This window comes from Acomys minous, assembly GCF_964271855.1.
Source record: "Acomys minous genome assembly, chromosome: 13".
Classification (NCBI taxonomy): domain Eukaryota; kingdom Metazoa; phylum Chordata; class Mammalia; order Rodentia; family Muridae; genus Acomys; species Acomys minous.
In genome coordinates this window covers 54,663,855-54,735,943 of record NC_140495.1, presented here as the reverse complement: position 1 = coordinate 54,735,943, position 72,089 = coordinate 54,663,855, and positions in this window count along the sequence as shown.

Below are 72,089 nucleotides of genomic sequence, written 5' to 3'. Positions count from 1 at the left end.
TTCCCCCAAAGTTTTACCGGGAAGCTTTTAGAAGGCCTGGGCCAACCAATTTACCTGAGCACATGTGCGGTCTTAACAAGAGTCCGCCCAAGAAGGAGGAAGGAAACTCAGGTTTCCATGCCACTGCTCCCTAGCTGCCTGACCAGGAAAGTTCCTCCTTCACCTGTGTGCACCCTGAGTACTAACAGTTCCCCACAAACAAGGCAAAGGGAGCAGCCCCCTGCTGCAGGCATAGGTACTGTGGAAAACAGCGGTCTCAACCTGTGGCTTGTGACCCCTTTTGGGGGTCGCATATTAGATAGCCTGCACATCAGATAATTACATTAAGACTCGTAACAGTAGCAAAATTACAGTTATGAAGTAGCAATGAAATATTTCTATGGTTGGGGGGTTCACCACAGCATGAGGAGCTGTATTAAAGTGGGGGGGGCAGCATTAGGAAGGTTGAGAACCACTGCTTGAAGAACCAGAAAACAGAGGCTGGGGGAGATGGCTCAGGGGGCGAAAGCCTTGCTGTATGACCCTGACAGCCTGAATTTGGACCCCTGAACCCGCATAAAACCAGTTGTAATAGTTTACATCTGTAACTCTGCGGTCCTACAGTGACGTGGAAAACAAAGACAGAACAATTTTTAGAAGTTTGTGAGTCAGCTAGCCCGGCCTTTACGGTGGCGAGCAAGAGAGACCCGGTATCAAACAAGGTCTGGACTGACACCCAGCTTGTCCTCTGACTTCCACACATGCACCATGGCATGCACTCACCTGCATGTACCCGTGAGCACATACAAAAAGGGGTGAAAACACATGCATGTACCCATGAACACATGTGCACACGTATACACATGAACATGTAAAAGCGTAATCTTAAAGCAATGACAAAATCAAGCAAATGTCCACTCAGTTGTGACTGTTTGTGTGCCCTGGCAGGTCAGAGCAAACCAGGGGTGATGCACTGCTGCCCCCACTCCCAATGCATTTTTTGTTCGAATTCTAAGCAATGGCTCTGATTGTTGCAGACAAGCTATCTTCATAGCTACTGCCGCGGGCTGCGTTGCTTATCCGCTGTATTGATTTATTTGTTTTATTTATTTATTTATTTAGTGCCATCAAATTAAGATGTCCCAAACTTCGACTCTCCCAACAAGTAACTCACAGGTCTGCGGGTCAGAGGTCAAGCGCAGTGTGGTTCTGTAAGTCCCCACACTGGGACCCAGGGCCCTCTCTAACAGCAGGCTCTGGTGCTTTGTATTTGATTGTTAATTATTTTGCTCCCTGAGGTCGGCTTGCTGTCTCTTATGAAACACGATGCTGTGTAACCGTGCCTCCAAAAACTAACCCTGATTGGATACATAAAAGGCTTTCACACGTGGGCAGGGCAGAAGTGAGAGGCGGAGCTAAGGGTTTGCGGGGGCGGCTTGAGGACAGAAGGATCATGGGAAGGAGGGGGCCGGTAGAGGGGGAGGAAGGAAGCAGGGAACCCACCACGTGGGCCGAAAGGAGGAACTCTGAGGACGGACGTGGAGAGAGGCGGCCCTCTCACTGGATGGGAAGTCGCTGAGACAGGACTGATTAAAGCAAATGGCGTGGGGTGCAGGGCTGAGAAGTAACAAGGTAGCTTACGGGGTAGTATCTGCCCAGCCCCAAGTGAAACAAGGCTTATTTAAATACAACAGGTGTCTGTGTCTAATATTGATACAGTAGCAGGTTAATAATAACCGCCGTAATAATTATAGGCTCTTAATAATAAAATTAATAGTCTCTTTTATTCTGCAACAGTTCACGTCTAGAGGCCCTAGATCATTTCTGTTCTTGCCACGGGATTGGAGCCTCGCTCCCTTGATGACTGCCAGCCAAGGCCTATTCCCGGCTCTTTGAATATCCAAATTCCCAGGCCACGCTGGCTCCTTCGTCTTCTAAGCAGCCATGTGTGTTGAATTCTGCTGCGGCCTCCAATCTCTGGTTTCCCACATGTTTGAACTCTACATTCAGATGTAAAGAGCTGTGATCCACACTGAACCCCTGGACCCCCTCCCAACTCCATGTCTTTTTTTAAATAACCCACTGAGTCCAATTTTTGCTACCATATATGCATGGTGTGCGGCTAGACACTGGAGTATGGTTGACCTTTCAGGGGTTCACTTCCTAAAATAAAGCTGAATCTCCCTCCCCTAGGGGCCATAAACTGGCCATAGCTACATAGCTAGAGGTGCAGGCTTCCTCCTCCATGCTGAGGTGTCGACTGGCTTGATCGTGGGCAGGTCTCGTAAAGGCAGCGGTGGCTGCTGGGGCTTCCTGAGAACAGTGTAGACTGATATCTTTCCCTTACTGCCAGCTTTGCTCCCGGATTTGCTCTTGAGCCTCGGTTCATCCAATAGTTTCCGGTTGAATTTCCCTGGCTGTCTTCAACCACTGGTGTTGATATTCCGGAGGAATTGAGATTGCACAGCAGGTAACCCTTGCTTTGGATGGTTCTGGATGTGTCTGCCTGCATGCTTCTACCAGAGTTCCTTCACTCAGAGACTTTGTGCGGCTACCTGTGATCTCACTACTTCCTGGGGTCCTTGGCCCACGATCAGGGGGGGCAAAGACATGCTTGTGGAAACTCACGGGGTTAAGAGAGTGCTGGGGAATTCTCTGGAAGTCTTGTCTAACAGTATGACTGTGATCTCCCGGGTTGGTGAGCACTTCCTTCCTCTGGCGGGAGGTGGTGGTTGTCTTCCACAGGCAGAGAGTCCTCCCCGTGTGATGGTGAGTGTATTAACATGGAAGGAGTTAGCAAATCTAAGTCAGGAGGTCAGCTAAGGTCATCATGGCTCACACATGAGTTCGGGTTCAAATGCGTTATTGATTAAAGGAGAGCGCGGCAGTTCTACAAGCTATCCTCCAATGTTTTAGTCCCTGTCTCCTCTGGTATATGGGTGGAATGTAATTTTTCCTGTGTCCGTTGAAATCAGGCTGATTGACACAGAGGGCCTGGGCCAAATGAGAGGCCAGACGGGAAGCGGTCCCGGACCAGCAGCAGACTTGGTCCTTTTGAGTGTTCTGGATAAAATGGGTCATCAAATGCCAGAGAGTGACTCGCAGCTAAGATGATTTTGTGGCATATGTTGGCTGAGTGGCAGGGAAGTGGGTGGTGGGAAAACTTCCAAGGAAGATGTTTGTTGTGCCTGAGCGTTTGACCTCAGAGCCTGCTCGCTCTCCTGGAGTGAGCTGGCTTTAGCAAAGTAGGTCTAACTCAGACTTCCTGTGGCGGGGAGTGGGGCTGAGCCGTGGGTGAGTTTTCATCTGATCACACATGCTGAAAAGCAGAGGCGCGGCCCTGAAGCTGCTCTTAATGAGGCAGAGTTTCTTTTAGGCTGATGGTGACATTTGTACCTTCATTCTACGACCAGCTGCAGTCCTGGTCGCCGAGCCTCCCACGGTGAGCAAATGCATCGCTGGGGCAGAGGGCATGGCACATAGGCCGGTAGCTAGCAGCTGTGTACAGTACGATTGTTAAATGCACACTGTCCAAAAGAAGGGCACGTGACTGGCCCAGGAAGTCTACGTAGATAAAGCCGCTGGTCTCGGAACTAGGAGTTAAGGGCCTACTTCTGTATTCAGACGTCCCCTACAATTACCAATTACACACAACCCTTCCTTTCACGGCTGGCAAGTGCAGAGAAATACCGAGTTGCCTGAAGATCTGAATGCAGCTTGGAAAGGTCTCAGAGTTCAAGGTCTTGGGACAGAGTGTTCACGAAGGGTGTTTTATGACTCACAGCCCTGGGTTCACTCTGTGGTCAACCCAGGAAAAAATGAGAAGGAAGCCAGGTATCTGGAATGAATTAACTCCCCCTCTTCCTGCCTCTTACCCCTTCCCGCCCCTCTCCCTTTCTTCTCCTTCTCCTTCCTTTCTGTCATTCCTTCTCTCTCTCTTTCTAATTATGAGAAGCACTGGAAACTCAAACGGCACAGGACGTCACCTCCGTATCTAGATTTCCCACCCTGATGGTTTCAACAAACAAGGATCAAAAAATCTCTGGGAAGAACTGAAGGGCTAGGCATCTCCTCCTGCCCCGCTTGCCATGGAGCATGGCCTTCCTGGGTACCAAGAGTGTAAGGCATCTAGGGATGAGAGAAGCATCTTGGGGATGCAGGCTGGTTCTATGCAAACACGATGCTATGCTATGCAAGGGACCCTGGTTCCGCAGGCTCCGGCTGTTACCGCCCTCCCTGCAGGTGCAGAGAGATGTGCTATGACACAGGCATCTCGCAATGCTAATGGGGCTGCGCCCATCTGGAGTTTGTGCTGCTCCTTCCTAAAGGTTCCACTGATTCTCCCACTACAAAATCTTCTCATCTGCTAAGCGTCCCTCAGTCCTCCAGGAATTAAGACACACGTAGGAGCTGCTCAGGAATGGCATGTGCACAGAAACCATGCACTTTTTATTTATTCTTTTTTTTGTATTTTATTTTTTCAGTTTCACTCTATATATTTGCTGTGTGTGTCACTATATTACATAGACTGAATATTCTCTATTACATGTTATATAGTACAAAAGGACAGGTCCGTCTCAGCGTATATTTTTTTTATCGTGTTTTTAAAAATTTGGCCTAAGTGTGGTTTGTTTTGTTTAAATATAAAGAAAAGCACATGTGGAAAATCAAAATCTACCTCCTTTGTGAAAAACTTCTCTGAATCTCTATTTCTCATGACCTGTGACCTCACAGCCCTCCTACGCAGCATGCAGCATGCCCAGGTCTTCGCGGGCACAGCTCTTCCCAACTTCCACGGAGCACACCGGGGCCTTGGCTAACAGTTGGCAGCTGAATAACATCCTGTAATGCGGGGGGGGGGGGGGGGGGGGCTTTAGCTGAGGGGAGGTGGGGGCAGGGCACTTTTCTGGGCCAGAATTCATGCAAGTTCAAAGTTAAGGCCCCCAACTCCCAGCAGCTTAGTAAGCAGAGAAGAACTGCTCCGGTCCTTTCCAGTTCCCACACACCCACGCCAGGAAGAGTGAAGGGCTCGCAAGCCCAGGGAGGATCTACAGCTCTTCCTCCTGTGAGAATTCCAGCCCCTGAACTGGATCCCATCCCCCTCAGCTCCAGGAAATGGGTTTCTTGTCTCAGCCTGGGCACTTTTCCCAGAAGAATCCACTAACTGGTCTGCAGTGAGCACCGACTCTCAGGAGCCTGCTTGAAAGGGGGACCGAATGCTTCCCTGCCTTCTTGTTTAGTTGTTGGCTTCTCTGTCACAATTTGTCCATGCACGTCTCCTGCGGTGCAGCCGTATTAATAACAACAATTTTCATCTTTGTTGACAACAGGTAAAGAGCTGGGACGGCAATGGTGAAGCGGGTTCTTAGTCACAGAGGTCCGGTTGAGACCACAGCAACTGATTTCTGAGTGTTGGCATTTTGTTCGGCGCAGCACAGACTGTAGTGCCTAGAAAGAAGTGGGCAGTGAAGTAAATCCTGCTACACAAACTAATTTGACTAAAGAGAAAAGACAGCACCTCATATTGATGGCGCCAGGTAACTCAAGCTCCCTGGCACTTTGAGGGCAGGGACATGGCATGTCGTTGTGGCTTTTGCAAAATGGTATGCCCTTAATTAGAAAGGCCAAAGATTATTTGAACTCTTGGACTGGGAAACTTCAAGGATCCTAAAAGCTAGAGAAAAGCAACTGCTAATAAAAATGTTCATCTTTGTTAGTTGTAGTAATGAAAACTTGGAAGGAAGCCCAGGGGCTGATGGTAGGACATGACTCAGCCAAGTGTGGCACATGGGCACCAGACAGGATGGAAAGCGTGAACTGCCTGTGCCCGGATACAGGAAGTCACACTAAGCGGCTGTGTTCTCTGGTTAACTGTGAATTTGCTAGTTTAGGGGTGAGTGTAAGAACAGACTGCTTTTGTCCGACTAAGCTCTTACACAGACGATGCGTGTTACCATATAGGAGTTGAAGAAAAGTGAACTCAAAGCTGTGCTCAGTGCCAAACCCCCAACACCAGCTCAGGAAGCCAAGGCAGAGGATCGTGGGTTCTAGGCCAACCCCAGGCTACATAGTGAACAAACAACAAAGTAAATGCAACAGCCGTCTTCCGTTGGTCACCACAGAGGAAGTGAACTGATTCTAGCGCAGATTTGTGGGTGCAGCACACATCTTCAGACCTGATATAACAAAATGCCACAGACGGGCAGAGTTCCACAAAAGCCTACCTCTTAGTGTCCTGGAGGTTGACAAGTATCTGAGGAGTAGTTCTAAGAGAAGGATGGTGACAATGGCCTTCTTTCTCTCTCTTTCTGTCTCCTCTGTGTGTTCTCCTTGGCCTGCTGTGCAGAGATGGAGGCAGAAGACCCCCGCTAGCTAGAACCCCTTGATCGTGGCCTCCTGGCCTCCTGGCCTGTTGAGGAGGGCATCCCTGCTTTTGGAAGCGCTGCAGCCCTGTGTACTATGCTGCAGCACCGCAAGGCAGACTGAAAAGTGATGCCATGAGAGCTGAGGGTCTGACGTTGCAGTTTTGTAGTCAGGGATGATGCAAACACTCAATCTATTTCAGAGAGCATGTCCATCAACATGTTAGGGCTTCACAAAAGTGCCCCAAATCTGCTTTGCCTGTGGCCTCATCAGGAGTGGCTTAAGGCGCTGATGAGGAAGGTTGGCCATTCATAGGCTAGCCCACTCGTGATAAATCACATCTGTTCATTGTAGCACTGTCAGTTATGAGCTTTAAATTTAGACACAGCATTTGAACCTAAAATCAGACTGTTACAAGATTCTAAGCTGTCCTATCTTGTCTAACTTACAGTTTGCCATTAATCTGAACTAGTTTTTTTTTTTACTTTGATTTGTTTTTGTTTGTTTTGTTGTTGTTGTTAATATGTTACAAGTTCTTTGAGAATTTCACACAATGGATTTTGATCATATTCATTTTATTTTCCTTATAAATTTTCCCAGATCAGGCACACATGTCAACCCCCTCCCAATGCCATGTCCCTACTGATTGATTTTTTGAGACATGCTTCCTCTATAAAGCCCTAGCTGTCCTTGACTAGCTCTGTAGACCAGGCTGACAACGAACTCAGATTCTCTGCCTTCCAAGTGCTAGGATTAAATGTGTGTACCACCATGCCTGGGCCTTTTAATTTTTATTAACCCATCAAATTCAGTTTGTACTGCCTATTTACTCATGGACATGGGGCAGTACACTGCAGCATGGTTGACCTACTCGGGGCCACACCCTTAAGGAAAACACTGGCTCTCTCTCCCAGAAGCCACCAACTGCCTCTGTTGGAGACTTATCTCTTCCCATGTCCACGACAGATTGTCAACTGGCTTGACATCATGCAGGTCTTAGGCAAGCAGCCATAGCTGTTTGGTGTTCATGAACTCACTGGTCCCATCATGCCCAGAAGGCACAGCTTTGCTTCCTGACCTCTGGCTCTCACAAGCTTTCCGCCACATTTTTTTTTTCTGGTTGGGGAGAGGGGTTGTGATATGGATGTCCTGTTTGTAGCTGAGCACTTCATTGATACCTTGCACTTTGGCCAGTTGTGAGTTTCTGTGTTAATCATCATCTGCTTTTCAGAAAAGATACTTCTCTGATGAAGTCCAAAAGCTGCATCACCCTGAGGGGACAGAGACAGGAATTTAGAGGCTGTTTGCTTCTGTGTCAACTAAACAGAATAATAGATTCACCCTTGGGCTATGCATTCCCCAACCATGGGTTCTTGGCAGGTCTAAATGCTAAGCGTGTGCTTCTTCCTATGGGGCAGGCCTTACATACAACCAGAAAGTGGCTGGCTACTCCCAATACATCCTTGCCACTGGCACACCCATGGGCATGTGTTGCCATGCCAGCATTACTGTAGTTCTCAGGGCATGGCTCTCAGATGGGTAAGATTTTGATACATACACACACACACACACACACACACACACACACACACACACATCAGAAACATTTATCAACCACATATTATGTTCTGTGCACTGTGGTAGTGTATCAGCCATTGTACTATTGCTGTGAAAGTGACGGAGGCTGCTTAGGGAACACAGAAGTAAAGATTTAGTCAGAACACTCTGCCCAGTATTATGCCATTCCCATCAGGTTGGCCTCTGGTAAGAGCCATCGGCTACATTACATGGCACAGCCTTATAGTAGGGAAAGAGCAAAATAAAGAGCAGTCATGTGCAAAGACAAAACCAGAGAGATTCAAGGACATAAGGCTGGCTCTTACAAGGCTTATCTCCTTCTTTGTCCCTTCAGATGGCAGCGGTGTAACCTGTTATTGTTCCTCTAGCCTCCACCTCTTTTTTTTTTTAAGATTTATTTATTTATTATGAATACGGTGTTCTGCCTGCATGTGCACCTGCAGGCTAGAAGAGGGCATCAGATCACATTATAGATGGTTGGGAACCACCATATGGTTGCTGGGAATTGAACTCAGGACCTCTGGAGGAGCAGGCTGTGCCCTTAACCTCTGAGCCATCTCTTCAGGCCCTAGCCTCCACCTCTTAACCGTGTCTCTGCCTGTTAGTGTCCCTATACTGGGGAACGAAGTTTCCAGCATGGTGAGCTTTCAGGGACACACTGACAGCAAATTTAACATCAAGGGTGCCTAGCCAAATAAGAAGGCCATGTGTGAGTGAGAAATCAGAGTATTTGTGACTCATAGTGGTGTCTGAAGGATAAAGAAAGGTTACCCGAGTATGGAGGAGAAGAGGAAGGGATGGGGGTGGGGTGGAGGCAAAGGCCCAGCGCAGGGAATGGAGGATCATCCGAATGCTAGTATGGCAAATATGAAAGCTGGAGGGACATGGGGCTGGGGAGATGGCTCAGAGGTTAAGAGCACCGCCTGCTCTTCCAGAGGACCTGAGTTCAATTCCCAGCATCCACATGGTGGCTTACAACCATCTATAGTGAAATTTGGTACCTTCTTCTGGGCTCCAGGTATAAAGCAGTCAATACAACAAATAATAAATAAATCTTAAGCTGGAGGGACTGCATCATTTATACTTTTTAATTAAGTGTAATTCTAATTAATAATGTTATACTATCCTAGAAAATGAAAAAGCTATCAGAGGGTCTAAAGCAGAGGTCAAATGGGTGGGAAGTGAGAGATGATGGGGTGGTATTGTCAGGACTTCCTAAAAAAGATTTCAACATAGAATGGGGTGTGAGTTAGAGACCACGTCTAAGAGTCAGGTAACTAAGAGTGTTGGCTCTGTTTGTTAACAATAGGACTTTATTATACAACCCAACTGTCCTATACAGGAGGGAAAGAAGATTAAAGGGAAACAAGAGTAAACCTTCCGGGCATCAGCTCCACGGGACAGATCCCCAGGTGTCTCCCGGCCTGCACACTGGTCCTCTCCCAATCCGCACCCTCGTGGTCCGAACCTGCAGCCTTCTCCTCTCCTCTCTGCAAGTGTCTCTCTCTAGTGCCGAAATCCCTGGCTCCTCCTCCGGTTCCCTAACCTGGCTGGATTCCCCGGTCTGTTTCCTGAGGTTGGCTCCACTCAGCCTGTCACAGTGTCCATCTCACTGGGGTGTTCATGGTGCTTCCAAGGCAAGCAAGACTGCTCTCACCCAGGACAAAGCCTGCCATCCTTCCCCATAAGAGCAACCAGAAAGAATAGGCAGAGTGGATAAAAACAGGAAACCTAGGCCTGAGCGTAGAGATCTTAAGTTGAGTAGAGGACGCTGGCACAGCAAAGGAAGCTGAGACCACGTCTATGAAATCTGAGAAAGTCTATGAGAATCCAGTGCTACGGAACCTTTGTTTAAGAGTTGGGTTCGATAACAATTGAGATGTAATCTGAATAAATTAATAAAATAAAATAAAGAGTTGGGTTTGGGTAGGGCAGTGGTGGCGCACGCCTTTAATCCCAGAACTTGGCAGGCAGAGGCAGGTGGATTGCTGTGAGTTCGAGACGAGCCTGGTCTACAGGCAAGTCCAGGACAGTCAAGGCTACACAGAGAAACCCTGTCTCAAAAAAAAAAAAAAAAAAAAAAAAGAATTGGGCTTGTTTCCATGCTGTGACAAAATAGCATGATAACTTGTAAGAGGAGGCACAATGACACAGGTATCAGATCCCAGCACTCCAGGCCCTTCGGCAGGGGGACCGCTATGTCACGGCCTGCCTGGGCTACAGAGAGGTTCAAGCGTGGACCTCTGGCCGGGGCTGGATAGATGGCCTCCTGAGCAAAAGCACTTGCTGGTCAGGACCAAGGATCCAAGTTTAAATTCCAGGACCCACATAAAAAGCTGGGTGTGGTTGCTGTAATCTCAGAACTGAGGTGGGCAGAGGCAAGAGGATGTCTGGGGCTTGGTGGCCATCAGCCTGGCTCTGGGTTCAGAGAGAGACTGTAGCTCTGGGGGTTAAGGTGGAACATGATAGAGCAGGGCATCCAATATCCTCATTTGGCCTCAGAGAGAGAGGAGGGGGAGGGAGAGGGAGAGGGGGAGGGGGAGGGAGAGGGGCAGGGAAGGGAGAGAGCAGAGGGAAAGAGGACTAGATGAACCTGGATAACTTACTAAGATGTTACTTTAAAAACAAAGAAGAAGAAGAGGAGGAGGACGAGGAGGAAAAAGAAGAAGAAGAAGAAGAAGAAGAAGAAGAAGAAGAAAAAGAAGAAAAAGAAGAAGAGAGAAAGGAAGGATTAGTGGCAGGGCATATTCTGAGCATGTGAGGCTTAAATTTATACGCAGCACCACAACAAGCAAACAGAATCTCCCCTGCCTCTTATGATGCGGAAAGACTTGTTTTAACTCAGGTTTTAGAGACGTCAGTTGAAAGTCGGCTGGTTCTGTTTGGACCTGGGAAGGCAGAACATCATGGTGGGAGAGCTACATGCCACACGGTGGTCAGGATGGGTGGGAAGCAAGGTCCCAAAGTCCCCATCAAGAACGCATCCATCTCCAGTGACTCAACAGAAAGGTCCCTCCACCTCCCAGTTGAGCTGGGATGACAAGCAAGTCTTCACGCCCAGGCCTTTGGCAAAGTGACACTGAAGATCCAAACAAGAGAATTTTGAGGCCGTGGTGGTCAGTCAGTGCTGTTGGGTGTTGCCATGTCAACAGAAAAGAGCCTAAGTGTCTTCCGCTTAGCAATGGACATCTTCCTTGGCAAAGGCAGGTTGTTTTGGGGTGCAAGGTGAGAAGCAGGAAGGTGAGGGAATGTGTCTACAAAGGGAGAAGAGGTTTGTAATGACGTGGGTCTGAAGGACAAGTCTTTAAAGTCTTGATGGCGTTTTACGTGCCAGGTAGGAGAGTCTGTCACTTGACAGGAAAGGACTACACTGAGACAGCAAAGGGGTGTGGGCCCGAGAGACCACTGGGATTTACAGCCTTAGCTCTGTGCATGGCAATGGAGGGAACGGTAAGAAAAAAGAGGCAGGAGGGGAGACAGCTCAGTGAGCATCCTGCTATGGGGATGCAGGATAGGCGGGTGTTGTTAACTGGTAGCAGGCAGCCTGACGTGCAAGCTTAGAGAAGGCACTCTAATCCTCCCTCCCGTGGTTTGTATGCCTGGCTGTGCCTGGCTTGGCAGTCTTGATCCTCCAGCCTCCCGATGGAGTTGCGAGAGGCAGAACAAACTCCTCTCCAGCACTTTTCAGGTCTGTCCCATAAGCCTCTTTTTAGCGGTACCCAGGGCAGCCATTTTCTGTTTAAGGATGCTGCATTTGAAAGCCACGGGAGCTCAGTGCCCTGCGCTGCCAGACCTGACTCCCATTTGCAGCCCAGTTTCCAAAGCCCTGTTGCTGTGTCTTAGTCTCTCGCACCCTTCTGTTTAACGCAGCCTGATGGGCTTTCCAGAGAAGCCATAGTAAGATTCGGGCATCCAATCCATCCTCATTTCCTATTCAGAAATCCACAGGGGAGCTCGTCCAGTCTGAAAGCACCTTTGGCTTTTGTAGAAGAGGAAAAGCTCCAGCGAACTCCCACCCCCTTAGCTACTGTGTACAAATCAACACCCTAGACCAAGCCGGGCCCCACCAGCCATGTAGAACCCAAAGCAACCACATGGGTGGCCAACTACAGAGCCTCGGGCTTTGGAGCACACGCTGCCATCATTCCTTGCTTCTTACAGGGAACTGGCTCCAAGGCCTGAAGTTGGAGGATGCTGACGTTTCTTAGGTAAAACCGTGAAGTCTTTGCACATTACCTACATACATCCCCCATAGGCTCTGTCAAAGTAAAAGAGAGAGGATCTTTTTCTTTAAAAGTTATTTTATCATTTTTTGTGTGTGGTTATTTTGTTATTCATTGATTTTGTTTTTGTTTTGTTTGTTGTTGTTTGTTTTGTTTTGTTTTTAGACAGAGTCTCACTCTGTAGCTCTGGTTGGCCTGGAACTTTGTGGGCCAGACTGGCCTCAACCTCATAGCTATCTGACAGGCTCCGCCTCGCCAGCGCTGGGACTGAAGACATGCGCCACAATGCCTGTGTGTATGGATGTTCCGCTCCATGTGGACGTGGGCACTACACTCCAGCCTGGTGTCTGTGGAGTCCAGAAGATGGCGCTGTTCTCCAATCCTCTGAAACTGGAGTTAGGGATGCCTGTGAGCCTATGGGGTGATGGCAGCTGAAACTAGTTTCTCTGGAAGAGCAATCGGCGATCTTAACCACTGAGTGATCTCTCTAGTCCCCAGAGAGTAATTTTAAATAACGGAACTTTATTTTGAGAACAAAGACCAAGAGCCTTCTCTCTCTAGATAATGCCTAAAGTCCATCAGTGCCTTGCAAGTATTTGAACGCAGAGGATGGAATTGTGGCTAGGGGTCTTTATTCTCAAGTAAATGGAACTCAGGGCTAGCAAGATGGCTCAGAGAGCCCAGGCACCTGCTGTTAAGCATCTGCTGTGTGCAAGCATGCACCCACGCACACACACAGAGTAAATAAAAAAACTAAATGTAAACCATTTAAAGAAATAAGAGAGTGACTCAGGAAAAACAGCTGTTTCAGAACAGCGTATGCAATGATGTTGTTTTTAAAACAAAATCTCTAATGTTTGACTTTACCAATGAAGACTCAGGAGCCAGATGCTGGGTTGAAAGCCTGCTAGCTCAGAGAGGCAGAGAAAGCATGCAGCTGGCCTTCCTACTCAGCCGATGTCCCAGAATGGAAAAGGGCCCTTCTTCTCCACGCTTCAACTCAAAGTCCCTCCTTCCTGAGTTTTCTTATGTCAACTGGAGGCTTGCTCTGCCTCTTGACCTATGGTTGGTTTTATTTAGTTCTTGTTTACAGAAAGCTCTTGGGTTAAAGGTGTGTGCTAGAGCTGAGCCATACCACAACAAGAAATGGGCTTTTCAATTTCACAACCTTGGTGTTCGCCATGTGATCAAATACCCTGCAGTACAATGATACTGCAGTCATCTAGGAGAGATGGGAACATTGTCTCCTCCTCTACGAAGGTCCCTTGTTCCAGTGCCCACATCTCATGCAAAGGGCCCAGCAGTGAGTGTAGACTGGCTTCCATCTACCAGAAAGCTCCCATGGAGCCTGGGAGAGATCCATGGAGCCCTTAACACCTTTTGTACATTTATTATGAATTAATTATGATCTGACACAGGAGTCTGGTCCAATGAGGCTGGACCATTTTATTCATTGCACTAGAGTTTGGGGGATCCGGTTGCAGCTTGGAGTCCAGACTGAGAACCCAACCAGGCATGAACGTGCAGACTTGCAAGGAGAGAAAGCCTGTTTACATGACCCCAGGAGGCCCTGGCCTGGCTTTGTCTGGGTGCCAGTCCCTGTCTACAGCTGTCCTGCGATTCCTAAACTGCCTGCTCTTCCTATGCTTCTCCTGCTGCTCTGTCCTCATCCACAGGCAGTACTCACCCCTCCTCACCCTGAGTCCTCACCCTCCTCACCCCTGAGTCCTCACCCTCCTCACCCCTGAGTCCTCACCCTCCTCACCCCTGAGTACTCACCCCTCCTCACCCCTGAGTCCTCACCCTCCTCACCCCTGAGTCCTCACCCTCCTCACCCCTGAGTACTCACCCCTCCTCACCCTGAGTCCTCACCCCTCCTCACCCCTGAGTCCTCACCCTCCTCACCCCTGAGTCCTCACCCCTCCTCACCCCTGAGTACTCACCCCTCCTCACCCCTGAGTCCTCACCCTCCTCACCCCTGAGTACTCACCCCTCCTCACCCCTGAGTCCTCACCCTCCTCACCCCTGAGTCCTCACCCTCCTCACCCCTGAGTCCTCACCCTCCTCACCCCTGAGTACTCACCCCTCCTCACCCCTGAGTCCTCACCCTCCTCACCCCTGAGTCCTCACCCTCCTCACCCCTGAGTCCTCACCCTCCTCACCCCTGAGTACTCACCCCTCCTCACCCCTGAGTCCTCACCCCTCCTCACCCCTGAGTCCTCACCCTCCTCACCCCTGAGTCCTCACCCCTCCTCACCCCTGAGTCCTCACCCTCCTCACCCCTGAGTCCTCACCCCTCCTCACCCCTGAGTCCTCACCCCTCCTCACCCCTGAGTACTCACCCCTCCTCACCCCTGAGTCCTCACCCTCCTCACCCCTGAGTCCTCACCCTCCTCACCCCTGAGTACTCACCCCTCCTCACCCCTGAGTCCTCACCCTCCTCACCCCTGAGTACTCACCCCTCCTCACCCCTGAGTCCTCACCCTCCTCACCCCTGAGTCCTCACCCCTCCTCACCCCTGAGTCCTCACCCTCCTCACCCCTGAGTCCTCACCCTCCTCACCCCTGAGTACTCACCCCTCCTCACCCCTGAGTCCTCACCCTCCTCACCCCTGAGTACTCACCCCTCCTCACCCCTGAGTCCTCACCCTCCTCACCCCTGAGTCCTCACCCCTCCTCACCCCTGAGTCCTCACCCTCCTCACCCCTGAGTACTCACCCCTCCTCACCCCTGAGTACTCACCCTCCTCACCCCTGAGTCCTCACCCCTCCTCACCCCTGAGTCCTCACCCTCCTCACCCCTGAGTACTCACCCCTCCTCACCCCTGAGTCCTCACCCTCCTCACCCCTGAGTCCTCACCCTCCTCACCCCTGAGTACTCACCCCTCCTCACCCCTGAGTCCTCACCCTCCTCACCCCTGAGTCCTCACCCCTCCTCACCCCTGAGTCCTCACCCTCCTCACCCCTGAGTACTCACCCCTCCTCACCCCTGAGTACTCACCCTCCTCACCCCTGAGTCCTCACCCCTCCTCACCCCTGAGTCCTCACCCTCCTCACCCCTGAGTACTCACCCCTCCTCACCCCTGAGTCCTCACCCTCCTCACCCCTGAGTCCTCACCCCTCCTCACCCCTGAGTCCTCACCCTCCTCACCCCTGAGTCCTCACCCCTCCTCACCCCTGAGTCCTCACCCCTCCTCACCCCTGAGTCCTCACCCTCCTCACCCCTGAGTCCTCACCCCTCCTCACCCCTGAGTCCTCACCCCTCCTCACCCCTGAGTCCTCACCCCTCCTCACCCCTGAGTCCTCACCCCTCCTCACCCCTGAGTCCTCACCCTCCTCACCCCTGAGTACTCACCCCTCCTCACCCCTGAGTACTCACCCCTCCTCACCCCTGAGTACTCACCCCTCTTCACCCTGAGTCCTCACCCTCCTCACCCCTGAGTCCTCACCCTCCTCACCCCTGAGTCCTCACCCTCCTCACCCCTGAGTCCTCACCCTCCTCACCCCTGAGTCCTCACCCTCCTCACCCCTGAGTACTCACCCCCCTTACCCCTGAGTACTCACTCCCCTCACCCCTGAGTACTCACTCCCCTCACCCCTGAGTACTCACTCCCCTTACCCCTGAGTACTCACTCCCCTTACCCCTGAGTACTCACTCCCCTCACCCCTGAGTACTCACTCCCCTCACCCCTGAGTACTCACTCCCCTTACCCCTGAGTACTCACCCCTCCTCACCCCTGAGTACTCACTCCCCTTACCCCTGAGTACTCACCCCTCCTCACCCCTGAGTACTCACTCCCCTTACCCCTGAGTACTCACCCATCCTCACCCCTGAGTACTCACTCCCCTCACCCCTGAGTACTCACTCCCCTCACCCCTGAGTACTCACTCCCCTCACCCCTGAGTACTCACTCCCCTTACCCCTGAGTACTCACCCCTCCTCACCCCTGAGTACTCACTCCCCTTACCCCTGAGTACTCACCCCTCCTCACCCCTGAGTACTCACTCCCCTTACCCCTGAGTACTCACCCATCCTCACCCCTGAGTACTCACTCCCCTCACCCCTGAGTACTCACTCCCCTCACCCCTGAGTACTCACTCCCCTTACCCCTGAGTACTCACTCCCCTTACCCCTGAGTACTCACTCCCCTCACCCCTGAGTACTCACTCCCCTCACCCCTGAGTACTCACTCCCCTTACCCCTGAGTACTCACCCCTCCTCACCCCTGAGTACTCACTCCCCTTACCCCTGAGTACTCACCCCTCCTCACCCCTGAGTACTCACTCCCCTTACCCCTGAGTACTCACCCATCCTCACCCCTGAGTACTCACTCCTCCTCATCCCTGGATCCCTGGGTGTTTACTCCTCCTTATTCCTGAATACTCACCCTTCCTCAGGTTGGCTGAAGTCCTGACTACTGGATTATACCACGCAGGGCCTGCTGCTCACTGTGGAGTGTGTTGTATGGACTCTCCCTGTTCACTAGTCATTGGAAAGCTAAAAACTACATTTCCCAGGCTTCCATGTAACCGCTGCTCTGCTTTAGTGTGTCAGGCTACACCAATGAAAACTGTGAGTCAGAGCCTAGTGGGCCTGGAGGGGGGAGGCAGTTAGTTTGCCAGCTGGGAGCTTCTGGGGAAGGGGCTCTTTGGCGGGTGATTTGATAACAGATGGCTTTCTGCTGGGGACTGTCCTTGGAACCCAACTCTGCAGAGGACTCTCCAGCTCCTGCTGTGACTCTGTGAAGTATAAAACACTCTGTGATGGGGACGCTGAGCTGGCTGGAGTACTTTCTGATGACTCCAGGAAAACCCATCTTTAATGTCACCTCAGAAACTGACACGTGTTCAAGTTACACTCTCTGCATCTTCAAATTCAACCAACCCAGATTTTTTTTAAAAATCCTCAAGGAAAAATAATGTCATACTGTCATTATCACCCCTAAACAGTACAGTGTGGCAGAGATGCCCACAGCAGTCACATCACAGCAGGAACGACACATCTTGTGAACATGTTTATCCAGGCAGATGTACAAGGAAGCGCTATACACAAACACTGCTCTGTTTTGTAGAGAGAATCCGGTCTTCTTTGGATTCTGATATCCTGAGCCATCTGGTACCAATACACTATGGACAAGCAAGGGACAGCTGTATGCAGATATGTGTATACGTGGACACGTGTATATGCATGTAAACACATGTACAGTCTCCTCTAACATAACAACCTAAGGTGCAGTTTCCACCACATTTTGTAGATAAAGAAACGGAGCTTCCTAGAGTTATGACTGACCCACTGTGTGTGGCTGGTCTGTAGCCTAAACCATGCAGTTTCAACTGCCAGCTACATGTGTCCCCCAGGAGAGGTAGGCTTCCTGGGTCCCAGCCAGCCATCTCAGGTGGCCTGCAAGGCTGCCTATCAGTGGCTGTCATCTTAAATGCTTCACAAATGTCCTTCAAAGAATGAGCAGCCAAGAACATGTAAGCTTCACAGTGGGGTTCCTGGCTGGTCCTAAGGTACCACCATATCCATCGTCATGAATTTCAGAAGGAGCTGTACCCCCAGTGCGTCTGTCCAAAGTCTGCCTCCTACATAACTCAAAGATGCTGCTGCTAATTCCACTTTCATACCAAGAGAAGAAAAAGACAGGGTCGCATTTCCTCAGAGTCATGGAAGATCTCAGGCTTGGGTCCCAGGCTAAGGCTGCCACCTGTGAGCAGATGGCTCCACTGTTGGGCAGGGTAGCTTCACAACATGAGATGCTGCCTCTATCCCTCTGTTTCTGGGATTGGATGCTATTCATTTGCACCATTTAGTCCGGACTGTGGTGGTGGTACCTTATTCTTTTTGTTTTTGTTTTTGTTTTTAAAGACAGGATTTTTCTGTGTAGCCTTGGCTGTTCTGGACTCTCTTTGTAGACCAGGCTGGTCTGGAACAGTGATCTGTCTGCCTCTGCCTCCCTGAGTGCTGGGATTACAGTTGTCCACCACGACTCCTGCCTGAGTGTGCCTATCTTCTTCATTTTTTCCCCTCTAAAGATTTATTTATTTATTTATTGTGTATACAGTGTTCTGTCTGTCTGTATGCCTGCAGGCCAGGAAGAGGGCACCAGATCTCATTATAGATGGTTGCGAGCCACCATGTGGTCTCTGGGAATTGAACTCAGGACCTCTGGAAGAATAGTCAGTACTCTTAACCACTGAGCCATCTCTTTATTCTTTTTTTTTATAGAATTCAAATATAAGTTTATTCTTCACACATTATATATATACATATATAAGTATATATATATACTCTAATATGAGGTATTATACCCATATAACTCAATTATAATACAATAATAATAATCCAATATTTTGAAAGTTCTATTGCAGGCTGTTTAGGATAAAGAAGTTAGTTACACAAGTTAATTGTTAGTTTATTAGATCACAGTCCTATCAATTACTAGTCTATTTTTATCATACATCTCTTTATTCTTAAAGGCACAAAAATGAGCCTTGCACTGAAACTTGGAGGCTAGGCAATCAGCATATTTGAAATGACGTCAGTGGGTCTTTTGTTGTTGTGTGGATAGAAAGGACTTTTGCTGCTCTCTGAAAGACAAAGGGGGTCTGTGTCAAAGGATGTAAACAAACAAACAAACAACAACAAAACAGTGGCATGGCCTTGGGCCGTTTACATACAAAAGCTCAGAAGAAAATTGTTTTTGGCTGCCAAGATGATCTCGATCTCTCTCTCTCTCTCTCTCTCTCTCTCTCTCTCTCTCTCTCTCTCTCATGGGAGGAATTAAGTATTTAAATGTGAACAACAGAAGTTAAGGAACACTGGAGCACTGTGTTCCATCAAGCATCCTAAAGCACAATCATCATCATCACTCTCATCACCATCACCATCTTCATCATCATCACCACCATCATCACCATCATCGCCATCACCATCATCACCACCATCACCACCATCATCACCACCACCATCACCATCATCACCATCATCACCATCATCGCCATCACCATCATCACCATCATCACCATCATCACCATCACCACCATCATCACCATCACCATCATCACCATCATCACCATCGTCACCATCATCACCATCATCACCATCATCGCCATCACCATCATCACCATCATCGCCATCACCATCATCACCATCATCACCATCACCATCATCACCATCATCACCATCACCATCATCACCATCATCATCACCATCATAGCCATCACCATCATCACCATCATCACTATCACCATCATCACCATCATCATCACCATCATAGCCATCACCATCGTCCTTGTCATCATTGTCACCGTTGTTGTTGGTTTTTTTCAAGACAGGGTTTCCCTGTGTAGCTCTGGCTGTCCTGGAACTCTCTCTGTAGACCAGGCTGGCCCAGAACTCAGAGATCCACCTGCCTCTGCCTCCTGAGTGAGTCATAAAATGAACAGCGTTGCCCTGCTCTTGATTTTAGGAGGTAGGCACTCACTTTTTCACAAGTAAGTATAATTTCAGCTTTGGACTTTTCACAGGTGGTCATTATGCAATTGTTGAGGATCCTTTCTGTTCCTAATTTATTGAAAGAGGATTGTTTTTGGTCAAATGACAGAGATATTTTGTGGTTTCTTTTCCTCCAAATTTTAAGGTCGTCATTTAGATCTTGTCCTTTATTTTGTATTATTCTAGAGTATATTATGATTTTCAGATATTAAGCCAACCTTTATTCCAAGATAAATGCCATTTGGGCACAGTGTACCAACTGTTTTGTGTGTTTCTAGATTTGTCAAGGTTAAATAACTATGCACCTATGTCTTTTAGGAGCATTGGAGATTTTCTTGAAACGTCTTTGGTGGAGTAATACTGACCTTATAGAATGAAGTGGGAGGTATGCTCCTCATATTTCCTGAAAAGGTTTGTAAAACATGGGCACATCTTTAATTAATATAACCCAATGGTGAAACCACTGGACAATGAGATTTCTCCATGGAAAGGTGAAAGTTGACCAGTGTCTGTAGCTCTCCAAGCCCCTCTGGCCATGGATGTGAACACACCAATCTTCTGCTCGAGCGGTCCTACAGCCCTCTAGCCAAACGACATCTTAGATACTTTTTTTTGAGACTCTGCCCATGTATTTAAGTTGTTCAGTTCACTGGTATAACTAAACATCACAGCACGCTCTAGCCTTCTAATTTGTTCTTTCCCTCTTTTATCCACAAGTCTAGCTGACAGTTTCTGAATTTAGTTGTTGTTGTTGTTACTGTTTTCTTCAAAACACCAATAAACCAGTTGTGGTTTCACTGATGTTTTTCTGTAGTTCCTCTGTTTCCTGGTGTATTAGTATGTCTTCTGGCCTTTATTCCTTGTTGTCCTTACTTTCAGTTTATACTCATCATCTTGTATCCTTTTGATGTGGAAACTCGGGTTATTGGTTTGCGAATGTTCATTTTCTCTGGCACAGCGATGTAGCAGTTTAAGATGTGCATAGGCACAGTTTTATTATGTTCCATAAACGTTTACACAGCCTGTCATCACAGCGTGTTCTCGAACTTCCACTTCAGCTTCTTCTTTGACCTATAGGTTATATGGAAATATGCTTTCACATCTTCAAATATAATGGTATTTACCAGATTTCCTTTTTTTTTTTCTCATTGATTTGTAGTTCTGATGAGGTTGGAACCTTAGTATTTGGGGACTTGTTTCATGGCCGATGAAATGATCTAATTAGGGCCTCTCCAGTATGCACATGCATGCACACACATGCAATAGTGATAATAAATTACTTTTAATAAAAATACCATTCTATTTCTATTGTTGGCCAATGAGCTATGGCTTATTTTATGGCAATTCTTTATGATTTATCTTATTACACTCTAACTTCAAGGGACATTATGATATCCAACTTATAGTGTGGAAATTATAGCATCTCTTCCTCATTTCTCAGGCTTTTGGTGTCATATATTTCATTTTCACATTCATTATTAAATCCATAGCATATTCTTTTGTGTCTAGCATGCCCATCATCTCCTAAGGAGATTAAGATGGTAACGCACCCTCCTATGTAGCCACTTAGCTACCATTCCCAGGTTCCGAGGCTGTGTTCTTTCCCTTCACCTAAAGAACAGCCCGGGCTTGCTGGTGAGCATTTCCTTCCAGCTTCTATGTCTGAAAAAGATTTTATTTCAGCTTTGTTTAGTAAGATGCATAATGGAGCTGGGGCTTTAAGATGCTGGCTTCTTTTCTTCGTTGTTTTCCAGCCTCCCTCATGTCTGATGGAACAGCCCCCATCTGTCCTGATTTCGTTATACAGAGTATGTTGCCTACCATGTTATTCAACATTATCCGTGTATCTGTGACTGACAGCAGTTGGAAACAATTGGAATCAGTGGAGGTTAATCAATGTTTCTTGTGCTTGGGGTTCACATGTAATTCAGTCTGTGTCATATGCAAAATATGATTTTTTTGTTTGTGTGTACTATCTGTACACACACATGCATGTGCACACACACACACACACATGTACACGCACCCACCCACACCCACCCACCCACCCATCCACACCCACACACACACACACACACACACACACGTGCGTGCACTCACCATGTCCACAGACACCAGTAGAAGGCACTACGTAGACACCCCAGAGCCGGATCTGTAGACAGCTGTGGGCCACCACGCGGGTGCTGACAACAGAGCTTGAGTCCCCTGCAAGAGCAGCCAGTGCCCTAAACCACTAGGTTGCCCCTCCAGCCCCTTCTCAGATATTCTCTCCATCTCTGGAACCAATTACATGTATTTAGGTTGTTTTAAATTTTCCTAGAATTTGTAATTTTTTTCCAGTTTTGAGTCTCTTGTCTTCATCTTGGATAGTTTCCGGTGCGGTGTCACCAATCTCACTAAATGCTTTTCAGAGTTTAACCATTGGTTAACCTGATTCAGCGCATTTTTCTCTTCAGATATTTAATTTTCTATTTCTAGAAGTTTCACTTCTGTCTACACTTACTATAGCCAACGATTTCTCTAGATCTAAAAGCATATACCTATAAGTGCTTTAATGTGTTTGTGCAGTAATTCTGCCATATTTGCCACTTCTATGTAGGGTTCCATCAACTGCTTTTTGTTGTTGTTGTTGTTGCTGTTTGTTTGTTTGTTTCTTTGGTTGGTTGGTTTTGTGTTTTGGAAACAGGGTTTCTTTGTGTATCCTTGGCTGTCCTGGGCTCACTTTGTAGACCAGGCTGGCATTGAATTTACAGTGGTCCCCTGCCTCTGCCTCTCGAGTGCTGGGATTAAAGGTGTGGGCTGTGTTTTCTTGCTTCTCTGTGCATAGACAATAACTATTTGTCTTGTTGTGATAAAACACAAAAGCACCTAAGGGAGAGAGGTTTGTAGGGGCCCAAATAAAATTGGGAAAAAATGGTTAAACAAGCTAGGAATAGTATTTGTGGTCCAGTCTCTAAATGTTGAGAAAGCTTAATATAAGTCCTGTGTGGGAGAGTCAGAAATGCTGGACCAGTCTTTTTTGAAGCTGTCCTTCTCTGATGAGGAACAGCAACCAAAGCACTTGGGGCTGGAACATGAAGGATGTAGGATGTCAACATCTTAGCATGCCGGAGGAATGAATCCTGTCCAGTCTGACCCAGTGTCAGTGTCTGATTCTTTAATTCTGAAAACATGTAATTTCTCACAAGCATTATACAGTCCTAAAACTATAAAAGTATGAGGTGTGCAGGATGCACAGGACAATTAAGGCTGATTCTCTGTTCCTTTTTCCGAACTTTTTTAGAGAGGTTATGGAGAAGTGTGACTATGACTAAGTCCATTGCAAACAAATTTATAAACACCAAAACAAAGCCAAAAAAAAAAAAAAATCCAGGGGCTTTCTGCCATGGTGCCTTGGAGAGGGACCATAACAGTTTTTATTTTATTATATTTTTAGTCAGTTAATTCCATTCCCTAGGCCAGTTTAGAAGACTACCAGCCTCCTAGTTCTGCCTCTCCAACTGTCCGTGTGTCTGTAGCCATCTTTGCTCTGTGAGAGTTGAGCCTGCAGGCAGCTAGGAGCAGTGCCTGTGAAATGCTCTGGCCCATGGATGCTCTCTGGGAGCTATTCCCTGCCAGCTGACTATGACAAAATATAATTTCTAAGCATGTGGATATTTGAATTTAGATGGGCGCCAATTTGTTGTTGTTAAATTATCAGTACTGCCTAAGAATTGCCCCATGTTGTGCGCCACTTGTTGTTGTTAGATGGTCTGACTTTTCCACACATTGCCTGGCCTCAGCTCTTGTTTGAAGCTGTGATGCGAGACTCCATAACCTCCTCAGTCTTGTCTCTTTCATAGCTGCAAAACTAGTACCACATGAGTGGTGTTGCCTGGTTCCACTGCCACCTCAAGATGGAATCTGGCGCCTTAGATCACAGCTGTAACTCTCTTTGGCCAAATCAGGATCAACTGTTTCCTGCAGTTATTTTACAGCAGGGAACTCTTCTCTGTGGCATTTAGTTCAGGATTTTTCTTCTTTACACATGAACTTGCATCTTCACAAATTGGAATCCTTTTGCTTTCGGGGCACTTTTCCTATTCTCTCAACGAGGGAAGGGAAGTTTCTCTTTAACAGTTTGCAGATGCTTTGTCCACAGCTTTAAGTTCACTCACACATTTTCCTTGCTAAGCTTGATGGGTTTTTTCCCCATGTCCCTTTGCTCTCAATGTATATATGGATAAGAACAATGAACAACATCAATACCATAAGCCTAAACACTACACTATCTTAAAATTTTCTTTGCCTGAGAAATTACTTCATTGCTTTTGAGCTGAGCTTCACAGAAGTTCTCAGGACCATGGCAAAAGGTAGCTAGATTGATCTCTGGCTCAGTCCTCTGTAAAATCTTTGTTTTCCACAGAAGCCTTCTGAGCTAGGCCTCCACTTCATAAATTTCTCTCAGCATTCTTGTCTTCCAAGCTCCCACCAGAATGACCCAACAAGCTCTGCTTACAGTGAGCACGGGGCTTTTCTAGCTCAAACTTCCAAACTCTCCAAGATGCCGCCCATGAACCAGGCCCAGAGCTTATTATAGTAACAACCCCACTCCTGCTACTGATTGTGTATATTGTTATTTATCTCATTACTGTGATAAAACACCTGACAAAAGCAATTGAAGAAGGCTTTGTTTAGGCTCTCAGTTCAAGGTCACCCTCAATCTTGGCAGGGAAGTTAGTGCGGCAGCAATTTGAGGCAGCCGGTCACATTGTGCCTGCAGGCAGGAAGCACATAGTATTAAGTGCTAATGCTCAGTTCACCTAGCACAGACTGATGAGTGCTAGTGCTCAGTTCACCTAGCACAGACTGATGAGTGCTAGTGCTTGGTTCACCTGGCATAGAGTGATGAGTGCTAGTGCTCAGTTCACCTAGCACAGAGTGATGAGTGCTAGTGCTCGGTTCACCTGGCATAGAGTGAGTGATGAGTGCTAGTGCTCAGTTCACCTTCTCTTCTTTATTCAGTCCCTGCTTACATGGAGTTATTCTAGGCATTTCTGACCACATCTAGATTTGGAGGTAGGAAAGGCCAGTGGAGAGGGTGTTGCCAAGCCAGTGTAGGCTGTTCTTCCATGCTTCCTACCTCGCTTGCATCAGAAAAGCTGCTACGTTGACTTCCATCTGCCTGGTTCCTTCCCCTGCCATTCAGCTGGGTCCAGATCCAGAAGGAAAGAAAGCATGGCTCCTGACTCCACCTACCATGTGTAAGTGGCAGTGCCTGGACAAAGAAGGGTCATGTATGTAGGTGATATGCCAGTGTGACTCGGTGTCTGTGTGTGTGTGTGTGTGTTGGTGTGAATGTGTGTGAGTGTGTATATCTGGTGTGAGTGTATTTAGGTTGAATATGTGAGTGTGCACATGCACACACACGCATTCTCATAGGTGGGAGTACCCTCAGAGGCCATAAAAGACGGTCAAATCCATGGGCGTGTAGTTATAAACAGTTATTAGCCTCCTGATGTGGGTGCTGGGAACCGAACTCTCATCCTCTGTAACAGCAGCAAGGCTGAGCCATTTCTCACGCCCTCACTCAATTTTGACCACTACCCATTCCTTGCTGTAAAACCCCATGCTTCCAAATATGCTAATTAGTATCTTGGATAAATAACACATTCACAACTCTGCCCCCCCCCATTAACAGACAAACTTTAGGTTTTTCCATGTTTTTATTGGCGGGAAGTCAAAAATAAAGAATCCATATGGTTTTTGAAATGCCAGAGCAATCAATTTATCTCCATATTGGCTGGGCCTGGAAACTCATCTGTGCTGGGTTCCAGACCTGGGCAATCAGACCGACGTCCTGAGAAGACCTGGGTGGATGCCGTGAAACCAAAGCGGCTGGGCAGAGAAGAGAAAAGCGCCGTGGGGAGACTGCAGCTGATGGAAGGTCCTAGCTTCCTGTGTCAGCAGCAATAAACACCATGGAACCCGTCTGGGCGCTCAAGGGCATCACAGATCTGGGACGGTGGACATAATAACACCATTTGTAAACACACGTGCAGGGGCTCAGTGCTCATGGGCAGCATAGATGGGGCAACAGACATGAAACATGTTTATAAACACACGAACAGGGCCTCAGCCTCCGTCACGTCTTTAAATACAAGCGCCTTCGCTCTCTGAAGCATGCGCTCTGCAAACCATGAAGGCAATACTATTTTTTAATATACACTTTAAATAACATTCTTTTTTTTTTTTTATCTGTGACTTTACAGCTGACCATACCACCAAATATGAAGAGGAAAATTGCAGGGAAGAGCAGTCCCCTCTTCCCAGCATTCCCCAGGGCAGGGCTCTGCTGCAGAGCGCAGAGCAGAGCAGCATTTGGAGAAAAGCCTCGTCTGAAAGGCATGCCTATATATAGCAGCCAGGAGGAGAGGTGACCCTGGGCTTTGGGTCTGATGGCTGTCAGAGCCGGGATGGAATTTAATATGCCCTTGGCCTTAGCAGCTCGGTCCTTTTGTTTGATCTTTATGAGAATCTGTATGGGGCACACCCTTTCTTTCTCTCTTTCCCTTTTAATCTACTGTATTGTCATATTTTTAGAACCTGGAAAGCAATGAACAGAGGTGCCATCTGTGGAGAAGTGCCAAAAAGGTCGTTTTTAATTTGCCACTTCTGACATGATTTCTGCTTAACAGTCCCAGGCTGACTGTGGTGTAGGTGAAAATATGCCTGAACTACTAACACATGTGCACACACACACACACACACACACACACACACACACACACACACGCTCGTGCATGTGTAGCAGAAAGGTGTGTGAGCTCCGTGAGCACAGTAGAGAACCAGTTCCTCAAAACACAAAGTTTTCCAACCCTACAACATTGAGTGAATTTTTGCACTTACCCCGAATTAATGTTAAAAATGCTTAGCTGCAGTACTCCAAAACATGGCTTCCTTTGAAATGGGCTCATCTCATCGCTGTCATAATCAGCTGATCCTAGGTCCTTCTGAGTAGGGTGGGGCCCTGGTCCAATGTGACAGTGTTCTTTGGAAGGGGAAGTCTGTACATGCACCTGGAAAGGACCACATGAATGCTGAACTTAGGCTTCCCAAGCCAAGGACTATGAGGAGCCACGACAGCATCCGGGGATAGCACCTCCTCTGATGGCTTGGAGGGAGCCCTGCCAGCGGTGTGTGTGTGTGTGTATTATGTACACATATGGTGTGCTGTATGTATGTGTGTGTGTGTATTATGTACACGTATGGTGTGCTGTATGTATGTGTGTGTGTGTATTATGTACACGTATGGTGTGCTGTATGTATGTGTATGTGTGTATGTATATGGTGTGGTATATGTATGTGTATAATGTATGTGTTTGTGTGTGTGCGTATTATGTATGTGTATATGTGTGGATATGTATATATATCTGGTGTTGTGTGTGTGTTATATATGTGTATGGTGTGCTGTATGTATGTTTATGTGTGTCTGTGTATGGCATGATGCGTGTTTGTGTGTGTATTATGTATGTGTATGGTATGTGTATATATGTATATGATGGTGTGTGTGTTATGTACATGTATGGTGCACTGTATGTATGTTTATGTGTGTATGTGTATGATGTGGTATGCGTGTGTATTATGTATGTGTATGGTATGTGTGTATATGTATATGGGTGGGTGTGGGTGTGGGTGTGCAGTGCACACATATCTGAAGGCCCAGGGCTAATGTTGAAAACCATAATTACTCTTCTATCTTATTCACTGAGGTAGGGAATCTCAATCAAACCTAGAGCTCATGGATGTGGCCAGTCTCACTAGTCATGTATCTGGGGATCATTATCTGTCTCATTCCATGGCTAGAATTATGGGTGGGGTACCAATACTCAGGGGGCACTTGGGGGGATTCAAACTCTTGCTGTAACAGTTGCGAGAAAGATGTTTTAACCACTGAGCCAGCTCTTACCAGTGACGACATCTGACCTTTCAAAGCCACAATTTTCTGTTTATATAAATGAAGGAGAGATAAACCTGTTTATGTTATGATACCAAGTGTGGGATTGGAACGGTCTCGTGAGAGAACAGGTGAGGTTAATCCACTAGAAGAGCAACCACCTCATGCAAGAGCTTAATTGTTGCCATCTGAAAAGATCCCGTGACCAGCCTCTGAGAGATCTATAAATGAGCCCAGAACTGGAGGTGGGGCTTTTTGGAGACTTGGGAGAGTTTTGGCTGTTCATCGCTGCACTTCGATACGCTCCTAGAGAGAACTGCTCAAGGGAAGGCTTCGGGGCTCCAGCTCCTACTGAGGTTCTGGGTTCTGGTTACTCCAAGTTCCAGCAGAAGAAATCCTGCAGATTGCGCCAGGAGAATCGCTCCTCAGAACTGATATCCTTATGGTTTTGTTATTGTGTCCATTAATCCTCATTTCCTATTGTTTTGTGTTATAAGTGACGTATGCTCGGTCACTGAGTTGTTAATAAAATGTACTGGTTAAGAAAATTGAGCGTACATATAAAGGAGGTATTGAGAATTCCTACTTGGTGTGAGGGGGTGATGAAGATAAAAGGTGACCTTATGCCCTGCGCCCTGCATGGAGGAGGCGCTCATCAGACGGTGGAGGCTATGCTCCTCCTACTCATGTTTGTCCTCAGTGGTCCAAGCTGGCTGGAGCACCAGGTGTGGAGGAAGGTGTCAGAGATCGGAAACAGGAAATTTGTGTGAAGCCATATGAGAAAACCAGGGAATGTCACCAGAGCCATGGTAGACCAAAACAGGCCCCCAAAATGACAGCGTTGGGGACAGTGTCCTAAACAGAAGGACTCTGACTGGGCCAACAGAAGGATTGTCTGGGTAGAGCCTAAACTCAGAGCTCCTCAAGAATCTTGTAAGGTCTTTGTTTTCCAGGAAACCCGTTACCCCCTCATCCGTCCCAAAGGTCAACTCTCTCAGGCAAGGGCTTCTGGCTCTGGGTCAAACTGTACCCATCTGTACCACCTCAAAGATCCACCCTCCCACCGTGCTACCAGATAAAAATCTTTGTTTTTCCACCGTTTTGTGTCTCTCTCTTCCCTGCCCCCACAGCCGTGGCAGTTTGAGCTCCCAATAAACCTTTCTTTCTCCCTATGGAGTGGTCCAGGTCAGGGATTTGACTGCCCTGCTTATTAGCAAAAAGGGCTAAATCAAGCCAGCTGATGGGTGAGACCCAAGTTATAGAAATACCCGTGGGAAATAAGTTAAGTGATGAGCAAAGGAGTGAACGGGGGAATGGATGAATAGAACTTGGCTCCGTGGCCTCACCCAATTTGCCCCGGCACATCAGGAGAATAGTAGCGGGTCGAGTCGGCACCCAACGTTAGTTAATTTCCTTGTATATAAACCTGCGATGTGATTGCGTGTACTAAGGGGTCTACAACACGACCTGGTTCTGTGGCACCACCACTGTCTCTGGGGGTTTGTGGTTGACTGGGACAGTGTAGGGACACGGGACTATACTTCAGTATCTAAGTGGGTGTAACTTGAGCTAGTGCTGTCCAGGGCTTGTGCCTGCTTCATGCTCTTCCACTGAGCTGCACCCCGGCCTAGACACAGCCTTCTAGAGTAACCTTGTAGCCTTTGATGCAAACACTCCTCCTCCCTCCTGCACTTTTTGCGTCTTCTTTACACATTTATTTGCTCAGCCTGACTCACTGCCACAGATCCCCCACACCTGTTCACTTTCCATGCACATATTTGTTCTACCCTAGCATCCCCCTGCGGCTGCCGTTCCAGGCAGAAGCATTAAAACAACAGTAGAAAAATTCCTCTCTGCTGACAGCCAGATTCACTTTGATCGGTCTTAAGTTAATCTTGCTTAGCATGCCGTGTTCCTGCGCATGCGCGCGCAGGCTGCCCGCACACTGGCCACACTCTTGACTCAGCCTGCAGCCCATTGTAGGACTTTCCTCGGCGGCTCTCCGCTTCCTGCTGGGTTCTTTCACAGTTGGATTTGCAGCTTATGCTTCCTGGCACCTTAATTCCCTCTTAAGTTCTCAGAATTTTCTCTCTCCTCCTTTCTCTCCTCTCCCCAGTCTCGCTGTCAGTTTTCTCAAACACCCACAGAACTTCCCTCTCCCCAGTTTCCAGCTTCAATCCACCACCCACACGCATACCCCCCCCCCGCCCCTCTGCACCGCACCCTGCTCCCAACCCCTCACCCCTGCCCCGAAGCTGTGCTCTATAAAGCACTCTTGCGCTTCTGCCAAGGAACGCAGGAGGCCCCTGCTTATCTTCCTATCAGGATGGCTGCATTTCAGGAGAGACGTTGTTTTCCATTATTTTAGACCCTGTACCCTTAGAAGGACCTAAAGAGATGACTGTGTTCAAAGAAATGACCTTTTATCATGAGGTTTGGGTTCCACTCTCGTAACTGGTGGCCATCTCAGGATTATAGGGTCCCCGAGACAGAAGAGTCTAGGCTCTTGTCTAGACTTCTCAGGGAGCCCTGACTGCAGCCACGCCCTCTGTCGCCAGGCATGTGAGCCAAGCGTCTACTGGCTTCGAGGGAGGGGACTTCGATACCCTTAGGAACTGGAATCTAGTGCTGCTGGGACTGTGAGTGCAGCTCAGCTGAAAATGACCTTTGCCCCACGACGCACTCTTTTGTGAGGCTCACGGTGGGTAGCGGGTGGGGGAGGGACACTGGGAACCAAAGGAGATGCGAGAGTGAGTCCTGTGAGAACCGTTATTCATTTAGGAGGTTTTAAACGTCATGGTATTGTAGACCAAAAAAAAAAAAAAAATGCCTAACAAGGTGAGTTATTTAATAAGAATTGGAGTTGGCTCACTAGAATCTAGACTGTCCCACCCACCTAGACCTCAACAACAACCACCACAATAGTAATAGTAATACAGAAACCCCTTATTTTCCGAAAGGCAGCAGGGGAGAAGGAATGTGTCTAAAACCTCTAGTGGAATACACACACACACACACACACACACCTATAATAAAGTTTAATTTATAAATTAAGCCACCTAAATGATAAAAGCTACTTAAAGCTTGTGGAACTTTCATTTCTGGAATTTATTTTAATCTCTGTGTGCACATACACAGCACAGCACGCATGTGAAGCTGGAGGACGCCCTCAGGCCATCACCTTCCACCATGTTTGAGATACAGATTCCCACTGCATCCTCCAGGCCAGCTGGTCCATGAGCTTTAGAGGTCAGTGTCAGTGTGGGCGTGCTGGGGTTACGGCTGCGAGGCTCAATTTTCTTAACCAAAATATTTCATTGACAACTTATTGACCAAGCCTACGGCAATTATAACCTGATTAACCAAAACAGTAGGAAATGAAGATTAATTGGCCCAACAACAAAACCTTAAGGATATCAGTTCCGAGGAACGATTCTCCGGTTGGGAGCGGCAGGATTTCTTCCACCGGAACCTGGAGTAACCAGACCCCGGAGCCTCAGCAGTAGCCGGAGCTCTGAAGCCTTCCCTGAAGCTGTTTCCTCTAGGAGCGTCTTGAAGGGCAGCGGTGAACAGCCAAATCTATCCCAAGTCTCCTATCCGTGTCGCTGCCAGTTCTGGGCTCATTTATATATCTCCTCCCAGAGTCTGTTCACGGGATCCTTTTCATCTGGTATCAATTAAGCTCCTGCACGAGGTGGTTGCTCTTCTAGTGAATTAACATCACCTGTTCTCTCACTGGACCATTCCAATCCCACACTTGGGATCCTAAAGAACAGATTTCTCTCCTTCAGGGCTGTGTCTGGCTTTATGTATATTCTAGGACTCAAACTCAGGCCCTTCCACTTTAGTCACAGAGCCATCTCCCCAGCCTGTCATTTCTGGAACTTCCTATTCACTGTTTTCACTGAAACTGAGGAAGGTGAAACTGCGTAAATGCAGATTCCCAGAATATGTAATGTTTACAGGAGCCATTTTAAAAGTTAAGAGTGGCTTTTGTTAAGTATGGCTATCTGCTTTCTATATGTGTGGGTGCATATGTATATACATGTGGAGGCCCAGGGGTGCCTCCTTATCCCTGTCTGGATAGTCATTCATCGAACTGAATGCAGAGCTCGCTGCCTGTACAGCCAGCCTGGCTAACCAGCTTGCTCTGAGGAGGCCTGAGCTCACTACCTCCGGGCCATGTTGCTTCTAGCCTGAGGCTGGCTAATTTGAGACAGAGATTATTGAAGGAATTCGGTGTAAGGCTAAATCTCCCTGGGCTTTCTAGCAACACACTAAGTATCTGTTTTGTGTGAGAGGCTCTCTGGCTGCTCCTCCTGTGTGACAGGAACCCACTTTTGTCCTACTCTCTCCGTCACAAGGAACAATCCTGGAGGGGACTGACTGCAACCACCAGGGGGAGCTGTGGAGTGAGTCTTCGCCCATCCTACTGGGGATAGAGTCCTGAAGGGGGGTCAGTGGTTCACAGGCCCCTGACCTGTAGCCTCAGTCCCCTTGCTAACTAAGGAAAGGGTGGTATTAGCCACATCCACATTTTCCCTAAGGTCCACATGTCTCAAGGAGGGAATAGGCTCATTTCCCATCATGCATCAGTAAGGAGGGACTTCCCCCACATCAATCCCATCAGTCCTTCTGGTATATGCAGACTATATATAACTGCACAAGCAAGCTCTGCATTCAACTGAGAGATGGTCTGTGAATGAATAAGGGAGAGAGAAATAAGGAAAACTCCAATGTCAGCCTTGGGCCTCCACACATATGGGCATATGCACCCACCCATGGGAATCCTTACCCACGGGTGTGCAAAAAAGATTTACAATAAAAGCAGACATCCATACATAATAAAAGTCACTCTTAACCTTTATGTTAATGACTCATGTTAACCCTACACGTACAGAGCACACTCTCTCCCATCCCAGCGGGCATCCCTGAGTGCTTTACCTTATGTCAACTTTACCCGACCAAGAGCTGCCCAGGCATTTAGTCAAGCACTCTGGGTGAGTCTGTGAGTGTTTCCGGATAAGGCTGGCACTTCTGTTAGTAACTGAGCAAAGCTGTCTGCTTTCCATCCAAAGTGTGCTTGGACTTTGAGAGAGAGGCCTTTCTGCCCTGCCGGGTTAAACTGAGGCCCTGGCTTCCTCTTGCTTTTAGACTTGAACAGAAATGATGGTGCTTCCTGGCCTTGGACTTCAGAGCTCAGGGCCAGACTCTTCCTGCATCCCTGGCTTCTGACCACAAACTGGCCTCTCCATCAGCTCTGCTGGGTCTCCAAGTCAGTGGCTCACAGGACACATCTCGAGATTTGCCAGGCTCCATAATTGAATGAGCCAAGTCCTTATCATAAACACGGGTATACTTATGTGCACATGGTGTGTGTGTGTGTGTGTGTGTGTGTGTGTGTGTGTGTGTGTGTGTGTGATGTTATAATTTGAATCTGAAATGTCTCCCAGAAGGCCACACTCCTGAGCTTGGAACACTCTTGAGTAGAGGGTGGGACCTTTAAGAAGGGTTGGAGATGTTGCCTAGTTGTAGAGAGCTTGACTTGGCTTCAGTCCCCAACACAGCATACAACTGGGTGTGGCGGTGGACACCTTTAATCGCAGCCGTGGGGAGGCGGAGGCAGGAGCATCAGAGGTTCAGTCATTCTAGGCTGCATAGGAAGTTCAAGCGTTAGTTCCCTGGGGCGCCTTTGAAGAGGATCCTGGGGTCCCAGCCTCTCCTCCTTCCTTTCTTTCTCAACTGCCAATGGTGAGGCAACTGGCTCTGCTCTGTCTATCTCGTCAGTGAATGACATGCTCCTGCCTCACCAGAGGCAGCCAGCCACTGTGAGCCCAAAGATACCTTTCCTTTTTATACATTGATTATCTCATTATATTGTTATAGGAACAGAGTGTTAACAATACACACACACATACACACATATGCACACATATACAGACACACACACATATACACACACATGCACATACATACATACACATACACACATATATACATATACACACATACATACATACATATATACATACACAGACATACAGATGCACACACATATATACATGCACACACACACATACACACATACACACACCCCTAGTTCACAGATGAATGAGAAGAGGTAAAAGTCTGGTACACACACATTCGTGTGTATAATTTTTTAATACATATTTTTATTATAATTTATTTGTATACATCTTGATTGTTATCCCCTCACTCTTATCTTCCTGTTCCCACCCTCCCTCCCTCTTCTGCCCTAGTTCCCTCCCCTAGACCTCTGACTCTGATAGTTGGGGTCCTCCTCCCCCACCATCTGACCACAGCCTATCAGGTCTCCTCTGGACAGCCTGCATCCCCGTGCTCTGTGTTCCTCCATATGTACAGTTTTTAACCCAATCATCTGTTGATGAACACCTGTGGCTGTTGTGAGACCGCGGCGTGGCATGCCAATGGCTCTGTGGTGTGTAGGTTTAAATTCCATCAGGCTATATCTACGTGTGGAGAGCTGGAGCCTACAGTATTCTGTTTTCGGTGTTTTGAGGAACATCCACACTGATCTCCACAGTGGCTGGAGTAGTTTACGTTCCATCCAACAGTGTAAGGATTGCTTTGCTGGTGTTTGTGATGATGTGCATTGTGACTGAGAAGAGGAGGTCGGAGCAGTTTGTTTGTTTGGTTGGTTGGTTTGGTTTTTCTTTTTGAGACAAGTCTTACTCTGTGCCCAGGCTGACCTGGAATATATTGTGAAGTTCAGGCTGGCCTTGAACTCACGGCAGCCCTTCTACTTAGCCTCCCAAGTATGGGATTGGGAGAATACCACTGTAGTTGTGTTTGTTTTTGAGATGTGGTCTTGTGCATTCCTGTGAGGAACCTGGCAATGCTCTGGAGAGTGGCCCGGTCACTAACACTGTCAGACGCACGGCAGCAAATGACTGGCCCTCAGCCCTTGAACAACTCCTGAGCTAATAGCCCAGACTCACAAGCCTGACCTGAGGACGGTGATGAGGAGCCACCACCACTGGCAATGAGGACGTCTTCCTCTGCCGACCCTAGCAGCTACTCAAAAGGCTAAGGAGGCCAGGCGGACTCCAACAGTCCCTGCCTGCCGCTGAGCGGACACGTGGCCTGGGTCCTACAGCCTGTTCCCAGGGTGGACTGCAGCGGGGCCCGGTGCTTCGGGCCACAGCCTGGCCGGTATCTGGAGGCACCACTGAGTGAATACACTCTCATTTTCTGTTCGTTTGTTCATTGTTGGTCTAAAAGCAGGGCCTTGCTCTAATATACTCCAGGCTGGCCTCATACTAGCAATCCTCCTGTCTCAGTATCCCCAGGATTGGGATACAGGTATGTACAGCCACACCATCCTCCTCTTACTGCTGAGCTGAGCAAGCAGAGCTGAACTTGATAAACAGAAATATCACAAAAACAGAGAGAGTAGGTGATACAGAATTCATGCATGCTGAGAATTTGGGGGTGGGGGTGGAGGGGAGAGTCCTTTTCTCTCATTAAAAATGTTCTCAAACCTCACTTCGGAAACTACCTAACGACGACGTCCTGGGAAGAGGAGGCTGATAGCATTTAAAGGGCAGATAACACAGAAAGCAACACTAGCTACACAGGCACCAAAGCTCTGTTTAGACTTCAGAGAGGCTCAAGGACGCGGCACAGCTGTTCCCTGGCAGCTTTTGATAGCGAGACCCTCTCTCCCGAGTGCTCCAAGGGCAAGCCGGCAACCTGTGTGCTGAGAGAAGCAACATCCCTGAGGAAGACAGGCTGAGGAACGCAAGTAAAGAAGACCACTGCCTGCGCCCTGGCTGCTGTGCCGTCACAGCAGGCAGGCTCACATGAGCAAATACAACCCATCAACGCAGGGCAGCAGTTTTAGAAACGGCAATGTAAAAATATACAGGCGGCCAGGTGTGGTGGCGCAGGCCTTTAATCCCAGCACTCGGGAGGCAGAGGCAGGCGGATCTCTGTGAGTTCGAGGCCAGCCTGGTCTACAAAGTGAGTCCAGGACAACCAAGGCTACACAGAGAAACCCTGTCTTGAAAAACAACAACAACAACAACAAAATATATATATATATATACACAGGTGTTTGAAGTGCCTACAGAGATCACAATGTGTTAGTGTTACTGTAGACACAAATTAGTTTTCTTAGTTTCTTACTGATGCTTTTGGAATTATACCACATAACATTTTTTAGATTTTATTATGTTTTACTTTTAATTATGTGGACATGTGGGAGGGGAGGTTGCACCTAGGTTGTAATCAGTCCTAATTAAAAACAATTGTACTAACAATCATATTAACTTGTAACAAATCACATTAATTATGTAAATTATATGATTATGATGATAAATCCGCTCAATAATAATTGCAGTACAAATTCAGTGTGTGAGAAAAGTTTCTGCTTATACTATTGTGGTCGCACTGGCGTGGTGTAATTAGAGTTTTCACACGTTTATTTCGTGTGATGGGATAAACACACGTGAGACACTTGCACGGATAATGATGTGCTGGGAAGACAAGGGCTGTGGAGAGGTGAGACGGAAACACAGGTTCAAGAAAAAAACAACACTGCCTAAGTTCATATTCAAAATGGATATTCTGGAGTATCATTTTGAAATTCCATTAAAAATTGTGTGTGTGTGTGTGTGTGTGTGTGTGTATGTGTGTGTGTGTGTTTATGTGTACATATGCCCACAGTTCAACAAGGTCTGCATCGTCCTCGCTCACCCTCCACCTCCACGAGTTTACACATGTGGCTCGGCTCGTTGGTCAGCTAGCTCGGACAGTCCACCTGTCTGCTGCAGACATGCGCCATTGTGCGTGGCTTTTTACGTCAGCTCTGAGAACCTGAAAGAAATATCGCCATGCTTGCACGGCACACACTTCACTGACCGAGCCAAGGCCCTTCCGCTGAGACCTTTTTAATTAACAAATTATATAGTAGCTTAGCATTTTCTGTTCTCAGCATGTTCTGTTATTTCAGGTAGCGGCCTTTATGGAGCTTGTGCTGGGGTGTCTGGGAAACGAAGCCATCACGCTTAAATGGGGAGGGCATCCAAAGTGAGCAAGCCTATAGCCTGTGCAATAGGTGGTCCTATGCCATCCACCTCAGGAGTGTAGGTGCCGGGCGCTTTGGTCCCCTAGAAGACCGGCTTCCTGTGCTCTTCCAAGTGCCAAAAGAGTCAAGGAGGCCTGGGTCAAATCCCAAGGGAGAATAGCCCAGAGCAGCCGCTGTGCTCTCCAGAACTGCGCTGGCTTGGCGCTGAGTTCTTTGTTGTTGTTGTTGTTGTTGTTGATTTGAGACAGGGTTTCTCTGTGTAGCCTTACTGTCCTGGACTCACTTTGTAGACCAGGCTGGCCTCCAGCTCACAGAGATCTGCCTGCCTCTGCCTCTCGAGTGCTAGGATTAAAGGTGTGCGCCACCACGCTTGCCTCTGGCGCTGAGTTCTTAAAGGGCAGTTTTCTGAGTTTATGGAATTGGAGATTTCCGGTACTCTTCGCCTTTATTGTGTACCTGTATTCTAAAATGGCAACCGGGGACTGCCCCACGTGTTCTTTCAGTTATGATGATGACCATGTAACATTCAGATTTTGAACAACCAGCCACCTTAAGGTGGACAGAGGCCTTTAGAGCTCTGCCCTCGTGCAAGCACTAGTGTCAGAATTGTTTCACCACCACATCACATCCACACCAATTGAGTAACCACTCCTGCCCTTTCCATCTGCGCACCTTCTCTGTCTGACATGGTTGTTCAGCTCACAGTTCCCGAGAGGGAGGGAACAAACGCGCAGACCCTGGAGGCGCCCACGGCCAGTGGTGGATGTGGCTTCCGGAAGGAATCACCAACCACAAAGCAAGCAGAAAGCAGAGCTGCTGCTGACCCGCACTCCTTGTTTTTTGCTTTCTGAGGTGGGGTCTCTTTTATGCTAGGTTAGACACAAGCTCAATATGTAGTCAGGGATCAGTTTGAACTTCTGGTGCCCCTGCCTCCACCTTCTGTGTGCACCACCACGCCCAGTTTATTAGGAGCTTGGGATGGAGCCCCTGGCCTTCCTGGGAGCTGGGCAAGCAGTCTGTCGCCTGGGATCCTTCCTCAGCGCTAAAGCCTGGTATTTCTAATCTACTTTTGATCTATGTTTGCCAACTCTGAGTGGTGGTAGCTGCGGTGCTGCTTTCTCCTTTTCTTCTTCCTCCTCCTCCTCTTCTTCTTCTTCCTTCTTTTTCTTTGTCTTCTTCCTCTTCTTTTTTTCTCTTCCTCTTCTTCTCCCTTCTTCTTTTTTCTTCTTTTTCCTCTTCTTGTTCTTCCTCCTCCTCTTCTTCTTCTTTTTCTTTGTCTTCCTCTTCCTCCTCCTCCTTCTTTCTCTTCTTCCTCCTCTTTTTCTTTTTCCTCTTCCTCTTTTTCTTCTTTTTCTTTGTTGTCTTCTTCTTTCTCTACTTTTTCTTCCTCTTCCTCTTCTTCCTCCTTCTTTTCTTCATCTTCCTCTTCTTTTTCTTTTTCTTCTTCCTCCTCCTCTTATTTTTCTTCTTCCTTCTTCCCCTCCTCTTGTCTTTCCTCCTCCTCTTCTTGCTCTTCCTCCTCTTCTTGCTCTTCCTCCTCTTCTTGCTCTTCCTCCTCTTCTTTTTCTTTCTTTCTTCTTCTTCCTTCTTCCTCTTCTTTTTCTTCCTTCTTCTTTCTCTTCTTCTTTTCTTCTTCATCCTCCTCCTCCTCCTTAATGTTGCAGCATGCACATTAATAAGGAATGGTTGCTTGTGGTTTCGTTGTGCAGCTTTGACATCCTAATTCCCACCTAGAAAAGTGCACTATGTACTAGTCCCTGTTCAAGTTCTTTGGAGGAATTTCAATGAGAGTAGCTTTAATTCCCTTGCAAATGTTTGGTGGGCTTCACTAGTGAAGTCTCCTGTCCCATGCTTTCTTTCAGAGAGGTTTGTTTGGTTTGGTTTTTGATGGTTGGTTCCATCTCCCTACCTCAAATGTGCTGATTCCCTGTTTTCTTTAGTCAAGTTGATAATGTCTACATTTCTAAGTATTTTTCTATTCCATTTATGCAATCTAACTCGTTGATATACAATTGTTCAGTGTATTCTCTGCTCCCTTCAATTTCCTTAAGGTTTATCTTAATGCCCCCTATTTTGTTCCTAACTTTAGTTACTTGCATTTTTTCCCCTAGGGTTCATTAATTGGGTTGATCTTTTCATCCACCGAGCCAGCTTTTGCTTCCATTGCCTCTAGGACTTTCCGATGCTGTTTCCTGGGTGTCCCTGCTGCTCTCTCTGGTCCCTTATCTCTGTCCGTGTCTCTGCTGCTACTTCTGTGCTTCCTTCTCTGCCTCAGTTGCCCAGGGCACCACAGAAATGGAGGAGAGAACTCTGCTAAGTCTTCAGGTTCTTTTATCTGATTTATTCTGCAGAAAGCTAGGAATCCAAAGGAGGGACAAAGTGCAAAGTGTTCTAATATGCTGGGTAAATCCTGTTACATTTTGTTTAATTAATGTGTGTGTGTGTGTGTGTGTGTGTGCATGCATGTGGGCACAAGCACACGTGTGGGCACAAGTTGTAGGAGTTGCTTCTCTACTTCCACAATGTGGATTTACAGCATCACTTCCCTCCTGTGAACTGGTATCTTTCTCCATCAATTTCCATGCTAACTTTTGAGAGGGTCTTTCACTGAATCTAGATCTCATTAATCGGCTAGGCTGCTGGCCAGGAGCCCCTGAGATCCTCCCATCTCTGCAGCCCATGCTGGAATTACAGGTGCACCCTGCCTAGCATCTCAGTCAGCCTTACACAGCAAGCTCTTCACTGGTGAGCCTCTCACAGCCCAGCGTCCTTTCTTCAATTCTGTTCTTGGCCTCCACTTTCCACCACAGGACAACAGGAGGACCTTGCCGGATGTTGCTGCCCCCAGTACAGATTTTTTTAGCCCCCAAACTGTGACCCAAGTGCATTTCTTCCCTTTGTAAAACTGCCAGCAACAGAAAACAAATCCTAAGCCACTTTGGAGAAGTCATGTACCTCCATTACATGTCAATTTCTTCATCTCCAAAACTTGGCCAGAGTCCTTCCCAGCCCTACTTTATATAAAAAGGCATCTTCTTGGGGCCTGCCTCTCAGAGAAAGCTATGCTTTTCCCTACCTCTGGCAGAGACATAGGAAAAGACTCCCAAGATCAGAGGGAGCCAGTTTTCTTGCAGTTAGCACAGGTAGACTACCACCAAGAGAAAGGAGTCTCTTGGCAGGGAGGAATCTTTGGAGATAGAATTTATAATGTTTTTCCACATGGGAATTTGTCATATGGCTCACTAAATACAGAAGCATTCTGCTCTCCTTCCTGTGTTTTTGGGCCATCCCAGGCAGCTCTGTTACACGTGGAATTGTAGATACTCTTCTAGGCCTTAGTGTGGTCCTGTGATCATGAATCTTGTCTTCCTAATTAGATGCAGTGTCCTTGGAGAGGTCAGGATGTGGACAGCCTGGTCTGAGTCTGCATGGTGCCTTTTCAGTGTGTGGTAGCTGGGTACTCTTGCCATGCTCCTTGACACTCAGTGACCAAATAAAGGCATTCTTTCTGACATTGGAATTCTCTTTTTTGTTTGTGTTTGTTGTTTCCAAATTATTATTTGGGGAGAGATTTTTGAGATACTAGTATAGTCTATAAATGTGTCCACTTGCATATGCTACTACTGACAAAACTAAACTGCCCAATGCATCCTTTGCAATTATGATATGATCTCATCCTTAAAGGCTGAGCAACATCTTCAGATGTATGCTTTGCCTGTGTTGTGTGACCATGCTAGGGAACAGGAATTCTTAGGAGGGACAAGGTATAAAAATTGAATCAAATACAAAGAGATAGACCAAAGCATCTGTGGGGCTCAGCATGCACTCACCACCCTCACCCTCAGGCACCCACAGCTCAGCCTTCCAAGAGCAAAGAGGAAGACAACGCATGAGTGGCTCATCCACTCTGAAGGGCACTGGTTTGCCTGCTGAATATGACACAGCAGGAAACCTCTTATATACTACATGCTGTGTTGACCCAGGTTGTTAGAGGAGCAGATGGGTCTAAAAGTACAATGATTTTTATCAGGGGAAATGTCTGTGTGAGAAAAAAATGGGACAGAAGCAAAAAATGGGGTGGGGTGGGGGCAGATGGAAGGGCCACTGGGCCATAAGGCAAGCTAAGCACTGGAAAGGAAATTGGGATCAAAGGTAGGAAGAACACGACCTGGGCATCCGTGACATGTAAGAAGACTCAACAAGCCAAAGAACTCCCAGTAGGACTCTGGGAAAGCCCTTCCTAGTGCTCTGTGCTCCTCAGGTGTTGACTAGGAAGCTCACGGGAGGCCAGGCCTTGGCACAAGCCATCATGGGTTTCAGAGGAGAGCAGCTGGGTCCCCGTAGTTGCTATCTGCAAAATGTGATCACTGGGGCTCCCACACTTGTTTCGTTGAATCGATGGCCGTTGTGAAGGGCCCTCACTGCCCCCTTTCCTTGTCACAGCGTTCTCATCATCACGGGAAGGCTGAAGATCATGAGGAGTGAGTGAAGCTGGTTGCTCAATTTTACACCTTGGGAAAAGTCCCACGAGTTCAGCTTATCATAGACTCCCAAGACCCATGGTTCGTCAGGGTTAGGAAGTCCAGATGACCCAATAAACCCACTTACTTCCTTGTTGTTGTCTAAGATTTGTTCTCCAAGATCAAAGGATACAGTAAAGTGTACACATGGTTTTGTGTGTGTGTATGTGTGAATGTGTATGTGTGTATGTATGTGTGAGTATGAGTGTCTATGTGTGTGTATATGTATGTGTGCATGTGTGTCTGTGCATGTGTGTATATGTGTGTGAGTGTATGCATGTGTGTGTATAGTGTGCACATGTGTACGTGTGTGAGTAGCTGTGTGTGTACAGTGTGCATGTGTGTGTTTGTGTGATAGTGTATGTATGAGCGTCTGTATATGCATGCGTGTATATGTGTGCATGTGTGTATATATGCATGTGTGCATTTGTGTATGTGTGTGTGTGTGTGTGTGTGACAGAAACACAGACATAAAGACAGATGCCTGACCAATTTGGAATTTGTGCCAGCTAAGCTCTGAGACTAAATGTTTTGGCATTTATTCCTCCTCACTCTTTTTATTAAAATGAAAAATCAGAACTAATAGAGCTAAATGCATCCATTTATCAATTAAAAATAATATCTTTCAAGATTTTTTTCCAGATTCCGAGCAGCTTGATAAAATTGCGACACAAATTGTCAGCTATTCCCTGGCATTGAAATATTCTCAAGATAACTAATGGGAAAACCCCCACCACTTTCTGGATCTAAAAACCTCTTTTTATCAACCAAAACACGCACGACTTACATATTTAAAATATTCCTTTTTGTGCCTGGTCTTAAGTGGCCAGAGTAACTCTGCCTGTGCTACAAAACTAAAGGTCAAGGCCTTCTCCCTGCTTTGCATGATGTAATTTCTTCCACTTTCAATTTTCAAGCACCCCTTACCTTACTTTGTGCAAAATAACCTAATCATATCAAAATCATATTGTCAAATAGTTCTTAGTGGACTAAGTTTGACTCACAAGTAGCTTGAGAAATAAGTTTGATAATATTTGAAAAAGATCAAGCTTTGACTGGAAAATATGATTCATTTTGTTTCCTAACTGACCTTCTTGCAAAACCAGCAAGAAAAAGTAAGTTTTGTTCAGGGAAAGGCTATTTGACAATTTTTCTCAGACCTGTGTGCTCAAATCTAATTTGGTCGAAATCAAACGATGTAGGAAGTTAATTATCCTTAACTCAAATGTTTATCTATACATAGCGATGTGAACAACTTTAAACTCCCCTCTTTTTAGAATTCCCATTGGAAATTGGAGAGTGCTTCCTCCCACCTCTGTGGCTGTTCCTTCTTAAGCATCTTTCACTTAGCCCATTGTACCTACATCAACCTGTTACTGTCCAGGGTCTGCAGAGCACATACAAACAGAAAAAACCACACCCATCCCTCGCTAGACTTTCATTTCAGCTGGAGAAAGAAAACAAGCCAGGGTATACTTACAGCAAATGGCCAAACACTAGTCAAGTAGAAATTGCAAGTTGAGAGAGAAAAACAAGGACCTCAATTCTTGGGTAGCATTTGAAGCAGAGGTTATAAAAAGATGTGTTTGAGAGACAGGATTCCCTTGTCTAAGGAATGGTGCCACCCACAGTGGGATGTGTTTTCCTACACCAATTGACAATCAAGACAGTGTCCCAGAGGCCAGCCTGATCTAGACAATTCCTCCCTGGGACATTTTTTCCTGAGTGATTTGGTTCTGCATTTGGTTATGTTGGCAGTTAAAAGTAACATCACAACCGGCATCACAAGGGCCAGAAAATGAAATGAGAGGTCACATTCAGATTGTGGTGGTAGAAATGGAGTAAAAAAAAAAAGAAAAAAGAAAAAAAAGAAAAATTGCGAAAAATGAAAACTAGCTAGGATGTGGTCGGTTGATGGATGAAGAAGGCCAGATATGGAACTTCTACTCCTAAGACTAAAATCTACGGAAAACTCAAAACAGGACAGGACATCTAAAGCATAGGAAATAGATTCAGGAAAGGAACTGTGGGCTCTGGATGAGATCCTGAGTATGATAATAATGAAGAGACTGATTCTGTGTGTGCTGAGAAGTCCATGAAGGAGATGGAGAGACCGATTGAAGGCCTGGAGGGTTCTTAGATAGCCATTGGTCTCCAATCCTTGTTGGAAGGCCAAGAAGCTGGATGCCAGTGAAGATGGAAGCAACACCACAGCACCAGCACAGTGATGCATTCACCAGAAAGAAGCGAAAGCCCGCAGGCCGGCAGGTGAGTGGGTGGGCGGAAGGGTGGGTGGGCAGGCGGGCAGGCAGTATTGCCTTTCATGGGACCTCTATGTCTGGGTTGCTGTTGTTGTTGTTGTTGTTGGTGGTGGTGGTGGTGGTGGTGGTGGTGTGTGTGTGTGTGTGTGTGTGTGTGTGTGTGTTCGTGCGCTGCCCACTCTGAGAGAGGATCATCTCCCCAGTTAATCCTTCTTTAAAATACTCCCAGACTCACCCAGAGGTTTGTCGTTTAGTTAATTTTAGACCCAATCAAAATTAACCATCTCATACCCCTTGAGAAAAACTGTCTGCAACCGTGGGGACAATGTTGTCTAAGCCACGTGACAGGAAAGCAGCATTTTCCTACAGAGTACACAACCTGCCCATGCCTCCCCAGCCTCGTGCTGAAAGAACCTCTGCATGTTTGTACAGAAGAATTTGTTTCCTCGTTTTTCCCATTCTGTGCTCTAGGATGAACCAAGGCCTTAGTGTCCCTGTTACAAAACCTCCCATGCTCCAGAAACTCTGAAACTACTCTTGCCCTAAGGGGGATGGGAGGAAACCAGCCAGTTACAGTGGCGGAGACACAAGGGACAGAGAGACACAAGGGTGGGTGGGTAAACACAATGACAGTTTGTACTACGCAGAGAAAGAGATAGGGAACGGTAGACTGTATGTGTTAGAATGCTCAAGAGAAAGTGACCCAATGGGTGAAGAGAAGTTATCAAATCAGCTTATATTAAAATAATAACAGCTGAGTCGCGTCTGAGAAGCTTAGATACCGACCAACAGCTTCTGGGTCCTTGAGGCCGGGTACCTTGGCGGCTCGAGTGGTGGCACAGTGGCTGTCTCTCACTGAAGAGGCTGACAGCACAGTAGCCGTTCGGTCCACAAGGCTGCGTGCCTCAGAAGTCCCACTTTGGCACCCAAACCCTGGAGGCTCCTTGGAGAGACACTGGTCCTCAGTCAACAATGGAAGCCCGGAAGCTGTGGTTGTCCTCTCAGCGAGGGAATGAACCGATGCGGGGGAGTGAGGCGGGGTGGGGGGATGGGGGGTGGAGGGGGTGGGGGGATGGGGGAGTCGAGGGGGTGGGGATGGGGGTTAGGGGGTGGGAACCGCCTCCTCAAAAGAGGGATGGCCCAGCGAGGAAAACAATCTTCCCTCAGCTGAGGCCTTTGTTCTTGTTTTAATCTCATCTACAACCAGAAGGTGCACTCAGGTTGGGTCTTCCCACCTCAGTCAAGGCCACCCCGACAGGTCCTCAGCAGAGGCTCCTGCTTTGTGACGAGCTAGCACCACAACCATCACGCTACATTTTCATTTGCTCCCAAAGACATCAACACAGAAGAAAATGACCAAAAAGTCATCGGTTTTCTGAGCCTGGAAGTCATCGAGGGCCTTCTACAGATTTTGAAATAGGGCGAGAGGACAACAGCAGCCACGGGCTCTTTCCAAGAAATGAAGTCACCAAGAAGGAGGTGAGAGGTGAGGTGACACGATGGTAGATTTCCAGTCAGGCTGAGTAAGTGAGGACTCCACAGGAAGAAGAGACAGGAGACAGGGCCCGATGAGGTGAGCTAGGAGTGCAGGCGATGCTATAGGGGAATGCTGGAGCCAGTTAACAAGAGTTTTAGCCACTTGATTTTGAGAAGTGAGAGTGTCGGATTAAATGAGCAATGGTCCAAAAATACACCAGCCAACAAACAAGCCAGCAGGAGGAGGGTGCAGAAGACCAGGTGTCCTCAGGGATTACCTGACTTGCATCTGAAGAGCTGAGCCAGCATGGGGACCTCCTGAGGACTGGGTGAGCTCTGTGGCTGCTGGGCAGAGCTCGAGAGTCTCAGAGGACAAGCACCCGCCTCCTCTTTGGGTGACAGCAAGTGCAACTAGATGCGACAGACAACCGGAGCCTAAGAAATACCTACTCAACCCAGGAAAAGGCAAGAGGAACTAACTGCCCAGCTTGTCCTGAGGACAGCGCTCCACAGGAACGCTCCCCTCCCCATGGGGTGTCTGCCATCTCCTGCCAAGGACCCAAGCAGGGGCATGCCTTTAATCCCAGCACTTTGGGAGGCAGAGGCAGGTGGATCCCTGTGAGTTCCAGGCAAAGTGAGTCCAAGAAAGCCAGGGATGCACACAGAGAGACCCTGTCTTGAAAAACCAAAAAGAAAAGAAAAAAAAAAAAACCCAAGCAGGGCTTCTGGTAGATTATGGGGTTCAAGGAATAAATGTCTTCAATTTTTATGGGGCCAAATTAATTTCATCTTCTATTAGTATACCCACCCCTATCTTGTGGATTCTGTTTCTACAGAAATATTTCCCCATTATTTCATGTTCAACCTGCTTGTATTCAAATCCCCTTGCATCTCTGATGGGAATGTAAAGTGGTGACGTAGCCCTGGAAGGGAGTTTGGTGGCTCCTTGCAAAGTTAAACCTGGAATTACTATGTTTCTGACAACTCACTCCTAACGGTACACATCACAGAATTGAAAACAAGGGTTGAGACCAACACTGTTCATACAGGACTTTGCATAGCAACTGAAAGGAGGAAATAGCGGAGATGTAATCTATGGATGAGTCACAGTGCTCTGCAGAGAAGCAATAAGTAGTGTGGAGAGAGAGAGAGAGTGAGAGAGAGCCTGAGATAGAGGTACACGGGCATGTGTGTGTGTGTGTGTGTGTGTGTGTGTGTGTGTGTGTGTAGAGAGAGAGAGAGAAAATGAGAGCGAGCCTGAGACAGAGGTACATGGGCGTGTGTGTGTGTGTTGTGTGTGTGTGTGTTGTGTGTGTATGTGTGTGTGTTGTGTGTGTGTATGTGTGTGTGTGTGTAGAGAGAGAGAGAGAAAATGTGAGCGAGCCTGAGACAGAGGTGCACGGGCATGTGTGTGTGTGTGTTGTGTGTGTGTGTTGTGTGTGTGTGTTGTATGTGTGTGTATGTGTGTGTGTGTTGTGTGTGTGTGTGTGTGGAGAGAGAGAGAGAGAGAGAGAGAGAGAGAGAGAGAGAGAAAATGAGAGTGAGCCTGAGACAGAGGTACACGGGCGTGTGTGTGTGTGTGTGTGTGTGTGTGTGTGTGTGTTGTGTGTGTATGTGTGTGTGTTGTGTGTGTGTGTGTTGTGTGTGTGTATGTGTGTGTGTGTGTAGAGAGAGAGAGAGAGAAAATGAGAGAGAGAGCCTGAGACAGAGGTGCACGGGCATGTGTGTGTGTGTTGTGTGTATGTGTTGTGTGTGTGTGTTGTGTGTGTGTGTGTGTTGTGTGTGTGTGTTGTGTATGTGTATGTGTGTGTGTGTGTTTTGTGTGTGTGTGTGTAGAGATGGACATAGAATGAGAGAGAGCCTGAGGCAGAGGCACACACCAAGTGCTGCAGGTGTGGGAAGGGTCCCAGCTCATGCAGTCAGGCTGGAAGAGTAAACATACCCCTCTCCTTTTTTGTTTTACCCAATCGATGTTCAACAGTTTGTAAGATGTCCCTCCTCACACCCGCTTTGCTCAAATATCTTCAAAGACAAAAACACACCTGGGAATAATATTTAACCAGGCGCTCAACTATCCCAGGGTCAAGGCAAATTCACATAGAAAATGAGCCACCACAATGGATAACCAACAGTGAGTACAGAACGGAATAGAATCCATCACCAAAGTTCAGACTCACACTGCAGCATGGGTGGACCTTGAAATCATTCTGCAAAGTGACATAAGACAGACACAGTGGAAGAGTAACACTTTTCCACTTGCATGCCATATCTAGAGTGAGGAAATGTGCAGGTAGGAAGTAGATTATTAACTATGAGGTGTGCAGATGGGAGGCGGAGCCCAGTGAGTTGAACTTTGTATTTGGTGTATTTAAAAACACTTTAGATTAGACAATAGTGGTGGTCTGATGCAGAAATTGTACATTTAAATATTACGAGACGGTGAAGAATATGAAGAATATTACATTACATAAACTTTATCTCAAGGAAAAATGATTCATGTTCTTGAGCCCATTAACAACAGAAAATAATGGTGGCGTTCTATTCAATAGATAAAAAAGTTAGTCTTTTTATGAGTTCAAAATTCATTTATAAATCCCACTAATGTTAAGATCAGAAGTGAGCTGCTTCTGTCTGGAGGAGAGCGCTGTGAACAGCACATAGCGCCAGGTGCCTCCCACTCCACAGTGGCCGGTCAGCACCGCTCCTAATGGACGGGGTTATTTTTTAAATGTACTATTATTGTTTATTCTTATTTTACATATCTTGGGCTTTTTAAGGGTGCATGTATGTCTGTGCACTGTGTGTGTGCAGTACCCAGGGGCATCCGGTCCCCTGGAACTAAAGTTACAAACAATTGTGAGCCCTGTGGGAATCAAACCCAGGTGCTCTAGAAGAACAGCCAGTATTCCTAACCACAGAAGCTCATCTCTTTCATGAGTTCATCGGACTTTGACTTAGGAGGGTGCTAGAGAGACGCTGTAGAGACAGTGGTGTCCCTTCACGGTTCCAGTGTGCAGCACACTGCTTTGCTTGGTCTGCGGCAGCCACGGTTGGTCACAGGTGTGAGTGTGTGGCAGGGACTCAGCTCCATTTGTACATCTCGGGTAAGCAGTTCCGAGCAATCTTGTACCCACTTCTGCAATGCCAAGTGTGCTGTGTGGATTCACTTCAGTCTGGTTTCAGCTTCTCTGTCCTCCTTCCTCCCCATTTAATGCCAGTCCCTCTTTGTGGGAGCCGCCAGTTCTTCACAGCAAGTCTCCATAGGAGCCGGACCAAGTCTTCTCTCCTTTTGATACTCACAGGTGTCTTAACTTTTTATCAACCTTTTCATTTCTATATCAATATTTAAGATGTGCGTTGAATTTTTGTATAAACTAAGGTGCCAAAACAATTATAATTGTTTCGATATAATTATTGGAAGATTGTAATGTTTTTATAATATCAAGTCTACATAAGACTCTTCCCCCAGTACATGAGCAGTTACATTTTAAAATAAGAATCAAGCTGTCAGGCGTATGTCTGTAGCCCAGCTAAAAGGTCTAATATATTGCTTGAGAGAAGCAGAATTAACAGACTTTCTTGCCTTGTTCAGCATTGCAAGGGAAAAAAACCTTCATGTTTGACTATTAAGTATGATGTTTCCTGCAGGTATTTCGTAGGTGGCTGTATCAGTCTGGGTCCAAAACCATCTACTTCGAAGCCCACAGAGATGCTCTTCAGTATGGGCTGTGCTGTTGGTTTCTCCTGCTCTGAGGCTTCCCAGCTTCTTGGGCAGGCTGGCTCTTAAGTCTTAGCTCTCCAACCTACTCATGGGAGGTGCTTTCCAGCACCTGACCCTGTCAATCAATCTGAGAATTCTTGATGTGTGTGTGTGTGTGTGTGTGTGTGTGTGTGTGTGTGTGTGTTACACACATCTATATCCCTGAGAATGTTTCCTGGTGCCCATGTGCACATATTCCTATTAGCAATTCTACCTGGGAGTGGGATTTCTGGGTCCTAGGATACTGGAGACAGGATCAAATAGTTTTCCAACTAAAAAAAAAAATTATTGTGTGCACATGTTTGCATGTGCAGATGTGCCACAGATCATGCATGGAGAGCAGAGGACAAGTTGCAAGAGCTGGTCCTCTCCTTCCTTTCTGGGAAGCCAGAGAGCTGAGCTCGGGTGACCAGGTCTGGAAACAAGTGCTTTTAGCTGCTGAGGCACTTCACAAGCCCTAGCTTCCCAAATTCATCCCTAGCGTTCACTCATCTTAGTGTGTAACAGTCTATTAGATATGCACATATATTTATATTAATATATTATACATTTAAAATTAATATATAATTTAGTATAATAGAAATATATTAAATACATATTCCCCATTCACTGGTTCTCTCTTATACATATGAGATATGTCTGGTTCAGGTGTTCTTGCAGGATAAAATGAAACTTGGCCCTGTCCTCCCTCCATATTAAACCCAGGTTCATGGGCAGGTGAGATGGTTCAGAGATCAAAGGAGCTTGCCACCAAGACTGCTAACCTGGGTTCCTCACCTGGATCCCACAGGACGGAGGGAGAGAAGTGACTCCTACAAGAAGTCCTTTGACTGCCACACGTTGTTTGTGGCACATGTGCATTCACAAACACACATACTCACATAAAATAAGTAAATAAAATGTGAACAAATTAGAGCCAAAATAACAGCGACAGATAAATTATAGACTTAAATATGAAAGGCAAATGATAATAAAAATAACAATAAGATAAATAGATAAATTTAGGAAAACATTTCCATCATCTGAGAGGAGCAAATCTTTCCTCGGGCCATAGATAGAAATCACTAAGCACACAGAAGACTTATGAGCCACCCATGTTGAAATTAAGGACTTCTGTCCCTTTAAAGATGCCAGTGTTGTCAAAAGTGATGGGGTTAAAACTCATTTCCTACCGGCCTTTACTCAAAGGGATCTCGGAAGTCTAAAATGAAAAAAGGGAGACAATTCCATAGACCTCCAAACACTGCTAAGATGACTCCAAACGCCACTGGCAAGTGAGGACTGGCAGGATGGCTCACTGGGTAGAGACACTGGCTGCCAAGCCTCCCTCCCTCAGTTCCATTCTGAGAACACAGCTGGTCCTATCTCTTGTGTCCTAGGGCCCAGAACTATCACTCCTGGATGGAGTCACTAATAGAAATGTGTACGCACAGTTAGACACCAAAAGGCACTCACGGGGACCTACCTTGCTCAGGGTCACCCAAACTGACCTGATAATTGTAGAAAGCATAAAGTAAGGCGTATTTGCACCTCAGAGCAAATGGATGGAAGAATCTTAGTTCAGAATGACCAAGTTTGTGAGCACGGTGTTAAGGCAGAGAACACAGACACCCCACTGGGGACATGACTCAGTAGGTAAAGTGCAGCATTATTAAAAGGCGAGGTTCTGTTACAGTTACTTTTATAAAACCGTGTTTTTCTGAGTTTCTCTTTTAACTCAGCTATCACACAAATAATTGAGACTTCTCCTCTTTGTTTAAAATATTTTATATTTATAACAAGCTTCACAACACAATGACTGAGCAGTTGTTACTCTATTCTTACCCCTCTATAAGATAATCTAGTTTCCTCCCAGCATACATCCCAAGAGATACTTGCGCTTTGTAGTTTTCCTGTTGCAGCTCCTTCTTCTGATGTTTTCTTGGACCTCTCCAGTGCCTGAATCTCCCACTTCTTCCTCTAACTCCTCTTCCCCTTCCAGGAAGCCCAGCCCTATTCTCTCCCCTGCTCAGTGAGTGGCTGGCTGTAAGATGCTTTCTTGGCATATCAGGGGACAATTAAGGAGCACTGTTGGCACACCACTGAGGCAGGAGAGTCTCAGAACAAGGGTTGCAACCTGGTGTGGAGGGTACAGGAATTGGCATTTGAATTACATGATAACCTTATGCCTGCAGGGTTCTTCAAAAGTGACTTGATTCTTGGGGGCTCCTCCCTCAAAAAAGGATTATTAGAAAGTTTCTATATCTATTTCATGTGCCTTTGGGGGGGGGCTCTTTTCCTTCTGTTTGTTTGTGCTTGTCCTATTCTTATGTGTTGATTTTTGTTTTATCTTATTATATTATTCTATTCTATTATTATCCCTTAGGAGCTTGTTTGTTTTCTAATGAGAGACAGAAAGGGGGCAGATAAGGATGGGAGGAGCCATGGAGAGGAAATGGGAGGAGTAAATGGAGGAGGAGTCTATTCTCAATAAAATGTCCACTTTTGCACCACGTGACCCTCTACAGAAGCTGAGCAGATACTGCCACCATCTGTGAGCCACACTGTCCTTCCTTTATAAATTATCCAGTCTCAGGTGTTCTGTTATAGTACCAGAATATGGCCTAAGGCATGATATTAAAAGTCATTGAAATTGCCATGAGAGGTGCCTGTACTCTGTGATAGCCTAGGAAAGGCTTCCTGAAGGGTTGGCTATTGGTGGACCTTAGGGGTTGAGCAAAACACGCATATCTAAAGATGACCAGGGGCGTGGCTAAAACAGGGCAAGTAGTATCCACCGGAGACTCCAGGGCACGGGGCATCTCCAGGGCTGGACACTAAACCAATGATCACAGCAGGGCCTCAGGAAAGACAATACTCTCTATGTCAGAATATCAAACTCCCCAAACAAAGACACCCCCTCCCAGCCCTTGAACATGTTGCTTCTTAAGTAAATTTAGAACACCTGAGTGCCTCAAGGGTGGAGGGAAGAGATTCCAATTTAAGCAGATTTAGAATTTTAAAATATCTTTTATTGGATAATACGGTACATAACCCACTCTGAATTAGTCCTGTTTGAAATCAATCCATGTGAGCATGGGGATAGTTTACTGCCTTCTCTTTGCAATGGTTGCCATTGATCCCATCTTCAGCCAGAGGACCCAGCCAGGGCCAGCCCAGGCCCACCAGCCAGGGCCAGCTTAGGCCTACCAGCCCAGGGCCAGCCTAGGCCCACCAGCCAGCATCAGCCTAGGCCCACCGGCCAGGGCCAGCCTAGGCCCACCAGCCAGCATCAGTCTAAGCCCACCGGCCAGGGCCAGCCTAGGCCCACCAGCCAGCATCAGTCTAGGCCCACCAGCCAGCATCAGTCTAGGCCCACCAGCCAGGGCCAGCCTAGGCCCACCAGCCAGCATCAGTCTAAGCCCACCAGCCAGGGCCAGCCTAGGCCCACCAGCCAGCAGCAAGCACTTTCCATGCCTCCTTGTCCAGATACAGTGTTGCTGAGTGCAGGGTCCAGCCAAGGAAGGGGACACCGGCTGGACACAGTGAGCATGGACTGAAATAGGCTGAGATGAACTTGCACGAGGTCGGTGGGGAGCGGCAGGAAGATAGACGCCAGTGGCTGTGGCTGCCTCTGTGAAACAGACTAATGGGTTAGGGAGGGCGAACCCCCATTAGCTAGATCATGCAGTCTCTAGTATTTGCTCGTAGTGTGACCTTTCTTCTACTTGAGTTTTGGAAACATAAGGAATCCATATATATGCTTCTAACTACTGCATTAAATTTTCATGTTTCCTCTAGAAGACCCCAGATTCACCATATGGAGCCTATGCGAGAAACCCCTCATTCCTACCCTTGCTCCCTCAGCAGCCCTAACCAACAGAGATTTGATCACAAGTATAAAGCTCGTGATAAGATGAACAAATCCCTCTGGTTGTTTCTTGTGTTTGCCTTGGATTCTTCACAGGTGAAAATCAATCAATATCTCGTTGTCCCTCTTTCACCTACAAATGACCATTCACGACCTCTATCCCTCTATCTCATTTTAAATGAGAAAACATTGCTTCAGGCATTTTATTGATTTGCTTAAGGTGGGAAAAATTCCTAAGCAGTGACATCAGACCTAAGTCTAGGACGGCTGTGCCCAGTGTGCTCTGCTCACTTGAAGACCATCCAAGGCTCCAGATCCACTCGCAGCCAGTCTATTGCCATGTCCCAGTCCCACGGGGCATACAAATTTTTGTTGTATAATTTTTTTTTATTCCACTTTAGGGCTTTGTTATTACGCAGATTTTCCCCAGGCTTCAAATGGGTGTTATGTTTTAATGTAGCCACATAAAGCTTCCGTAGACTGGCAGCTGACTCAATGATACCTAACATTTCCCGTGGACTCCTAATCAGGTGCTTAGTCTCATCTCAATGTCTTATTTTCATGTTTAAGGGATGACACGTGTTCTTCCAGGGATCAATGGTTGCCATTGATCCCATCTCCAGCCAGAGGACCCAGCCAGGGCCAGCCTAGGCCCACCGGTCAGCATCAGTCTAGGTCCACCAGCCAGGGCCAGTCTAGGCCCAATAGCCAGGGCCAGCCTTGGCCCACCAGCCAGGGCCAGCCTAGGCCCACCAGCCAGGGCCAGCCTAGGCCCACCAGCCAGCATCAGTCTAGGCAACACAGCTGTGGGTCTTTGAGAGGCCATGACCCCAAGCACTGAGATGAGAATGCCTCACAGCAAGAAAGAGCCCCTAGCACAGCCCTGAGGCCCAGGGGTGTGATGTGAGCACTGGAAGTTACAGAAGCAAGTGAAGGCAGCGGTTTTTGTCCTAGCTGGCTGGAGCTGCGGGCAGGCTCTGCTTGGCCTCTGGCCTTCTAATCTCAAGGTTTAGCTCTACAGATCTGTGGAATAACTTGGTGGCTTCACCAGGAGCAGTTAGGTACCAGAGCTATCATACTATTAATCTACAAAGTCAACTCAACCTCGAAAGAAACTTCAGCTATGAGTATCATGTTCCTATTATGCCACTTCCCTTTGGTAATTGAGATGACTTTGAAGATGTGGAGGAACCTGGGGTTTGGGCAAGGCTCTATCCGTTCTTGTTGCCATGGGAAACAATAGTGTTCGAGACATCTTTAAATGAAATAAGCCCTGTGCTAAGAGTTCCCTTTTTCTGTGAGATTAAAAACAACTAAAGGAGAGGGCAGGCAAATCTCCTTCCTGCCCCAAAGGCAGGTGATCGTCACAAAGCAGCACACATCCATGGACGGAACAACAGGAAAGCGATGCGTACACCCTTCAGAGCTCTCTGGGGCCTCCCTCTCTCCTTGGAATCTCATGTCCAGGTGTAGCCGGACTTTTGGCTACTTTATTGGGTTCTTCCTCCTACCTTCCTACACCACCGCTATCCCTTCCGATGCCACGATAGGTAGGAGAGAAAGAAGGTTGGGAGGGAGAGAGGATGTGAATCTCATTAGACTACTTCCTGCTGCTTAGGGACGTCGAGTTCCTCGGGGCAAATCCGATCTTCGTTGTCAGGATATCTCCAAACCAGCAACCCAGCAACCAGCAACCACCAAGCACCAGCCGTCCTCATGGCTCTGGCATCTATGAACCCTCTCAAGAGTCCCCAGAATTCCAAACGTAAACTATCCTCAGCTGGCAAAAAAAAAAAAAAATCACACTCCTGCCAGAGCACGAGACAATCATAGTCAGCTGCTGTGGACAACGTGAAGCAGCCCCATTTTCCATACCTGGAATTAAAACAAAAACGTAACATTTCTATGTTTTAAAAGAAACCAAAATTCTCACTACGTCTAGTCCTCAGGAAACATTCTTTGGCCAAGGCTGTCAAACTTCACTTGCCTTGCGCTCCACCTGTTCCCACACAACATGGCTCCAGGAACCCCAAGAAATGGCTTCAGACTGTCGCCACCCTGTCCCATTGACCACAGATGACTTTCCCTGAGTGTCACCTTCTTTGTCCCTCACACCTTCAAATTCTTCCTTGGATCCTGGATCCCTTTATCCCTCAAGGGGCTGAATGTGGCCCAGCTCACCATGCCTGCAAGAAGGAAGGTAGTGGCTGAAAATAATACCAGACATTTTCTTATCGAATGTGAGGCATTTCACATGTGTTGCCCTTTTTAAAAGATTTATTAATTATTATTTATACAGTGTTCTGCCCACATGTGTGCCTGCATGCCGAAGAGGGCACCAGATCTCACCATAGATGGTTGTGAGCCACCATGTAGTTGCTGGGAATTGAACTCGGGACTTTCGGAAGAACAGACAGTGCTCTTAACCTCGGAGCCATCTCTCCAGCCCCCACATGTGAAGGAGAGATAAACCTGTTTTTGTTATGATCCCAAGTGTGGGATGGGGAACAGTCTTATGAGAACAGGTGACCTTAATCCACTAGAAGACAAACCACCTCATGTGGGAGCTTGATTGTTGCCAGCTGAAAAGATCCCCTGAACAGACTCTGGGGGGAAATATATAAATGAGCGCAGAACTGGAGGCGGGACTTTGGAGACTTCAGATAGTTTTCGCTGTTCATCGCTCCACTTCGAGAAGCTCCTAGAGAGAACCGCTCAAGGGAAGGCTTCAGAGCTTCGAGCTCGGGCTGAGGTTCCGGGTTCTGGTTGCTCCAGGTTCCAGCAGAAGAAATCCTGCTGATTATGCCAGGAGACTCATTCCTCGGAACTGATATCCTTACGGTTTTATTATTGCTTTAATCTTCTTTTCCTATTGTTTTGGTTAGTTGGGTTATAAGTGAGGTACTCTCGGTTGGTAAGTTTGTAATAAAATATATTTGCTAAGAAGATTGAGCCTACACACGTGTGTTGTCTTAGTTGCTTTTCAAACTGTGTCAGAATTGGTCCCATTTTACAAGGGAAGAGACTGGCTCGGGTAGTCCAGATGACTTGCTGCCTGGTTGGCATGTGGCACACCTGGTGTTCAACGCAGACCATGCCTTAATTTGCTTTCTGTCGCTGTGATAAACACCATGACCAAAAGCAACCCTTGGGAAGAAAGTTTACTCCATCTTGCAGTTTCATAAAAGGAAGCCAGGGCAGGAACTCAAACAGGAACCTGGAGGCAAGGATTAAAGCAGAAGGCATGGACGGTGCTGCTAGCTGGCCTGCTCCCCATGGCTTGCTCAGCCTGCTTTCTTATGCCACTCAGGACCACAGTCCCAAGGGTGGCATGGCCTACAGTGAGCTGGGCCTCCCGCATCAATCATCAATCAAGAGAATGCCTTCACTTGGCCAGAAGACAAGTGATGCAGGGAATTCTTCAAGTGAGACATGTCTAGGTTTGTACCAAGTGGACAGAAAGTAGAAGTCTAAGCCCAGAATCTCCACTCCCACGGCCTCTCATCCAATTATGCATTTGCTTATCCCACCAGTGTTTGTTGAGTTCTTGTATCCAGCATCAGTGCTCAAAGCCTGCAGCAAATGCCACAGCAAAAGCCACCAATTCTAGCCCTGGCAAAGGAGCAGGAAATGAGCATGTGTTGGAATTTGTGAGACTTCCAAGGGCAAGGGAGAAAACTCAGAGAATGAAAAAGGGTGGTGACCCTCAACCTGGACGGGGGCACAGGCTCACCCAGCAGGCAGTTCCTGATCTGGAATGGGCTGGGAGTGTGCATTGCTCAAAAGCCGTGGGCAGGCAGATGTGACCCCGGAACTGCTCCTGGAGACTCGCCTGAACGGTCTTGCTTGGAACTGGAGCGAGGACTGTCGAAGTCTCCACAGGGTCATTTGGCATCTAAGTTGAGACCTGACTGCTGAGACCAAGCAAAGTCTAAAAAGGACGAGGGGTCTTAACAAAGCAGAGCCAGGGCGAAGTCCCCTGTCCCCCGGTGAGCCTGCGCCTCAGGATACCAGGATGAAACAAGGCCAGCTGGGAGATGTTGAGGGGGAAGGGGGGAAGCAAGAGAGGCAGAAAGTTTGGTTCTCTCTGCTTTTCCTGCCCCACTGTGCTGTGTTGTTTCACCATGAAAATCAAATGTGTTTAATTAACAAGACTGTGGCAGTTAGCTGGCTTTAAAGCTAAAGCAGCCGTGCAATGTGAGGTGTTCTGTACTGGGGCCAGTGAACAAACTACTTATTTTGGCCCATAGTCAGCAAGGTCGGTCGTCTTGGGCCTGAGATAGTCAGAAACACGTGGGTGAGACAATTCAGCTTAGGTCAGCCAGGAAGTGGGAGAAAGAAAGAGGAAAGAGAAAGGGGGAAAAGACTCCTGGACAACCTTCTGGGCCCTTACGTCCTCTGCTAGATGCTGGCCCACCTCCCATGATGCCTTCATGTTATGAATCCGTTAAGGGATTAATCCGCTGATCTGAGTCCTGCGACCCCACCATTTCTCTAACGCCCCACTGCTGAGCACTGCCTGCGTAAAGATGCACGCTTTTAACCTCAGCTTTGTGGCCATTATGTGTCCCAACTACGACAGTAAGATGGCTTTCCGTGGACATCTCCTGTAGCGTGTGGGATATGCCTCAGCTGACCTTCCGATTTAGACTGCCTTACTCGATGCTAAATGTAATGACCGGTAGTGTGGCCTATCACTTTTCTTTTTATTTAGCAAATCTCAAAACTGCAAGCTGTTGATAAAAGCTGGAGATGGGCTCTGTGCCCTTTCTTTCTTGGTTCCTCCACCCTGGTGCTTTTCTAACACGAACATTAACTAGACTCGAACTCACTTGATGAGCTTATTGGATACAGGCCTTTTTAAAGGAGAGCGAATAGGTCATGCCAGGTGCTCTTCTTCCTCCCTAACCCCTGAAGAATGCTAGTGTGGAACTGGGAAGGGACAAGTTTGGGCCTCCTCAGACTTCCAGCCCAGGTGAGCTCCTGTGTTAGGACAGTTTAGCGTTCCTCAGCCCAGGTGAGTGTGTATAAGGTCAGTTCAGCTCTCCTCAGCCCAGGTGAGTGTGTGTTAATAGAGTTTGGGCTTCTTTTAGCCAACATTCCTAAGGTGCCTCTACAGCAAGGCATTCCTTACCTTGCTTTGTTTTTATCTATTCTGATAAGATAATGATTTCCTGGATGATTAAAATAGCATGTTTGTCCTATTTTTAAAATAATTGGAGGTTAGCGAGCGTTCTAAACTGTCTCGATATTGCACAATTGATAGATGGCTGCAGTATTTAAAGAAGAAAACTTTGTTATTTGTTGCTAACTATCATGGGCTGGGCTTCCATGTTGAAACCTCAGCCACAGAATCCCCAAATGTTGTTATTTTTGGAAACAGAGTTTTCAAAGGGGTAATTAGGGTTAGCTGGAGTCACTAGAGCATGGCCTAAGTTCATAGAGTTGGTGTCCTCAGAACACCAAGATTAGTACACTGGCACACACAAGGAAACAAGAAAGAAGCGCTGCCAGCAAGCCAGAGCGTGGCCCTCAGGACAAGTCAACCCTGCTAACTGGCACTTTGGTGTGGTCTTAACATCCATACACAAACTTTTATGTGTATTTTATTCCTGTTTTAAGAAAGTCAAAACCGCGTGTGGTGGTGCACACCTTTAATCCCAGCACTCGGGAGGCAGAGGCAGGCGAATCTCTATGAGTTGAAGTCTAACCTGGTCTACAAAGTGAGTTCAGGATAGCCAAGGCTACACAGAGAAATCCTGTCTTGGAACAAAGAAAGAAAGAGAGAGAGAGAGAGAGAGAGAGAGAGAGAGAGAGAGAGAGAGAGAGAAAGAAAGAAGTCAAGAAAACCACCTCTCCCCTCTGAGTACGTCATCCCATGGGCTTAAGCGCCCCAGTGTGTAGATCACTGATGGAGTGCCTCCCAGAAGCAACCTAAGAGATGAGGTTTATGAGTTTGTGGCTTAAGGGTACAGTCGGCCGTGGTGGGGAAGATGGGGCAGACACGTGTCCACCACAGCGGCAGGAATATGGTATGGGCCAGGATGCAGATATCTAGACAGCAGAGAAAGGCCAGCCCAGGGACTCTCAAGTCCACACCTGTGCCCTAGGTCTGTTGGCTACACTCCAGGACCAAGATGCTTCATAGCCTCCCATAATAGCATCCGATGGGGGCCAAGTGTTCAAACGTGACACCAGGAAAACTGTGGCAGTGTGATGGGCAGAGCTCTGTGTGCTCCTCCTCCTGCCACAGAAGGTTCTCTTGCTTTCTGCTGATGTCTTGATGTCCACTTCTGTCCGCCTGGCCGCAGCCTGCTCAGGAACAGGAGTTTCCGGCTGCCGCCTCTGCTCCATACTTCACCTTGGGTTGGAAACACTGGAACCCACACTGCTCTTCCCAGTAGTTTTGAAGAAAGTTCCTGATTACCTCCCTGTCTCTGAGGCTCAAAGAATGCAAACACCGAATAACCTTTCTCTGGACCAAGTAACTGGTGTCAGTAAGAAGGCAGCCAGAGTATCCTGGTCTTACAACATGCTCCTGAGTCCTGTCTGGGTAAATCTTGATGTTTTGGTTGAAGGTGACAAAAAAATTAAGTCAGATGTGCTTGGGCTGGAGAGGGGATATAAACCTATGTAAGTGGGATGTTCAAGGTGTCTTAATATATATGTATATATGTATGTATACATGTGTGTGTGGGGGGGTGTGCACTTGTGAGTGCAGTTCCTGAGGAGATCAGAAGAGGGCATGGGATCCCCCAAAGCTAATTGTAAGCTTAAGCAATTGTAAGCTGCTTGACGTGGGTGCTGGGAACAGCAACAGCAGTACACTCACTAAGCCATGTCTCTGGACCCACTAGGTAGATTTCTAAAGCGTGCTCAATGGTGGGTAGCCCACATGACGAGGTGACACGAGAAGAGACAGGAAAGGTTTGCTTTCTGATACTGTAAGCCCATCTTTTTTGAGTTCTAGAAATGAGATGAATCCCACCATCAGTGCAGAGGAGGGCGCTCTAATTCGGTTGACCTTTTTCAACCTCAACATCTGATGATTTCCAAACTGCTTGTTTCCAAATTAGAAAATGGCACAGTAGCAGAGAAGAGGTGAGCCTGGACGGCCCCTTCAGGAGGCACTGAGGAGTGGGGTTCTTTACGTTAACAGAAGCATCACGAAGCGTTCTGGCCCCATGTCCTCTTTAATCCTCCTAGCAAGGCTTAAAATGTAAGGAGCACATTTAATGCGGATGGAAACTGACGTAGTAATTTGCCAAAAACGACACAGCAAATGATGGAGCTGCTGTTGGAGGCCCATCTTCTGTCCCCTCTTGTCCCTGGCATGTGGGCAGCCCTGGTTCCACGCAAGAAGTGTTATTACACACCTCCCTCTGCTCACCAAGCCCTTCCTGGCTGCTCTGGGTCAAGGTAGACAGGGTGCAGACGGCGTGGCAGCACGTGAGTCTACTGAGATGTGAAGGGTGTTCCTCACAGGCATGCCAGGAAAGGCTGAGAGAGAAGCCCAGATGCTCATCCCCATTTGAGGTGTCAAAACCAAGCATCGTGGCCAAGCATTAACTCCACCCCACCACCCAAGGCCAGGCATGGGGGGGACACACCTGCACTCAGGCGAAGGAGGCAGGGGGTTGCAAGTTTTATACCATCCCAGCTATGTAGTGAGTTTATGGCCACATAGGGAATCCTTGTTACACAAGTACACAAACAAACAAAGCATAAAGCAAGAGCAACAACAAAGCCAGTGTATAACGGAACATTTTCCAATTGACTTTCCAGCCAATTGATTAGGTTGGAATAATATTACACTCCATAGGTATGACATAGACTTCCTTCTGCCCCCACCGCCCCCCTTCCATCCCCCAGCCCCACTGCACACACATCCTACATCCTTGGTTAAACACAGCAAAACTTCCAGCACCCACATATTCAATGCGGTCCATGAGCCTATTTTTCACAAGTGTCATTTGCTGTTTACAAAAAAACTTCAGAATCTACGAGAACACCAGCCTCCTATTTCTATCTTAAGAAGTAGAGCTTGAAGTAAGATTCGTACAAACAATATAGAGGCTTCCCAGAGTTTGGGCCCAAGGGATATGTTTGTCACAAAGGATTTCACAAAGCTGGGCCTTCTTTGGACAGAAGCAACTTCCGGTGGGCTGTGCTATGACAGTCCAATGCTGGTTTCTCCAGGCTTTCTGTTTCTCCCCTCTATGCCTGATGCAGATTGGGTGCCCTAAGTCTACCAGCTAGAATCTTACAAGTTTTAAATGTGAAGATTTCTATTGGTGGTGTGACATTATAAATGAAAATTTCTATACCTGACCTCAAGTGACAGACTTGAGGCTCAGTCAAAACACAGACACCTGCACACACACACACACACACACACACACACACACACACACACACACACACACTCCAATCTATAGAACTGCCTCCAATCTATGTGCGTAAAGAGTGTGTGAAATGTAAAGGAATTTCTTGAGTCTCAGACCCAAGATATCTCATTATATAGATATATTCCAAAATCTGAAATCCAATTGAAACAAGCACATAAACATTTCTGGTCCTGAGAACTTCGGCTAAGAGATGATAATCTGTTAGAAGTTTCAGAGGTCAGTCCAGGCTCTGGAAGCTTCACTGAGGAGTGGGCCATCTCCCCAGGGAGAAAGCTCCGTGGCTCATGATGGGCAGCTGCCTCTTAGACAGCCTAAACTTGACAGGAGAACTTGACAGAGGCCAAGAGATGTGCTTCTGAAGTCAGTGATGGCTTTGACGGGCTTATGAGAAGTTGATAGGACAATCTGCTGTTAAGGCAGGTCTCAGGCTCACTCACCTGGAGATTTGCTTTGCCGAAAATAAAATGCAAACAGTTGCTTGGCCCTTGCAAGAGCAGTTTGAAGTTTCTCTTCTGTGCAGTAGTGTTAAGGATTGGTTTTAAGAGATGGTTTTGAAGTGAAAGTTTCCTCAGCAATCATAGACAATGACTATGACTTTGACTCATAGTGACGAAAACTTCGTAGCACGTGATTAGAGCATATTGATTAAACATATGTGGTGGCCTGAATAAAAACACCCCGATAGGCTCATATGTTTGAATGCTTAGTCGCCAGGGAGTAGTGCTATTTGAAAGGATTAGAAGGATTAGGGGGTGTGGCCTTGTCAGAGGAAGTGTGTCACTGAGGGAAGGTTTTGAAGTTTCAAAGCCCACACCAGGCCTGGTGTCTCTCTGACCTACTCCTGCAGCATCATATACCTGTGTGCCCTTTGCCATGATGATAATGGACCAAGCTTCCAAAACCGTAAGCAGGCCCCCAATTAAATTCTTTTCTTAAGGAAGAGTTGTTTTGGTCATGATGTCTCTTCACAGCAATAGGGCAATGACTAAGATGACATAATAATATCAATAGTGAGGCTAATTAAAATGCAGATTTCTTGCCTGTATTATCCACAGCAATTATTTGTCTCATACGTCTTAAATAAAAGTATTGTTTGAGTAAAACTGTTATTTATAATTATTTTTTAAGATTTATTTTACTTCTATTGTATCTGTGTTGGGGTGTGTGCACATGAATGCACATGCCCATGGAAGCCAGAAGAGGGCACTAGATCCTCTGGAGCTACAGACAGTCATAACTCATCTAATGTAGGTGCTGGGTACCCAACTCAGCAGCAAGCAGCAAGCGGGGCCATTTCTCCAGCAACAGTGTGTATACTGTGATACATATCAACTGATAGATAATTATCCATACTTATGGGTGACAGTTCGACACTTCAATATTCATGTGTGATGTGTAATGACCGGTCAGAGCAGCCTAGTCAGCACACCTGTCATGTTAGACACTTACCATTTCCTGTGTGGGGAACATTGGCCATCTTCTCTACTAGACATTTTTAACAACCTTTGGCTACTGTTACAAGTTACCCCTGTACCCACTAACTATCCCCTCTCTGCCTCTCCAGAAAACTGTATATTTTTAAAACATAAAATAAAGGGACTGATTTTGTTGTTGTTAACTCGAAAAGTATTGCAATATTATAATCCAATATATTGGTTTATATAATATTGCAATATTATATAATTTAATTATACATATTGAATTTTATCTATATAATATATTATTATATATTATACTATAATATATGTTATTATATATACTTTTATATTTATAATATTATAATTATTGTATAATATAATGTGATAATTATAATATCATAAATATTATATATTATATTACATATATTATATATTGTATATACAATATAATATACAATGCATCATATGGTATTATATATTTATATTATATAATATGGACTTATATAAATAAATATACATAAATATATAACATTTATACATACATGTATTATATAAATATATTATTATGTACTACAAACAATTCAATCATATAATATTGCAATATTTTATAATTGCAGTATAATTCCTGTGAATCCAGAAATGATGGAATTGTATTTTTGAGACATAATGTAATCTTGTCAGAGCGGGTATGCAGAGAGAGTATAGGTCTTGCTGACGCTCCCTGATCTGTGTTTACTTCCAAGCTGCCACCAATAAGTGACTTGTAGAGGTAAGTAACCCAGCTTTTCTGTTCTTAAAAGAAATAGCCTGTCTTACTTGTCACAGAAGCGTCTCATGGCAGCACTCAGAGGCTGCAGCAAAGCAACCTAAGCTCAATGCCCGTGTGGACTTCAGAGTGAAGCCCTGCCTCAAATCACAAACAAACAAGAACAGGAGAGCTGGCTGAGGACATGGCTCAGGGTGTAAATGCTCATCAGACAAGCAAGAGGACCTGAGCTTGTGTGTCCAGAGCCATATAGAAGCCTGACTTCCTAACACTTGTCTGTAATCCTAGTGTTCCTAAGGCAAGACAGGAGGGAGACAGGAAACTCTGGGGCCAGGGCCAGATAGCCTGGCGTATACCTCAGCAAACAACAGAAACCTGTCTTGAATAAGGTGGAAGATGAACACTGACACACAAGGCTGTTCTCTCATTTCCACACGTGCTGTAGCGCATGTGCATTTGCACGCATGCAAATATATTCATACATACATCACACACACACACAATTTTTAAAAATTTAAAAAATAAAGCAAATGGGTATAGTGATATAAACCTTTAATCCCAAGACTGGAGAAGTAGAGACAGGCAGATTTCTGAGGGTTCAAGGCCAGTCTAGTTTACACAGCAAGTTCTAGGCTATGTAGGGCTATATAGAAAGACCTTGCCTTAAAAAAGAAAAACTAACACCACATGCTGGCGAGGATGTGGAGAAAGAGGAACACTCCTTCATTGCTGGTGGGAATGCAAACTTGTACAACCACTTTGGAAATCTGTCTGGTGCTATCTCAGAAAACTGGGAATAGGGCTTCCTCAAGACCCAGCTATTCCACTCCTTAGAATATACCCAGAAAATGCTCTACCACACAACAAGGACATATGCTCAACCACGTTCATAGCAGCCTTATTCATAATAGCCAGAACCTGGAAACAGCCTAAGTTTCCCTCAATAGAAGAATGGATAAAGAAACTGTGGTACATTTACACTATGGAATACTACTCAGCTATTAAAAACAAGGAAATCCTGAAAATTGTGGACAAAAAGATGGCACTAGAAATGAACATACTGAGTGAGTTAACCCAGAAGCAGAAAGACTCACATGGTATATACTCACTTATAATTGGGCACTAGCCCAAAAGGCATGTCCCATGAAAATCTTCATTTACCAGGAGATTGGAATAGATGTGAGGACATCCTACTGGGACTCTAGGTAAGAGAAATATAGGAGATGGGGAAATAGAAGGATACAGAGGGTCCTAGAAATCTACAACAAGAACATTGTGATGGGCCAGGAAGGTCTGCTCAAACTATTGCACTAACCAAGGACAATACAATAGTAAACATTGAACCCCTACTCTGATCTACCCAATGAACAGGACATTCTCCACAGTTATGTGGAGAGAGGGGACTGACTTTGACATGAACTCTGGTGCCCCATATTTGACCATGTCCCCTTGGTGGGGAGGCCTGGTGGCACTAAGGCTACCAAGATGAGACTTGATAGTCTATGATCATATAGGGGGGGAGGAGGTCCCCCTCAGTCTTAGACTTAGGGGAGAGGAATAGGGTAAAAGCAGGAGGGAGGGAGGAATGGGAGGATACAAGTGATGGGATAAAACTGAGTTGTAATCTGAATAAATTAATAAAATTAAAAGTATAAAAAAGAAAAAACTAAATTAAAACAACAAAAAATTCCAGCACATCTCCTTGGCCTTTGTCATGTTCTCCTGTCATATTTCATGAGATGATTTCCTCAAGCCTTGACTGGTTGGGATCTGACTCTGTAGACCAGACTGGCCTCAAACTCACAGAGATCCACCTGTCTCTGCCTCCCAAGTGATGGAATTAAAGGCATCCACCACCACCACTGGAGAAGTGTTTTGTTGTTGTTTTGGTTTTTCGAGACAGAGTTTCTCTGCCTTGGCTGTCCTGGACTCATTTTGTAGACCAGGCTGGCCTTGAACTCACAGTGATCCACCTGCCTCTGCCTCCCAAGTGCTGGAAGTAAAGGCGTACGCCACCACGCCTGGCTGAAGAAGTGTTTTTAAAGGTAAGCAAGCGATGGTTTTGATGGGGGTTTTAGAAAATCTGCCGCTCATTTTCATTTAATTTTGTTTTGTTTTCCTGGGGGGGAAGTTCCTATAATTGAAGATCTGGTCATAAGAACTTGAGAGAGATGTTGTGGCAGCAAAAAGGCAAATAAATAAGATACGCATTGTCCTTATGGCTGGCTCGACTAAAAAAGGAAGCTGTCCTGTCACATCCGAGGCACATTTGCAATGTGATCAAGGTGTGAGTCCTATGCTTTAGAGGGGGTTTTGGTTTTTGGTTTTTTGGTTTTTAAGACAGGGTTTCTCTGTATAGCCTTGACGAGACAGAAAAATGTACACATCACAAGTGTAACCTGAGTGGATCTCCACAAAGCGAGTGCACCTGCTGTCCAGGGCATCGCCTATACCTGACCTGCCTCTGTTCCTCCAGCCCCACTCTCCTGGTTCCTACATCATAGACCCGTTTTGCCTGCTTTTCTACGTCACCTAAGCAGAACCGTACAGTGTGACACGTTTGTGCCTCGGGCAGCATTATGTCTGTAAGAGCGGCCATATTGTGACACGCAGTAATACATAGGCCATTATCTGTTTGGGCTGGTATCCCGTTGTGTGACTATCCCACCGTTTATGTGTCCGTTGTGCAGCTGAGAGATGTTTGGGTAGCTTCCAATGAGGGCTGTTACAAAGAGCCAGCTGCACGCATTTTTTACATTGGTTACAGTGTGCCAGGGCCAGGATTTCTAATGTGCGTGAACGGGTCAGAGAGCCGTTTGAAACCACACAGGCTCTTCAGGGTCCTTTTGCCCATCTGCTGACAGATGCGGGGCATACAAAAGGCCACAGCTGCATAAACCAACTCTTGTTTCCATGAAGGAAAAAAAAAGCTGTGGGTTTTTTTTTTTCCCTTGCTGTTGCTTTGTTTTGAAGATCAGCAATTGAGAACAGAAGTGCTTTGTGAATTATCTGGGAGATTTGAGCAGCTGGCCTTAGGAATCTGCATGAGAGGTAACCCGCATAAGTTATCTGACAGTCCTTGATGGAGGACCAGGCCGCAGGATCGGGGAAGGCAGGTGATGGGAGCAGGGCAAGATGGTACAGAGCATCCATGGCTCTGAGCATAAAGCAAGGGCACAGTTAGGGTTCCCTAGAAGCACAAATCACGGGTTCCCCTTCTCCCTCATGGAGCAGAGCGAGGCCTGCAGCTCTTCGCTGAGCCACACTGGGCTACTCCTCACGTGTTCCAGAAGTTCATCCCTCTCTTCTGTGACGTAATGGTTACAGCAGCCTGAGTGGGGTCACCAGAGCCCACGACACTGGGGGGAAGTGACAGGCTTTCTCCCTCACCCTCAAATACTGCTCTTCACACAGGACAATGCAACACGGAAGAAAGTTCAGCAATAGGCCTAGAACAGCCGTCGCCTAAGACCACTGGGAAACACAAACACGTGCATTACGATTCATAAGAGTAGCAAAATTACAGTTATGAAGTAGCAACAGAATGTTCTGGCATGGGGAACTGTATTAGAGGGTTAGGCAGGCTGAGAACCACTGGGCTAGAAGCTCCTGAGTAGGAAAAAAGTGTAGAAACTGGGGAGACTGGTATTTTATTCCTTTGGAAAATCCAAAAGAAAAATAGGGGGAGGAGCCAAGGCAGTTATATTTTAAGTGAAGAGTAGATAAAAAGCATTTTTTAAATATAAGAAATGAAAGTTATTTCTTTGCCTAAAAATAATCGTTACTGTGACAAATACGGGAGAGGGCGAGGCCTCTGGCCTCAGACACTTCAGCTCACGTCACCTGGCTGTACCCCTGTGTGTAGAGCAAGTAGCTGGAACACAGCCAGTCACCTCCAGCCCTGCTGGGAAGCAGAGCCACAGACAGAGAGCTACCTCCCCCCGCTGGGCCCCGCCTTTCACTTTCTACCATGTTTCAACAGCTAGAGACCAAAACCTTCAACGCATGATTCTTTGGGCTCACTTGATCCTCAAACCATAACCTTCCCATCTTAACTTTTCCCCCAAGGTCTCCAAAGCCCCACAGACATCAGACCCTGAGCCTTTGCTCTACCTGTTTGTCTGCAGCCTGTGGCTGTCCCCAAATCCTTGAACCCTCTAGGTTTGTTCCAGTTTCAGGATGTGCACACTCTAGGAAGGCCTGGATTTATCCTCCCTAAATGTTACCTAGGCAGAGATCTGCTCTGCCAGCCCCTTGGTCACTATAACAGAATAGAGTGCATTTTGCTTTGTAGTACTTATCTGTGACTTTATATTTCTCCCCCAGCCATGTATTGTACATACCATTGAGCTAGGCATGGCTGAAGGCAAAATCCATGTGAGAGAAGTAGCCGAGGGCCCCTAGGAGCAAGGGAAGTGGTACGCAGGTTTGTCTGAACACTAAAGCTGACAGGTCTGTGTGAAAACTTGGTAGAGTAGTGGCCAGTGGAGACCTTCCCAGGCCTGTGTGGATGGCTGTGCCGCTCACTGAGGAGACAAGAACAGTAGAAGGGCTTTTCACTCACTGGGAGCTTCTGGGGCATGCCACAAGCCTGGCAAGCATGCAGCAGCAGACTAGAACACAGAGACGTCTTAGTGGCAAGTGTTATGGTACATCAGCCGCAGGATCTGTGAGCATGAGTGAAATCAGAAGAAGAGGTGTGGGCCGTGGGGCAGCAAGGGAGGAACTCCCTGAGGGAAGAGCCGAACAGGGAGAGTGTGGCGTGAGCTCAGTGTAGAAGCCGGACAGTGGAGGCAGCAATCCAGGAGACCACAGGATCATTGGTTGTGTGGTCCTGCAAGGCTGTGTCTGGGGATGTACATATGGGTACATGGCTTCTAAGATAGACTCCTTCAAAGTTCCCACCGGTGGCAGCCGGGGGCGGTGGCGCAGGCCTTTAATCTCAGCACTCGAGAGAAAGCGGCAGGCGAATCTCTGTGAGTTAGAGGCCAGCCATGTCTACAAAGCAAGTTCTAGGACAAACAGGGCTGTCCTACAGAGAAATCCTGTCTTGAAAAATGGGTGTGGGGAGTGGGGAGAGTTCTCACAGCCAAGCTTCCCAGTGCCTGATCCACGGATGTGTGCTGCGTGGATTACAGAAATTCTTTGCAGTCCAGGTGACTTTACAGCTATGAACTCAGTTGAGCCCTACGAGAGCACCCATTATCCTCCGCAAGACCCCCCCAGTTTTCAAAGAGAGAACTCAAAGCAGCACTCGGGAGGCAGAGGCAGGTGGATCGCTGTGAGTTTGAGGCCAACCTGGTCTACAAAGCAAGTCCAGGGTAGCCAAGGCTACACAGAGAAACCCTGTCTCAAAAAACCAGAGAGAGAGAGAGAGAGAGAGAGAGAGAGAGAGAGAGAGAGAGAGAGAGAGAGAGAGAGATTGAGAGAATGAATTACTTACCCACATCGAAGCTGGTAGAAGTGTGGGGATTTGAACCCAGGCAGTGAGGGCCCAGAGTACACATACATAGCTCCTACACTGTCTTAACATCCCAACCCTTTCTCTGATTCTGTAAAAAATACTTTTGAGAGGCTGGAGAGATGGCTCAGAGGTTAAGAGCATTGGCTGTCCTTCTAGAGGACCCAGGTTCAATTCCCAGCATCCACAGGGCAGCTCACAACTGTAACTCCAGCTAAAATTAGCAAAGAAACAAACCAAAAAAACCCAATACTTTTTAGATGTTTTTATGTATTGGAGGAGGTTGGGGAACGTGTCATGGCGCATGTGTGGAGGGCAGAGGACAACTTGGGGGAGCTGGTTCTCTTTCCTCCACGTGGGTCATGAAGGATGAAACTGGGTCATCAGGATTGGTAGTTAGTGCTTTTTTACCCACTGAGCCATCTTGTCAGTCTTTGGCTCTTGTTTGACGGCAAGCCATTTGACACTTCCCAAACTTTGGGGGCCAGAATGCCGCTCTGGACCTGAGCACCCAGACTGAGTCAAAATCCTCTCCTCGTCCGTTTGCTCAAGGCAATAGCACAGTCTTGCTTCATTTTAGCCTCCTCGATTTTCCCCAAGAATTGCCTTATCACAGGCCAGGGAAGTTTCCAAGCCCCAGGAGCCTTCTTTTCAGTTTCTGTGGTCAGGACACCTGACAGAGAACACTGGACCATCCAGAGTTGCCCCTGCTCCCAGTGGAGACTGGGATTCTGAAACCAGAGCCCACTGGAGCCATTTGGGGAAAGGTGGCTCACACAGCCAACTGCCACCCACATAGCCTGGAACAGGACATCCCTCCACACGCAAGCTTCTTGACTAAAGTCTAACCTAAGCCTGCGGTGTTCTGAGCCCAGTAAACCAGCATCCTTGGTGACGGGCAGGGTGTACCATCTCTTCATGACTGGGGTTCAGAAGGAGCTGTCGTCTTAGCGTCCTCAAACCACGACACTTTCCCGCAAAGCTGGTAACCAACATACATGTCTCTGTAGGTGTTAACCCTCAAACCCGAGTGAGCCTTACTGAAAGCTGGTATTAAAAATAAAAATAAATAAATCTTGTTAGGCAGCCACTTGCGTCGTTCATAAAACTGAGCTGGAATTCTTAGGCTGATAAAATCCCAGCGAGGCCAAGAGTGGAGTGCATTTGCAAATAACACTACAGGGTTTTGTGATAAGTTCTGTTTTTACTATTTTGACCTATACATATGTTGAAAACATCAGCATGTTATTGGGTTAGCTTTTCAGAAAGCCTACAAGAACTTTCTCCACTTCAGAAACGACACCCTTTAAGGTGGAACTTCCTGGTTCAGAAACTGCATAAATCCCCTTTCTTCTCCCGTTGAGCATCTTGCCGACCTGAGCGTTGTGGCTGGTGCTTGACATCAATCATTATGACGCACTCAGGAAGTTACAGGAACTTGGTGATGCTGATGTAGGCAGACGTTGTTGGTCTTTTCTGGAAAGTCCTGGATTCAGATTGTCCCAGATAGGGCCCATTACAATGAACACCTATCTGAAGAGCATAGTTTTGCCTCATGACAAGAATTGAGAGAATAGCACATCAGTTGTGGATTTTCTAGTCAGAAAACAACTTGAGCCTGGGGGGGGGGGGGAGGAAAGTGAGGGCATTAGTGCAAGCATGAGGAGCTGTACTCCTGCGTTGTTGTAGACCGAGACAGGAGGATCATGGGACTCGATGGCCTTGAGAGTAGCTCCAGGTTCAATGAGAGACTGTGCTTCAAGGGGGTACAGTGGTAGGAGAACATCTGCTCTCCTCTGGCCTCTGCATGTACATGGGTATGCACACTTGCACACCTGAGTGTGCATGTGTGTGTGCATGCGGGGGGGGGGAAGAGAGAGAGAGAGAGAGAGAGAGAGAGAGAGAGAGAGAGAGAGACAGGCAGACAGACAGACAGTCAGACAGACAGAGACAGAGAGACACACAGAGAGACTCAACCCACCCTATAGCTGCATTCTGCATCAGAAACCTGGCCTTTGGGTGGCTGATGAATTTCACCAGCTAACTGACTCTGCGTGGATTACTTCACTCATTCATTCTTAGCAACAAGTTTCCATGAAAAGACACTTGCTCTGTCCCGGGAGCCCAAGTTTCAGCCCAAACTTTGGTTCTGTGTCCAAGCTGAGGAGTCCCAGGTAGGAGCCAGACTCAATATCCCAGAAGGGCTCTCTTGGCAGAACAACCTGGGTGCAAATTTTTGCTTCATGGCTGTCTAAGCTGGGGCTTTGGGCTTCTTTGCTTCCTTCTCCCTCCTTGTCCACTAGAGACAGCCACAAGCTGTGTTAATGACGTCTCCTAAATGCCACTCAGCTCAAGGCACTCTGCCTGAGTCTCCACCACCCTTAGCGTCATCACAGTCGCCTTAGAGGCCTTCATATGAAGGTATTTATTTTTATTTAATTATTTATTTTTATTGATGTTTTGTCTGTATGTCTATGTGATGGTGTTGGATCCTGGAGTTACAGACATTTATGAGCTGCCATGTGGGTGCTGGGAATTGAACCCAGGTCCTATGAAAGAGCAGTCAGTGCTCTTAACCTCTGAACCATCTCTCCAGCCCAAGGTATTTATTTTTAAAATCACAAATTATTAGCTGGGTATGGCAACACAGGCCCGTAACCTCAAGCGGTTGAGGCAGGAGGTGGCCTCAAGTCCAAGACCAGTTTGGCCTATATATCGAGATCCTTTCTCAAGAACAAACAAATGGAAATTACGCCACAGCCTTGTCTGGCCCACACCCTGTCAGTCGCGCCCATCACCTGAGGCTCCTCTTTCTTAGCCTGAAGGCCCGCTTCACAGCCTGGCACCCCCATCCTCCTAGGTGTGTGTCCTGTACTCCCACTTGTATCAGCTATCTCTAAAAACCCCTTCCAGTGCGAAAGCAGCACAGACCGTCCCAGGCCTGGGCCTCTGCATTCCTTCCGAGAATCCCTTCTCCTCGCTCCATTCTTCACCTAATTCTTGAGTCTCATATTCAGTGGTTCTGTTTGTCTGTCGTCCACATTATCTGGTTGCAGATGATTTGTGATGTTCGGATAATTTTGTGTGGTTTATTCTTGTCATGACTCTGATTCCGTATGAGCTATGGGTAATCCTTACTGTGCCCACTTTACAAATTAACCTTTGACACTGGAGAGATAGCTCAAAGGTCGAAGGTACATACAGCATGGCTCTGTAAGAGGACCAAATCAGTTTCCAGCACGCACAAGTGACTCAGCCACTCCAGATCCAGGGCGTCTGACACTCTCTTCTGTATGCACGTGCCTCCCCACACACACCCTTTTAAAAACAAAAACAAAAACAAAAACCCAAATCTTTATCATTTAAACTTGTCTTAGGTACATGTAAGAGGAAGCCAAGCATATTTTGAGTTCTGTGCTTTCTGCTTTAGGTTTCTGCAGAGTGTTTAAAATACGCACCTGCCACAGATGCACTGATTTGTTCCCAGCACAGAGCTCACAGCCTCCAGAGACCAGAGAGATCTG